At 43.8% G+C, this 59,274-nt stretch overlaps 2 protein-coding genes and 1 long non-coding RNA gene across 4 annotated transcripts; 1 reads left to right on the top strand and 2 right to left on the bottom strand.

Annotated features, from left to right (window-relative positions):
* Nucleotides 1-10,429: 10,429 nt before the first annotated feature.
* LOC123046591 (uncharacterized protein At1g51745) lies at nt 10,430-16,747 on the bottom strand. The gene is made up of 3 exons (XM_044469986.1): nt 16,260-16,747; nt 12,735-13,750; nt 10,430-12,274 (listed from the first exon to the last, which is right to left on the bottom strand). The coding sequence occupies exons 1-3, from the start codon at nt 16,487-16,489 to the stop codon at nt 10,971-10,973; spliced, it is 2,550 nt and encodes an 849-aa protein (XP_044325921.1). The 5' UTR covers nt 16,490-16,747; the 3' UTR covers nt 10,430-10,970.
* An 18,090-nt stretch (nt 16,748-34,837) lies between these two features.
* Nucleotides 34,838-42,149, top strand: LOC123046590 (uncharacterized). 2 transcript variants are annotated; one of them, XR_006422463.1, is made up of 3 exons: nt 34,838-35,079; nt 35,159-35,328; nt 41,692-42,149. It is a non-coding gene; the product is annotated as an uncharacterized lncRNA (long non-coding RNA). The 2 variants fall into 2 exon arrangements; XR_006422462.1 differs by lacking the exon at nt 41,692-42,149 and adding an exon at nt 38,127-39,030 and having other exon boundaries at nt 34,839-35,079.
* Nucleotides 35,837-38,404, bottom strand: LOC123046589 (transcription factor EAT1). Its single transcript, XM_044469985.1, has 3 exons — nt 37,520-38,404; nt 36,271-36,693; nt 35,837-36,170 (listed from the first exon to the last, which is right to left on the bottom strand). Exons 1-3 carry the CDS (start codon nt 38,402-38,404, stop codon nt 36,075-36,077), a joined length of 1,404 nt encoding a protein of 467 aa, XP_044325920.1. The 3' UTR covers nt 35,837-36,074.
* Nucleotides 42,150-59,274: the final 17,125 nt, after the last annotated feature.

Raw genomic sequence — 59,274 nt, 5'->3', positions numbered from 1 at the left:
GTACTACATGCATGAGGGCTTCTTGGGAGTCTGCGCAGAGCACCGTGTATACGCGAGAGAATACATCATCAATTTCATGCTCGCCAATAAGGACAAGGGGGCGATTCTCGTGCCTTATCATCCCATGTAAGTCATCTGTGCTGCTATCCTTCCTTCGATTTTAATCATTCATTTGCACGGTGGAGGCTAAGTAATTTGACGTGTACTTATTTTGCGCAGCGGCGGGCGCGCCGTCCTCATCATCCTATATGTTGGAAATATGCCCTAGAGGCAATAATAAAAGGATTATTATTATTATTTCCTTGTTCATGATAATTGTCTTTTATTCATGCTATAATTATATTATCCGAAAATCGTAATACACGTGTGAATACATAGACCACAACATGTCCCTAGTGAGCCTCTAGTTGACTAGCTCGTTGATCAACAGATAGTCATGGTTTCCTAACTATGGACATTGGATGTCATTGATAATGAGATCACATCATTTGGAGAATGATGTGATGGACAAGACCCAATCCTAAGCATAGCACAAGATCGTGTAGTTTGTTTGCTAGAGCTTTTCCAATGTCAAGTATCTTTTCCTTAGACCATGAGATCGTGTAACTCCCGGATACCGTAGGAGTGCTTTGGGTGTACCAAACGTCACAACGTAACTGAGTGACTATAAAGGTATACTACGGATTTCTCCGAAAGTGTCTGTTGGGTTGACACGGATCGAGACTGGGATTTGTCACTCCGCATGATGGAGAGGTATCTCTGGGCCCACTCGGTAATGCATCATCATAATGAGCTCAAAGTGACCAAGTGTCTGGTCACGGGATCATGCATTACGGTACGAGTAAAGTGACTTGCCGGTAACGAGATTGAACGAGGTATTGGGATACCGACGATCGAATCTCGGGCAAGTAACATACCGATTGACAAAGGGAATTGTATATGGGGTTGCTTGAATCCTCGACATCGTGGTTCATCTGATGAGATCATCGAGGAGCATGTGGGAGCCAACGTGGGTATCCAGATCCCTATCCAGATCCCACTGTTGGTTATTGGTCGGAGAGCCGTCTCGGTCATGTCTACGTGTCTCCCGAACCCGTAGGGTCTACACACTTAAGGTTCGGTGATGCTAGGGTTGTAGAGATATAAGTATGCCGCAAACCGAAAGTTGTTCGGAGTCCCGGATGAGATCCCGGACGTCACGAGGAGTTCCGGAATGGTCCGGAGGTAAAGAATTATATATGGGAAGTCGAGTTTCGGCCATCGGGAAAGTTTCGGGGGTCACCAGTATTGTACCGGGACCACTGGAAGGGTCCCGGGGGTCCATTGGGTGGGGCCACCTATCCCGGAGGGCCCCATGGGCTGAAGTGAGGAGGGGAACCAGCCCCTGTTGGGCTGGTGCGCCCCCCTTGGGCCTCCCTGCGCCTAGGGTTGGAAACCCTAGGGTGGGGGCGCCTCCACTTGCCTTGGGGGGCAAGCCACCCCCCTGGTCGCCGCCCCCCCCCCCTAGGAGATCCCATCTCCTAGGGCCGGTGCCCCCCCGGGGACCCTATATATAGAGGGGGGAGGGAGGGCAGCCGCACCCTTGCACTTGGCGCCTCCCTTCCCCCTTGCTACACCTCTCCCTCCCGCAGACGCTTGGCGAAGCCCTGCCGGGATCCCTGCTGCATCCACCACCACGCCGTCGTGCTGCTGGATCTTCATCAACCTCTCCTTCCCCCTTGCTAGATCAAGAAGGATGAGACGTCACGCCGACCGTACGTGTGTTGAACGCGGAGGTGCCGTCCGTTCGGCGCTAGGATCTCCGGTGATTTGGATCACGACGAGTACGACTCCCTCAACCTCGTTCTCTTGAACGCTTCCGCTCGCGATCTACAAGGGTATGTAGATGCACTCCCTTCTCTCTTTTCTAGATGAACTCATAGATTGATCTTGGTGAACGTAGGAATTTTTTTATTTTATGCAACGTTCCCCAACACTATACCCCCGATTCTCCCACACTCTTTACTTGGACTCGTCGAAGAACATTTACAAAAAGGATTACACCCACATCAAGGATGTTCTCGACAGTGCTATGTTTTACTACCAAGCAAGGGGTGGAGAGGTTAGGGACAATAAGAGAAGGGGTGGCAGGGTCGCCTTCGGCCATAAGACCGACTTCTGCTGCATCCAGCAACCGAACGATTCTCTTAATGATGGATTCTATGTCCTACACCACATGCTGGAGTACAGACGGGATCACCAGAACCTTCACATGTCACCTAGATCCGGCGATGCCCATATTCTGCAATGGGCAAAGAACGTAGGAGATATCGAGGATCATCGACTTCAAGCCGAGTTCTATCACATCCAGCGCGAACTTGCCCAAATCATCATGAAGGAGATCGTTGGAAAAACAGGGATGTTCTATGAAGAAGGACAAATGTCGCGGGAAGACGTCCGAACATGGGTAGCCGCTCAGTGTCTCGACCGGAAGCCTTTCACTAGGCTCGGGGACTATCTCCCTGACATGGATGGATGGAACGACATGTTGGAGTGATTGTCGATATATGACAATGTGTCCGTTTAGTCCATACTTTCTGTATGACAAAACTTTGAGTTATGCATGGTGAAACTTTATTTGTGATGTAATTAAACCGTCCTCCTCCTCGACTAGCGAAAATCACTCTAGTTAGGGCATTTTGGGGTACGATGAACTTTGTTATTTATGCTTATGATATGTTGTTTCTATTTTTGCCAAGTCTGTCTCTTTTTGTTGCTCAACTATATATGTTGCATATCATCGACTCATGTGACGATGCAGGTGCATAGATCATCGATGGTGAATAAGTTCTACGCCAGGAGTATATATACGACAAGTGGCCGGAGTGTCAGGCCCAGGTGTACCGGTTTCCGGTTTCCGAGTGACAGGCAGTAGTTAGTTTAGGTTCACGCTAATGCGAGAGAGGGATACGAACTCATGTACTCAAAGTGATAGCTCTTCTCGCGTATACCATTGTTTAGATGGATGACGATGTATTTGCAAGTAATCAAGACTTGTATCGCTATTTTCGAGATGATGACGAGAGACCACTTTGTGTTGGATGATGATTATGATGATGACAGGATTTGATGAGACTAATTGTATGTATATGCTATGATTACATTCGTATGTGTATGATATGCTAAAGATTATTGTATAAAGCCTATTCAAATACAAAACAAATACAAAAACAAATATGTAGGAAAAAAACTAATAAAACTAGTAGTAGTGAGGGGGGAAATTTAGCAGTAGCGCCGCATTACCAATAGCGCTTCCCGGTAAACATCGCTGCAGATAATATCAGCAGCGCCCTTTTCTAAACAGCGCTACAACTATTCATGTATAGCAGTAGCGTGGGACAACAGGCGCTACTACTATACGTTAGTTGTAGCGCCTTATTAGTAGCGCATGTCCTCGCGCTACTGAGAGGCCCAAAACCCGTGCTACTGCTAGGCTTTTCCCTAGTAGTGTCACATCACAACATGCCCTGCAAAAACAAGTTAGACATCCTCTACTTTGTTGTTGCAAATTTTACATGGCTGCTACGGGCTGAGCAAGAACCGTTCTTACCTACGCATCAAAACCACAACGATAGTTTGTCAAGTTAGTGTTGTTTTAACCTTCGCAAGGACCGGGCGTAGCCACACTCGGTTCAACTAAAGTGAGAGAGATAGACACCCGCCGGTCACCTTTAAGCAACGAGTGCTCGTAACGGTGAAACCAGTCTCGTGTAAGCGTACACGTAATGTCAGTCCGGGCCGCTTCATCTCACAATACGCTGAACCAAAGTATGACATGCTGGTAAGCAGTATGACTTATATCGCCCACAACTCACTTGTGTTCTACTCGTGCATATGACATCTACGCATAAAACCTGGCTCGGATGCCACTGTTGGGGAACGTAGTAATTTCAAAAAAATTCCTACGCACACGCAAGATCATGGTGATGCATAGCAACGAGAGGGGAGAGTGTTGTCCACGTACCCTCGTAGACGGAAAGCGGAAGCGTTAGAACAACGCGGTTGATGTAGTCGTACATCTTCACGGCCCGACCGATCAAGCACCAAAACTACAGCACCTCTGAGTTCTAGCACACGTTCAGCTCGATGACGATCCCCGGACTCCGATCCAGCAGAATTTCGGGGAAGAGTTCCGTCAGCACGACGGCGTGGTGACGATCTTGATGTTCTACCGTCGCAGGGCTTCGCCTAAGCACCGCTACAATATTATCGAGGACTATGGTAGACGGGGGCACCGCACACGGCTAAGAGATCAAGAGATCAATTGTTGTGTCTATGGGGTGCCCCCCTCCCCCGTATATAAAGGAGTGGAGGAGGGGGCCGGCCAAGGGGGTGGTGCGCCCTAGGGGGGAGTCCAACCCCAACCGGGAGTAGGACTCCCTCCTTCCTTGTTGGACTAGGAGAAGGGGGAAAGAGGAGGGAGAGAGAGGAAGGAAAGGGGGGGCGCCGCCCCCCTCTCCTTGTCCTATTCGGACTAGGGGGGGAGGGGCGCGCGGCCCAGCCCTTGCCTCCTCTCCTCTTCTCCACTAAGGCCCACTATGGCCCATTAAGCCCCCGGGGGGTTCCGGTAACCTCCCGGTACTCCGGTAAAATCCCGATTTCAGCCGGAACACTTCCAATATCCAAATATAGGCTTTCGATATATCAATCTTCATGTCTCGACCATTTCGAGACTCCTCGTCATGTCCGTAATCACATCTGGGACTCCGAACAACCTTCGGTACATCAAAACTCATAAACTCATAATATAAATGTCATCGAAACCTTAAGCGTGCGGACCCTACGGGTTCGAGAACTATGTAGACATGACCGAGACACGTTTCCGTTCAATAACCAATAGCGGAACCTGGATGCTCATATTGGCTCCTACATATTCTACGAAGATCTTTATCGGTCAAACCGCATAACAACATACGTTGTTCCTTTTGTCATCGGTATGTTACTTGCCCGAGATTCGATCGTCGGTATCTCAATACCTAGTTCAATCTCGTTACCGGCAAGTCTCTTTACTCGTTATGTATGCATCATTCCATAACTAACTCATTAGTTACATTGCTTGCAAGGCTTATAGTGATGTGCATTACCGAGAGGGCCCAGAGATACCTCTCCGACAATCGGAGTGACAAAACCTAATCTCGAAATACGCCAACTCAACATGTACCTTTGGAGACACCTGTAGAGCTCCTTTATAATCACCCAGTTACGTTGTGACGTTTGGTAGCACACAAAGTGTTCCTCCGGTAAACAGGAGTTGCATAATCTCATAGTTGTAGGAACATGTATAAGTCATGAAGAAAATAACAACATACTAAAGGATCAAGTGCTAAGCTAACGGAATGGGTCATGTCAATCACATCATTCTCCTAATGATGTGATCCCGTTAATCAAATGACAACTCATGTCTATGGTTAGGAAACACAACCATCTTTGATTAATGAGCTAGTCAAGTAGAGGCATACTAGTGACATTAAGTTTGTCTATGTATTCACACATGTATCATGTTTCCGGTTAATACAATTCTAGCATGAATAATAAACATTTATCATGATATGAGGAAATAAATAATAACTTTATTATTGCCTCTAGGGCATATTTCCTTCAGACTCCCCCCATGGCGCGCCCCTCCTGGATGCCGGCTCCCCCCTCCTTTATATACGTGGGCAGGGGGCACCCCAAAGGCACACCAATTGTTCTCTTAGCCGTGTGCGGTGCCCCCCCCCTCCACAGTTTACTCCTCCAATCATAGCATCATAGTGCTTAGGCAAAGCCCTGCACGGATCACAACACCAACACCGTCACCACGCCGTCGTGCTGACGAAACTCTCCCTCGACCCTCTACTGGATCAAGAGTTCAAGGGATGTCATCGAGCTGAACGTGTGCTGAACACGGAGGTGTCGTACGTTCGGTACTTGGATTGGTTGGATCGTGAAGACGTTCGACTACATCAACCACGTTAACCTAATGCTTCCGCTTTTGGTCTACGAGGGTACGTGGACACACTCTCCCCCTCTCTTTGCTATGCATCTCCTAGATAGATCTTGCGTGAGCATAGGATTTTTTTTGAAATTGGATGCTACGTTTCCCAACAGTAGCAGCGAACAAAAAATTCCAAATGTTACTCTATGTTTTGACAACAACAAGATCGGACACGTCTGCCACTTCTAGGTGTTTTTTGCAATACATAAACCCAAACTTGTGGTCTTTTACAACTCCCAACTGATTTAGCCTAGGTATATTTTACAGATCGTTTGTGTTAGTGACATAGGCCCATCACAGAGGTGAACTGAGCCATGACAGTACCGTGTTATGCCAGCAATTGAATGGAACTTTGCAAGATTTTTGGCTTATATATAAAGGGGATTCGTCAACGGAAAACCCTAGGTTATCAACTGGACTGGGACTTGGAGGGTAATCGGGTAACTAATACAAATTTTTGAATGTTACTCTATGTTTTGCCAATGATAAGATCAAACACGTCTACCACATCCAGGTGTTTACAGCTCTACACAAACACAGACTTGTGGTCTTTTACAACTTGCAACCGATTCAGCCTAGGTATATTTTATAGATCGTTTGTTTTAGTGACATAGTCCTGTCACGGAGGTGAATTGAACCGTGACAATCTCGTGTTACGCCAGCAAAGGAAATGGAACTTTGCAAGATTTCAAGCTTATATATAAAGGGGATTCGGCAAGGGAAACCCCCTAGGTTATAATGGGGGTTGGGACTTTGAGAGGAAAGGAAAGTACTTTCAATCACAGTCACATGGTAATCACGTAATTAGTCGTAGCAATGAACACAAATTTCCAAATGTTACTCTATGTTTTGACAACGACAAGATCGGACACGTCTTCCACTTCCAGGTATTTGCTACTCTACACAAACACAGACACATGGTCTTTTACAGCTTCCAACCGATTCAAGCTAGGTACATTTTACAGATCGTTTGTGTTAGTGACATAGGCCCGGCACGGAGGTGGGCTGAGCCATGAAAGTATCGTGTTACATCGACAATGGAAACTGAACTTTGCAAGATTTTGGGATTATATATAAAGGGGATTGGGCAAGGGAAAAACCTAGGTTATGAAGGGGGTTGGGACTTGGAGAGAAAAGGAAAGTACTTTTATTCACAAACACATTTTAATCGGGTAATTAGTCGTAGCAACGAACACAAAATTCCAGATGTTACTTTATGTTTTAACAATGACAAGATCAGACACGTCTGCCACTTCCAAGTGTTTACAACAATCACAAACACAAACTCATGGTCTATTACAACTTCCAATCGATTCAGCCTAGATATGTTTTACAGATCATTTGTGTTAGTGACATAGGCCCGTTACGGAGGTGAACTGAGGCATCAACGTACCATGTTACACCGGCGATGGAAATGGAACTTTGCAAGATTTCAGGCTTATATATAAAGGGATTTTGCAAGGTAAAAACCCTAGGTTATCAAGGGCGTTGGGACTTGGAGAGGAAAGGAAAATACTTTTACTCAGAGTCACATGGTAATCGGGTAATTAGCCGTAGCAGCGAACACAAAAATCCAAATGTTACTCTATGTTTTGACAATGACAAGATCAGACACATGTGCCACTTCAATGTGTTTGTTGCTCTACACTAGCACAAACTCGAGTTCTTTTACAACTTCCAACCGATTCAGCGTAGATATATTTTATAGATCGCTTTTGTTAGTGAGACAGTCCCATCACCGAGTTGAAATGAGCCGTGACAGTACCATGTTACGCCGGCAATGAAACTGGAACTTTGCAAGATTTTGGGCTTATATATAAAGGGGTTTCGGCAAGGGAAAAAACCTAGGTAATCAAGGGGGTTGGGACTTGGAGAGGAAAGACTTTTACTCATAGTCACATGGTAATCGGGTAATTAGCCGTGGCAACAAACACAAAATTCCAAATGTTACTCTATGTTTTGACAATAACAAGATCAGACACATCTGCCAATTCCAGGTGTTTGCTACTTTATTGGTCTTTTACAACTTCCAACCAGCTCAGCCTAGGTGTATTTACAAAAGTTTGTGATAGTGACATAGGCCGGTCATGGAGGTGAACTGAGCTATGAAAGTACCGTGTTACACCGGCAATGGAAATGGAACTTTGCAAGATTTTGGGCTTATATATAAACGGGATTTGGCATGAGAAAAACTTAGGTTATCAAGGTGGTTGGGACTTGGAGAGGGAAGGAGTATTTTTACTCACAGTCATATGGTAATCGGGTAATTAGTCGTAGCAACGAACACAAAATTCCAAATGTTACTTTCTGTTTTGACAACAACAAGATCGGACACGTCTGCCACTTCCAGGTGTTTGTTGCAATACACAAACACGGACTTGTGGTCTTTTACAACTTCTAACCGATTCAGCCTAGGTATATTTCACAATCGTTTGTGTTAATGAGATAGGCCCGTCATGGAGGTGAACTGGGCCGTGAGAGTATTGTGTTATGCCGACAATTGAATTGGAACTTTGCAAGATTTTTGGCTTATATAATGGAGATGCTGCAAGGGAAAAACCCTAGGTTATCAACTGGGCTGGGACTTGGAGAGGAAAGGAGAGTACTTTTACTCACGGTCACATGGTAATCATGTATAGCCGTAGCAATGAACACAAAATTCTAAATGTCACTCTATGTTTTGACAACGACAAGACCGGACACATCTGCCACTTCTAGGTCTTTGCTGCTCTACACAAACACATACTTGTGGTGTTTTACAACTTCCAACTAATTCAGGGCAGGTATATTTTACAAATTGTTTGTGCTACTAACATAGGCCCGGCATGGAGGTGAACTGAGCCATGAAAGTACTATGTTACACCGACAATGGAAATGGAACCTTGCAAGATTTCGGGCTTATATATAGGGTATTTGGCAAGGGGAAAAGGCTAGGTTATCAAGGGGGTTGGGACTTGGAAAGGGAAGGAAAGTACTTGTACTCACAGTCACATGGTAATCACGGAATTAGTCGTAGCAACGAACACAAAATTCCAGATGTTACTCTATGTTTTGACAACGACAAGATCGGATACGTCTGCCACATCCAGGTGTTTACTGCTCTACATAAACACAAACTCGTGGTGTTTTACAACTTCTAACCGATTCAACCTAGGTATATTTTACACGTCGTTTGTGTTAGTGACATAGGCCCTCAAGGAGATGAACTGAGCCATGAAAGTACCGTGTACACCGGCAATGGAAATGGAACTTTGCAAGATTTCAGGCTTATATATAAAGGGGATTTTGCGAGGGAAAAATCCTAGGTTATCAAGGGGGTTGGGACTTGGAAAGGAAAGGAAAATACCTTTACTCACGGTCACATGGTAATCGGGTAATTAGCCGTAGCAACGAACACAAAATTCCAAATGTTACCCTATGTTTTGACAACGACAAGATCGGACATGTCTGCCACTTCCATGTGTTTGCTGCTCTGCACAAACACAAACTCGTGGTCTTTTACAACTTCCAACTGATTCGGCCTAGGTATATTTTACAAATCGTTTGTGTTAGTGTCACAGTCCCGTCACCGAGTTGAACTGAGCGTGACAGCACCATGTTACGCCGGCAATGAAAATGGAACTTTGCAACATTTCAGGCTTATATATAAAAGGGATTCGGCAAGGGGAAAACCCTAGGTTATCAAGGGGGTTAGGACTTGGAGAGGAAAGGAAAGTACTGTTACTCATAGTCACATGGTAATCGGCTAATTAGTCGTAGCAACGAACACAAAATTCCAATTGTTACTCTATGTTTTGATAACGACAAAATCGAACACGTCTATCGCGTCTAACAAGTGTTTCCTGCTCTACACCAACACAGACTCATGGTCTTTTACAACTCCCAACCGATTCTGCCTAGGTATATTTTACAGATCGTTTGTGTTAGTGACACAGTCCCTTCACGGAGGTGAACTAGGACGTGATAGCATCGTGTTACACCAGCAATTGAAATGGAATGGGATTTGGCAAGGGAAAAACCTAGGTTATCAAGGGGGTTGGGACTTGAAGAGGAAAGAAAAGTACTTTTACTCACAGACACATGATAATCGGGTAATTAGCCACAGCAATGAACACAAAATCCCAAATGTTACTCTATGGTAATCCGGTAATCAGCCACTTCCAATTGTTTGCTGCTCTACACAAACACAGACTCGTGGTCTTTTACAACTTCCAACCAAAAAGGCCTAGGTATATTTTACCAAAATATGAAGGGAATGTAATAACCACTTTTTTTTACACTCTTCGTAATAACCGCTTGGTCCCACCTTCCACAGGGACAGACAGATGGAAAATACCATGGCAGTTTTAACCAAGAAAAATACAGCAAACAACAACGACGATGGCAACAATGCCAGCAACACAGCACTGCAGATTCTGTAATAGTAACATATACTATTGACATACGGAAAGCTTTGATTGTGTTCACAACATTTGAAGCTGGTATTCTGTGTATCACATCCACTAACCTACATATGCTTCTATACAGGTGAAGCATGACTCCAAAGTCTGGATATAAACTTCTACATATAACATACTATTGACCTGTTGGGCTGTTGGCTATGTATGTAACGTAACAACAAAGGTAAACTATGTAGATACATATCAAACACAAAAGTCAGCACCTTCACAGTACAAAAGAGAGAGGCAGCCAGTTCCAAAACGTTGGCCACCACTCTGGTTGCCCCTTTGTTGAAGAAAGCTCCTTCCATCAGATTGCCTAGCCAAGGCTTCGGAATCTGAACACAAAAACAGTTTTCGATCTTCACACCAGCCACCGGACGGACAGTCAGAGATCAACAACGGTTTTGAGGTATCGACAGTTTGGGACTTTGGGAATTGTACATACAACAGCTGCAAGCCTGAGCCAGGTCAAGCCATGCCAACCATTCGTACTACCAGCATAGCCAAAAGACCTACGGTGGATCCCGTACCGCGGGACTGGCCTTTCTAGCACGGTGAGCAAGAGCATGGGATGGCCTGCCAACTGCTTCGATTATCCTACTGAACACAACCTTTGCGGGGACACATGTGACCAGCGGAATTGCTCCATCTGATTTCAATAGACCACCCAGAACATCGCTGCGCCTATGTGCCTTTGCCTGGCCACCTTCTCTGTGAGACTTTTTCCCAATGGAAATGGATGAAAGGGGTCTGGTTTTCTTGCTTGGTGAGCTTGCTTTCTTGAAGCCAGAGGGCTTCTTTTGAGATTTCTGCGAAAATGGCCTCCGGACACTGGTGGTGCTTTTCTTTGCATGCTTGACCCCCTGCTCATCGGTGGCATTGCCATCTAAGGTTGCTCGTGATGGATTCAAACGTGGGACTCTTGGCATAACAGTCCTTCTGCCTGTTGGCCAAGCAGATGGTGCTGCTGTGCTATTTTCCAGAACAAGATCCCTGCCCAAAATAAGCCTGTCCATTGAACCTTCTTCAAGAATTCCAACTTGGATAGGGTGTCCAACAATAGCTTTGCCATCCAGTCTGCTCATCAAAGAAACCAATGGGACGTGCTCACCTTGATAGTTAGCCTGTACCTTCAGGTCAACATTAAACAACACCGGCCCAATGTAACCAAGATGTGAGCCATGATTTTGTTGATACAATGAAGATCCGTCCCCACATGCCTTCTGACCAATAGAGGTTATCTGATTGCCATTTTTACTTAGCAAAGTGGTCTTGCAAGAAATTTCAGAGTTGTTGAAAGAAGTGTAACTTCGTCCAATATCTCTGATAGGTTCTGAAGATAAGGGATAATCTTTACCATGGTATCTGTTAACTCCTGAATGACTCACGGCCTTGTCAACCAAATCTGCTTCATCATGATCACAATCCAACCCTTCTTGGTTCTCAGGAAAACTTTGACCAAACGGCTGATGGCTAGACGCATCAATAATCTCAACTTTAGAGTCACCTTTATTGGCCATTTTGAGCAGCCCCTTCATGAAACTACTTGAGCTATCTAATGACAGATTTTCATCCGTCTTCCCTATTGGTCTCTTTACTGCAGTGCGCCGGTTGCGTTTACCTTTCATATGCCACTGGGAAACACCTAACTCAGGAGAACCATCCTCACCTAGTAAGACATTTTGCTGAGGAATATGAGTAGAAAAGTTCATCTCATCATCGTCGTCAATATCATTTGCATGCCTTGACTTATTAGAAACCTGGAGGGAATTAGGATCACATGCATCTGATTCAGGGGATTGTACCTTAGCATACCCTGCCAATAATATCAACAAAGGGAATGCGATCAAGTAAGGACAAATATCCAGTAAGAAATGTTACGGAAGTCACTGGAATCAAGCATCATAAGTTCAAGACAAAGGTGGAGGTTGTATGTTATTGTAGCAAAACACAAACATGAACAAGTATACTTAGCATATCTCAAAGCACAAAGTTTAATCAACAAACTTCCATAAAAGAAGTGCACCAACAAAATAGACGTACACGGCACTAGGTAGCATAGTAGAAATGAGCTGTACTCGATTTTTGCAACAGTTCAGCCCCACACTCACGCATAACTAAGTAATTGCATGATCGGCAATAATTGATCCTACAACATCCCTAAAATATCATTAGGCATCAATATTTGACAACCTAAGCAGGGGCATAAATTATTTATTGTTGTGTCTTACAAAATCAAAATCCAAAGAAAAGACATGTAGCAATGAGGCACTTACTTTGCAGAAGTTCAGCGTCATCTTCTGTCTCAGTATCTGAACATAAACTCATTGAAGAATCAGATTCTTGCTTCTCAACAAAGTCCGGAAATTTTTGCTCTTTGAGAAGAGTATCCTCCTGCTTCAGGTAACTTTCTGTCTCACGATGAGCTTCTGTTAATATTGTTTGCTTAACAGGTATGAAGTCACGGCTATGTGCATCACCAGAATCAGCAGACAGGTATGTGGCACCACTTCTTTTCACCTGACAGATAGCAGGCAAAGGATCTTTCCCTCCTTCAACTACAACAGTTCCAGAATCATCATTGCACTGAAAAGAGCGAGGAAATTTGACGCTACTCTGTACAACTTGAGCAAGTGGCCTGCATCTATCATGTTTTTTGACAACAGATGCCTCAAAAATAGCTTCTTCTAATCTTCTCTTTTTCAGGGCTGTATTTTTCTCACTGCTCTCTACATTTGATCCTTCTTGCATATGTCCTGAAAGGGAAAAGCCATTGACGTAATTACTGAGAGTGTTCCCTGAAGCTTCCAGAGCAAGAGATCCTGACAAGTTTCTTTTTGAACCAGCATGAATAAACTTTTCTTCACACTCTTTTGTTTTACCAAGGCGAACAGAGTTATCCTCTTTCTGTTTTTTACTCTTTTTGCTTTTATAACGAGTAGTGCTGAGATCTACGCGTTGCTGAGATGCTGAGCTTTGCAAATGCAACTGAGGTTCCTGGACGTTGTTTCTTGAGTAATATTCTGAAGGAAAGTCGTCAAACTCCCTCCCTGTGTCAGCAAAGAGGATACTGCAGCTGTCATCTGCCCTGAAACCTTGGTTCTGGTACTTCAATGCAAGCTGCTTTCTTTCCAATTCAAGAGCATGAAGAATAGCATCTTCTCTACGAGCATACTTTTCTCTTCTCTTTACAGGAGTTCCTTGACAAGCCATTGCCTTCTCAATACAAGCATCAAACTCTCCACACCTAAATTCCTTGACACGTTTTGATTTCTCCAGGTTATACCAGTCACTGACAAAGAGAGGAAGAAATGAATCATTACAGAAAGAATCAGAAATCAAACTGGAAGCTCTGTTGAAAGCCAAATCATTAGCAGGTAATATTGAGTACTCTGTGCAATCAGCAGTTTGCCTGTTATCATTGTGAATTAAAAACTCACTTGAAACTAATTCTTTAACATTCTTATGTACTTACTCTCAGATGGAGAACTAATTTCATACTTGGGATCCATGAATAAGAAGTAGAAGAATAAACAAGAATCTGATCCATTTAATAGTGACTAGAAAACTACTCCATAAATAAAATCATCTAAGCAAGAAATTAGTCAGCGAAACTTGTAAGAAAATGTAATCTGATACGGCTATGTGTACCCCAACCACAATCGTTGTTGATGGACTGTATGAGCCAGCTATTTGTGCACCGCAAGTTGATGTAGAAAGTGGACCCTAAGAATCAGAGATGTCTACAAGCCAATGTTTTTTCAAAAAATTGATTAGGAAGGTGACAAGATGATGCAGTCGTGCCCGAGTGCAGTCTGCTGGACATGAAGAAGTCTAACGTATCCACGACTTTGAGTGTGTATGATCACAGCAGAATCAGCTAAAGCGGACCTGACTCTAGCATAGTCACGTAAAAAAGAAACACGTATGTGTGCATGCATATGAGAAAGAGGCTTAGTTGTGCATGTGCATGAGGTTGAACAAAAATGTTTTCTAATCAAAAATATAGGATAGTTATGGTTGCAGCTATCTAAAAGGAAATATGAGATCTGGTCGGTTTGAATAGAACAGGATTTTGTTGCCTTTTATTTGAACGGTCATGACCACCCGATCAATCAGGGGCGACGTGCACAAGGGTTCTTACATGGAATTGCATGAGTTTGGATGGGGTCCACCAAGAAGGAACTGGCGCCCAAAGGAAGTCTGATATTTTTGGTACCTATTTGAGTCGGTCTAATATTTTAGAAATCAGAGATGTCTTGGTGAGATTTTTTTAATTGGCAAGAGAGTTTATTTTAGAGATTGTTTCTGTTGGTATTTATCATGAGTTTTTATCAGTGCGGCCAACTTGGTGGCAAAGTTAAGAGTGTTGGGCACACACTATAACTAGTCAGGCTGGTTAGTGCATATTTTTCATGAGGTCGTGAATAAAAGCAGAAAACACCCATGTCGGGGATGACTAAATACCGTGCTTCTGCGCCGCCTTATGTTTAGGGTTTCAAACTGAGCTTTGAGGTTGGTTGAGCACTTTGGTGCAACAAAAATCTACATGCTTCGCTTCTTGCATGATTTTTCAAGGACAAAGAATCTTTCTTTGCTTTTCCAGTGCCTATCTAATTCTTTTTTTTTCTACCAATTCATCCACCAATACTTTTTTCCACTTCGTTATACAGCTTGTTTAGTGAATGCGATGAAAGGTAAAGGCCACCCATAAAATCATGCAAGTGCAAAAAACAACTCTGCCAAGGATTCATAGATTAGTTTCCCGGCTATATATTAAAAATATCAAGAACTTCATCAGACTACACTATTCAATACACCATAAATCCAATAGACAGAATCACAGAACATACAAAATAAAAGGCTAAAATAATGTATTTACCACAATGCTCTTAAGATTATCCCAAAGACTGCCACTGCCATGGCAGAATCCAATCAGCGCATCAACTTTTGTTTCATACTTTAGTCATGTTTTATTTCATGCAACGCCCATTCCAAGACTGGCACGCACAAGACACGTGACGTAAAGCAGCCTAGCACTCGCATTTGTTACCCATTTATTAATCTAGAGTGAGTAATTGCCGAAATAATGTCAAACCATTTATTCAAACATGTGGAAGTCACAGTATCTATAAAAGTTTGTTCCCATGATTAAAATACTCCATTTGTTGATTTAATAGCGTTTGGAACAGCAACCCAAGGCTCATTTGATTCAAAGGAATTTCATATGAGTTTTGGAGGGTTATAATCCTTTGGAATTTTTCCTGCATTTGGTCGTTTGATTCATAGGATTGAATCTTATAGGAATTTTTCCTAAGGAATCATGTCTACTACATTTCATAGGAAATCAAGCATCCACTCCAACCTCATTTTACAGTTCCTCTATTTTTCCTGTGAAATCAAATACTCTGTGCTAATCCTATAGGATTCAAGTGGGTGCGCCACTCCAATCCTGTATTTTTTTTTCCTATTCCTACAATTTGTGAATCCTGCAAACCCTATAGGATTCGAGTGGGCATGCCACTCCAATCCTGTATTTTTTTTCCTATTCCTACATTTTGTGAATCCTGCGAACCCTATAGTATTCAAGTGGGCATGTCACTCCAATCCTGTATTTTTCCTATTCCTACGTTTTGTGAATCCTGTGAATCAAAGAGTGCCTAAGTATCTCCATGTCATTCCCGAACCAAACAAATCCTTATCTAATGAATAGCTGAGAATCAACTGACCCTAGGTCAATCTCTTAATCTAGATAAATTAGGGCAAAAAAACATATAAGAGGGAATGGTAGGAAAGCTTACATGCTAGCATCCTCGCGGCCGAGTAGCTTGACCGGAGTTCCCGTCCTGGGCGTCACCACCTGCGACGCCGCGAGCTCGTCCTGACCGACTATCCTCCCGGGCCACCAGGACCCGTTCCGCCGCCGCACCCAGACGATGGTCCCCGGCGAGCAGTCTGCGATTCCGCCGCCATCCACCTCCCCTTGCCCCTCTCCTCCTCCTCCTCCCTCTCCCCCCGAGCTCCGCCCCATGGCGACCAGGCCACCACCAAACCTAACCTAATCCTCAGGGGCGGATCTACAGGGCGTGCGGCACGCTGGTGGGATTAACTTAGCCGCTGGCTGAAACCAACTCGCGCGGGATTGGGACGTCGGCGGTCGGCGGTCGGCGGTGAAGGGCCGGCCGGCGGTAGAGCTAGGGCACGGACAGGGCGGTATTTTTACTTTTTTTTCCTTGAGGGAAGAAGGGCACACGGTCTGAACTCGGAAGGACAGAGCCAAAGGTCCAAACGTGTGTTTAGGTGTTTTGTCAGGTGGTCGGCTAGACCAGTTGACGGACCGATGAGGAGGGCCAATTCGGTCGAAAATAAAAGCTGACATGTGGGCCCAAGACGAAACAAGAAAAGGGGAAAAACTCAAAATGTGGTATTTTGTCTTCTCTTTTTATTAAAGCAACTGGCATTTATGAGAAATCAAAATCTTTGGGTTCCGCGGAGTAGCTCTTTTGCATATTGTCCATAGGGATATAATTTATGTTCGGAGAAGGGGTGAGCCAGCCTCGTTGTCCATACTCCAAGCTAAGCCAGCCTCGTTGTCCGTACTCCAAGCTACAACTAGTTGTAGCTAAATTATGAGCCTTAAATTGCACGACCGATTTTCATGACGCAAAGAAACTTGCCGGAACATTTTTTTACTTCGTCATAAACTCCTTGATATGGCACCATAGGAATAAGAGTTTCCTTCATTGATGATCTTCAAAACTGTCGAGCAACTGGTGGCCACTTGAACCACCATTGTGTTAAAATCAAAAGCAAGTGAAAGTGGCTCAGTACATTCAATGGGTTCCAAGTTGCTTGGATCAGTCGACTCACATGTGAGGCTAGAAGCTCATACCACCCGAGGATCCTCCCGGACCACCACGACCCATTCCGTTGTCGCACCAACACGATAGACCCCAACGAGAAATTTGTGATGTCACCATCATCCGCGTCCTCTTGCCTCTCTCTCTCTCTCTCTCTCTCTGTGTGTGTGTGTGTGTGTGTGTGTGTGTGACTGATGGTGAGCATACCACCACGAAACCCAAACATCAAGGGGGCATCCGTAGGGTGTGTGACACACCTGGTAATTTTGGAGGTTGGTGGAATTAAACTAACCACTGGATGAAAGCCAACTGATGCGAGATTGGGACGATGGCGATCGGTGGCGATGTTGAGGGTTGGCATAATGTTAGCCTGCAGGGGAGAACTAGGGCACTGTCATGACTCTTCTAAATTTTTGAGAGAAGGAATAGAAAGATAGGTGACAGAAAAGACAAAATGCATCTTTAGGTGTTAAGCCAAAGGAGGTGACGAGTCGACTAGGAGGGACAAATTGAACAAAATGAACGATGACGAGTGGGCCCAAAATTGGGCAAAATACCCTCAAAATGAGCTAAACATGTGTGGTTTTGAGTTTTGCAAAGATACAGAGATGTGTGCTTTTGGAACACTGTTTAAGAAAAATGGACAATGTTTTGTTAAATTTCACGTCATCGTTGAAAATTGTGTGAGTGTTGCTTTCATCGACTAAATATTGTTGTTGCACATCAAACCGTGTGATTGTGGCTATGACACAGAGAATATGGTGTGGCAAAGGACATAAATGGGTTGTGGAACATAACATATTGGTTATAAATAAACTAAATGGCATGTCCATCTACTAGCAGTTTTTTGCCATGACACAACTTTCTCCTCAGAGTCCTACATAAAAAAGAGAGACTTGTAATACAATTGGTTTTCAAATGAAAAAGAACAGACTAAAATGTTCTCTTATATTTGTGTGTCGTGTATAGTACAATAATACAAAAGCAAGAAAATTATACAAAAGTAAAGGCGAGAGAACGCCAATAAGATTGGTCATAGCATGAATAACTTAGCTAGTAACATAATGCACCACGAGGCAAGTTTACTTATGTACCAAATAGTTAACAAGGAGAGAGGTGTTTGCAGTAACATAATATGTTATTGTAGTATAACACATCCGAATGCAAAATGAGTCTACATCTAAAGAAATGAAGGTTTGCATGATACCACATGTATATTACATTATTACTACCCACTATGAAGGTAGTTAGACTAGTAATATATGCATGTAATAGTCTAAGTTACTTCCCACCTGAGGCTCATCCCGCCCGAGGATCCTCCCGGTGTTGGAAATATGCCCTAGAGGCAATAATAAAATGGTTATTATTATATTTCCTTATTCATGATAATTGTCTATTGTTCATGCTATAATTGTATTAGCTGGAAACCGTAATACATGTGTGAATACATAGACCACAACATGTCCCTAGTGAGCCTCTAGTTGACTAGCTCGTTGATCAATAGATGGTCATGGTTTCCTGACCATGGACATTAGATGTCATTGATAGCGGGATCACATCATTAGGAGAATGATGTGATGGACAAGACTCAATCCTAAGCATAGCACAAAGATCGTGTAGTTCGTTTGCTAAAGCTTTTCTAATGTCAAGTATCATTTCCTTACACCATGAGATTGTGCAACTCCCGGATACCGTAGGAATGCTTTGGGTGTACCAAACGTCACAACGTAACTGGGTGGCTATAAAGGTACACTACAGGCATCTCCGAAAGTGTCTGTTGGGTTGGCACGAATCGAGACTGGGATTTGTCACTCCGTATGACGGAGAGGTATCTCTGGGCCCACTCGGTAAGGCATCATCATAATGAGCTCAATGTGACTAAGTAGTTAGTCACGGGATCATGCATTACGGAACGAGCAAAGTGACTTGCCGGTAACGAGATTGAACGAGGTATTGGGATACCGACGATCGAATATCGGGCAAATAGCATACCGATTGACAAAGGGAATTGTATACAGGATTGATTGAATCCCCGACATCATGGTTCTTCCGATGAGATCATCGTGGAACATGTGGGAGCCAATATGGGTATCCAGATCCCACTATTGGTTATTGGCCGGAGAGATGTCTCAGTCATGTCTGCATGGTTCTCGAACCCGTAGGGTCTACACACTTAACGTTCAGTGACGCTAGAGTTGTTATGGGAAATAGTATGTGGTTACCGAAGGTTGTTCAGAGTCCCGGATGAGATCTCGGACATGATGAGGAACTCCGGAATGGTCCGGAGGTGAAGATCGATATATTGGACGAAGGGTATTGGAGTCCGGAATTGTTCCGGGGGTACTGGGTGACGACCAGCATGTCCGAAAGGGGTTTCGGAGGCCCCGGCAAGCGTTGGGGGGCCTTATGGGCCAAGGGGAGGGGCACATCAGCCCATTAAGGGGCTGAGCGCCCCTCCCACCCTATCTCACGTAACTTAGAGAGGTGGGGGCGCCTCCCCTAGGGAAGCCTCCCCTCCCGACTTGGGGGGCAAGTTTCCTAGGGGTGGGAGCGCCCAAACCCATCTAGGGTTTTCCCTGTGGCCGTCGTCCCTCCCCTAGGGAACCCTAGGGTGCCTCCTTCTCCCCCCTTTCCCCTATATATAGTGAGAGAGAGAGGGCAGCTGCACCCCCTTCCCTGGCGCAGCCCCTCCCTCCTCCAACACCTCCTCCTCCTCCATAGAGCTTGGCGAAGCCCTGCAGAAATACCACAAGCTCCACCACCACGCCGTCGTGCTGTCGGAGCTCTCCCTCAACTTCTCCTCTCCCCTTGCTGGATCAAGAAGGAGGAGACGTCCCCGGGCTGTACGTGTGTTGAACGCGGAGGCGTCATTCGTTCGGCGCTAGATCGGATCTTCCGTGATTTGAATCGCCGCGAGTACGACTCCCTCATCCGCGTTCTAGTGATGCTTCCGCTTAGCGATCTTCAAAGGTATGAAGATGCTCATCCTTCTCTCTCTCGTTGCTAGAATCTCCTAGATGGATCTTGGTGATACATAGGAAAATTTTGAATTATTGCTACGTTCCCCAACAGTGGCATCATGAGCTAGATCTATTGCGTAGATTCTATGCACGAGTAGAACACAAGTAGTTGTGGGCGTTGGTTTGTTCAATTTTCTTACTGTTACTAGTCCTATCTTGTTTCGGCAGTATTGTGGGATGAAGCGGCCCAGACCGACCTTACACGCACGCTTACGTGAGACAGGTTCCACTAACTGACATGCACTTGTTGCATAAAAGTGGCTAGCGGGTGCTAATCTCTCCCACTTTAGTCGGATCGGATTCGATGAAAAGGGTCCTTATGAAGGGTAAATAGCAATTGGCATATCACCGTTGTGGCTTTTGTGTAGGTAAGAAATGTTCTTGCTAGAAACCCATAGCAGCCACGTAAAACATGCAACAACAACTAGAGGACGTCTAACTTGTTTTTGCAGGGTATGCTGTGTGATGTGATATGGCCAAAAGAATGTGATGAATGATATGTGATGTATGAGATTGATCATGTTCTTGTAATAGGAATCACGACTTGCATGTCGATGAGTATGACAACCGGCAGGAGCCATAGGAGTTGTCTTAATTTATTGTATGACCTGCGTGTCAATCAGAACGCCATGTAATTACTTTACTTTATTGCTAACCATTAGCCATAGTAGTAGAAGCAATAGTTGGCGAGACAACTTCATGAAGACACGATGATGGAGATCATGGTGTCATGTCGGTGACGAAGGTGATCATGTCGCGCCTCGAAGATGGAGATCAAAGGCGCAAGATGATATTGGCCATATCATGTCACTCTATGATTTGCATGTGATGTTTGTCATGTTTACATCTTATTTGCTTAGAACGACGGTAGCATAAATAAGATGATCCCTCATAAAATTTCAAGAAAGTGTTCCCCTAACTGTGCACCATTGCGAAAGTTCATTGTTTCGAAGCACCACGTGATGATCGGGTGTGATAGATTCTAACGTTTGCATACAACGGGTGTAAGCCAGATTTACACATGCAAAACACTTAGGTTAACTTGACGAGCCTAGCATGTACAGACATGACCTCGGAACACAAGAGACCGAAAGGTCGAACATGAGTCGTATAGTGGATACAATCAACATGAAGATGTTCACCGATGATGACTAGTCCGTCTCATGTGATGATCGGACACGGCCTAGTTGACTCGGATCATGTATCACTTAGATGACTAGAGGGATGTCTATCCGAGTGGGAGTTCATTAAATAATTTGACTAGATGAACTTAATTATCATGAACATAGTCAAAAGGTCTTTGCAAATTATGTCGTAGCTCATGCTTTGGTTCTACTGTTTTAGATATGTTCCTAGAGAAAATTTAGTTGAGAGTTGACAGTAGCAATTATGCGGACTGGGTCTGTAAACTCAGGATTGTCCTCATTGCTGTGCAAAAAGATTATGTCCTTAATGCACCGCTCAGTGTGCTGAACCTCGAGCGTCGGTTGTGGATGTTGCAAACATCTAACATACACGTTTTGATGACTACATGATAGTTCAGTGCGTAATGCTAAATGTTTTAGAATTGAGGCACCAAAGACGTTTTTGAAACATCGCAGAACATATGAGATGTTCCAAGGACTGAAATTGGGATTTCAGGCTAGTGCCCACGTCAAGAGGTATGAGACCTCTGACAAGTTTCTTAAGCCTGCAAACTAAGGAGAAAAGCTCAATCGTTGAGCATGTGCTCAGATTGTCTGAGTACTACAATCGCTTGAATCGAGTGGGAGTTAATCTTCCAAATGAGATACTGATGGTTCTCCAAAGTCACTGCCACCAAGCTACTAGAGCTTCGTGATGAACTATAACATATTAGGGATAGATATGATGATCCTTGAGATATTCGCGACACCGTGAAAGTAGAAATCAAATAGGAGCATCAGTTGTTGATGGTTGGTAAAACCACTAGTTTCAAGAAGGGCAAGGGCAAGAAGAGATACTTCATGAAACGCCAAATCAGTTGCTGCTCTAGTGAAGAAACACAAGGTTAAACCCAAACCCGAGACTAAGTGCTTCTGAAATAAGGGGAATGATCACTGAAGCAGAACTACCCTAGATACTTGGTAAATGAGAAGGCTGGCAAGGTCGACAGAAGTATATTGGATATACATTATAATGTGTACTTTACTAGTACTCCTAGTAGCACCAGGGTATTGAAATACCGGTTCGGTTGCTAAGTGTTAGTAACTCGAAATAAAAAGCTATGGAATAAACTGAGACCAGCTGAAGGTGAGATGACGATATGTGTTGGAAGTGTTTCCAAGGTTGATGTGGTCAAGCATCACATGCTCCCTCTACCATCGAGATTGGTGTTTAACCTAAATAATTGTTATTTGGTGTTTGCGTTGAGCATAGACATGATTGGATTATGTTTATCGCAATACGGTTATTCATTTAAGGATAATAATGGTTACTCTGTTTTTTTGAATAGTACCTTCAATGGTCTTGCACCTAAAATGAGTTTATTGAATCTTGATCGTGGTGATACACATGTTCGTACCAAAAGTAATGATAGTACCACATACTTGTGGCACTGCCATTTGAGTCATATTGGTATAAAACTCATGAAGAAGCTCCATGTTGATGGATCTTTGGACTCACTCATTTTTTTGAAAAGATTGAGACATGCGAACCATGTCTATTGGTATATACGCATGAAGAAACTCCATGCAGATGGATCATTTGGACTCACTTGATTTTGAATCACTTGAACATGCAAATCATACCACATGGGCAAGATGACTGAAAGACCTCGTTTTCAGTGAGATGGAACAAGAGAGCAACTTTTTGGAAGTAATACATTTGATGTGTGCAATCCAATGAGTGCTGAGGCACGCAGTGAATATGGTTATGCTCTTACTTCACAAATGATTTGAGTAGATGCTGAGTGTATTTACTTAATGAAATACAAGTCTGAATTATTGAAAGGTTCAAACAATTTCAGAGTGAAGTTGAAGATCTTCGTGACAAGAGGATAAAATGTCTATGATATGATCATAGAGATGAATATCTGAGTTGCGAGTTTTGTACACAATTAAGACATTGTGGAAATTGTTTCACAACTAATACCGCCTGGAACACCATAGTGTGATGGTGTGTCCGAACATCATAGCTGCACCCTATTGGATATGGTGCATACCATGATGTCTCTTATCGAATTACCACTATCGTTTATGGGTTAGGCATTAGAGACAACCACATTCACTTTAAATAGGGCACCATGTAATTCCGTTGAGATGACACCATATGAACTATGGTTTAGAGAAACCTAAGCCGACATTTCTTAAAAGTTTGGGGTTGCGATGCTTATGTGAAAAGTTTTAGCCTAGTAAGCTCGAACCCAAAGCGGATAAATGCATCTTCATAGGACACTCAAAATAGTTGGGTATACCTCCTATTCAGATCCGGAAGCAAAAGTGATTGTTTCTAGAACTGGATCCTTTCTCGAGGAAAAGTTTCTCTTGAAAGAAATGAGTGGGAGGATGGTGGAGACTTGATGAGGTTATTGAACCATCACTTCAACCAGTGTGTAGCAGGGCACAAGAAGTCGTTTCTGTAGCGCCTACACCAATTGAAGTGGAAGCTGATGATAGTGATCACGAAACTTCAAATCAAGTCACTACCAATACTCGTAGGTCGACAAGGATGCGTACTATTTCAGAGTGGTACGTAATCCTATCTTGGAGGTCATGTTGCTAGACAACAATGAACCTACAAGCTATGGAGAAGCGATGGTGGGCCCGGATTCTGACGAATGGCTCGAGGCCATAAAATCCGAGACGATCCATGTATGAAAACAAAGTATAGACTTTGGAAGAACTACTTGATGGTCGTAAGGCTGTTGGGTACAGATGGATTTTAAAAGGAAGACGGACAATGATGGTAAGTATCACCATTAAGAAAGCTCGACTTGTCGTTAAGATGTTTTCCGACAAGTTCAAGGAGTTGACTACGGTGAGACTTTCTCACTCGTAGTGATGCTAAGAGTCTGTTGGAATTGTATCAGCAGTTACTGTATTATTTATGAAATCTTGCAGATAGGATGTCAAAACATTGTTTCCTCGACAATTTTCTTGAGGAAAGGTTGTATGTGATACAACCAGAAGGTTTTGTCAATCCTAAAAGATGCTAACAAGTATGCAAAGCTCCAGCAATCCTTCTAAGGACTGGAGTAAGCATCTCGGAGTTGGAATATACGCTTTGATGAGATGATCAAAGATTTTGGGTTTATACAAAGTTTATGAGAAACTTGTATTTCCAAAGAAGTGAGTGGGAGCACTATAAAATTTCTGATGAGTATATGTTGTTGACATATTGTTGATCGGAAATGATGTAGAATTTCTGGAAAGCATATAGGGTTGTTTGAAAGGTGTTTTTCAATGGAAAACCTGTATTAAGCTACTTGAACATTGAGCATCAAGATCTATAAGGATAGATAAAAAACGCTTAATAGTACTTTCAAATGAATACATACCATGACAAGATTTTGAAGGAGTTCAAAATAGATCAGCAAAGAAGGAGTTCTTGGCTGTGTTATATGGTGTGAGTATTGAGTAAGACTCAAGACCTGACCGCGACAAAAGAGAGAGAAAGTACGAAGGTCGTCCCCTATGCTTTAGACGTAGGCTCTACAGTATACCATGCTGTGTACTGCACCTGAAGTGTGTCTTGCCATGAGTCAGTCAAGGGGTACAGGAGTGATCCAGGAATGGATCACATGACAGCGGTCAAACTTATCCTTAGGAATTTTCTCGATTATGGAGGTGGTAAAAGAGTTCGTCGTAAAGGGTTATGTCGATGCAAAGTTTGACACTAATTCGGATGACTCTGAATAGTAAACCGGATTCGTATAGTAGAGCAGTTATTTGGAATAGCTCCATGTAGCGCGTGGTAGCTGCATCTACAAGATGACATAGAGATTTGTAAAGCACACACGGATCTGAAAGGTTCAGACCCGTTGACTAATAAACCTCTCTCACAAAGCAAGATATGATCAAACACCATACGTGTTGGATTCATCACAATCACATAGTGATGTGAACTAGATTATTGACTCTAGTGCAAGTGGGAGACTGTTGGAAATATGCCCTAGAGGCAATAATTAAATGGTTATTATTATATTTCCTTGTTCATGATAATTGTCTATTTTTCATGCTATAATTGTATTAGCTGGAAACCGTAATACATGTGTGAATACATAGACCACAACATGTCCCTAGTGAGCCTCTAGTTGACTAGCTCGTTGATCAATAGATGGTCATGGTTTCCTGACCATGGACATTAGATGTCATTGTTAGCGGGATCACATCATTAGGAGAATGATGTGATGGACAAGACTCAATCCTAAGCATAGCACAAAGATCGTGTAGTTCGTTTGCTAAAGCTTTTCTAATGTCAAGTATCATTTCCTTAGACCATGAGATTGTGCAACTCCCAGATACCGTAGGAATGCTTTGGGTGTACCAAACGTCACAACGTAACTGGGTGGCTATAAAGGTACACTATAGGCATCTTCGAAAGTGTCTGTTGGGTTGGCACGAATCGAGACTGGGATTTGTCACTCCGTATGACGAAGAAAGTGACTTGCCGGTAACGAGATTGAACGAGGTATTGGGATACCGACGTTTGAATCTCGGGCAAGTAACATACTGATTGACAAAGGGAATTGTATACAGGATTGATTGAATCCCCGACATCGTGGTTCATCCGATGAGATCATCATGGAACATGTGGGAGCCAATATGGGTATCCAAATCCCGCTATTGGTTATTGGTCGTAGAGATGTCTCGGTCATGTCTGCATGATTCCCGAACCCGTAGGGTCTACACACTTAAGGTTCGGTGACGCTAGAGTTGTTATGGGAAATAGTATGTGGTTACCGAAGGTTGTTCAGAGTCCCGGATGAGATCCCGGACGTGACGAGGAACTCCGGAATGGTCCGGAGGTGAAGATCGATATATTGGACGAAGGGTATTGGAGTCCGGAATTGTTCCGGGGGTACCAGGTGACGACCAGCATGTCCGAAAGGGGTTTCGGAAGCCCCGGCAAGCGTTGGGGGGCCTTATGGGCCAAGGGGAGGGGGCACATCAGCCCACTAAGGGGCTGAGCGCCCCTCCCACCCCATCTCACATAACTTGGAGATGTGGGGGTGCCTCCCATCCCGGCTTGGGGGGCAAGTTTCCTAGGGGTGGGGGCGCCCAAACCCATCTAGGGTTTTCCCGGTGGCCGCCGCCCCTCCCCTAGGGAACCCTAGGGCGCCTCCTCCTCCCCCCTTTCCCCTATATATAGTGAGGGAGAGAGAGGGCAGCCACACCCCCTTCCCTGGCGCAGCCCCTCCCTCCTCCAACACCTCCTCCTCCTCCGTAGAGCTTGGCGAAGCCCTGCAGAAATACCACAAGCTCCACCACCACGCCGTCATGCTGCCGGAGCTCTCCCTCAACTTCTTCTCTTCCCTTGCTGGATCAAGAAGGAGGAGACATCCCCGGGCTGTTGATACGTCTCCAACGTATCTATAATTTTTGATTATTCCATGCTATTATATTACCCCTTTTGGATGTTTATGGGCTTTATTTTACACATTTATATCATTTTTGGGACTAACCTACTAACCGGAGGCCCAGCCCATATTGCTGTTTTTTTTGCCTATTTCAGTATTTCGAAGAAAAGAAATATCAAACGGAGTCCAAACGGAATGAAACCTTCGGGAGCGTGATTTTTGGAACGAACGTGATCCGGAGAGCTTGGAGTGCAAGTCAAGAAGCACCCGAGGCCCCCACGAGATAGGAGGCCGCGCCCCCCTGTAGGGCGCGCCATCCTGTCTTGTGGGCCCCTCGGGCGGCCACTGACGTACTTCTTCCTCCTATATATACCTACGTACCCCGAAAACATCCAGGGGCACCACGAAACACAATTTCCACCGCCGTAACCTTCTGTATCCGTGAGATCCCATCTTGGAGCCTTCGCCGACACTCTGCCGGAGGGGGAATCGACCACGGAGGGCTTCTACATCAACATCCTTGCCGCTTCGATGAGTTGTGAGTAGTTTACTACAGACCTATGGGTCCATAGTTATTAGCTAGATGGCTTCTTCTCTCTTTTTGGATCTCAATACAATGTTCTCCCCCTCTCTTGTGGAGATCTATTCGATGTAAACTCTTTTTGCGGTGTGTTTGTCGAGATCCGATGAATTGTGGGTTTATGATCAAGTTTATCTATGAATAATATTTGATTCTTCTCTGAATTCTTTTATGTATGATTGAGTTATCTTTGCAAGTCTCTTCGAATTATCAGTTTGGTTTGGCCTACTAGATTGATCTTTCTTGCCATGGGAGAAGTGCTTAGCTTTGGGTTCAATCTTGCGGTGTCCTTACCCAGTGACAGAAAGGGTTGCAAGGCACGTATTGTATTGTTGCCATCGAGGATAACAAGATGGGGTTTATATCATATTGCATGAGTTTATCCCTCTACATCATGTCATCTTGCTTAATGCGTTACTCTGTTCTTATGAACTTAATACTCTAGATGCATGTTGGATAGCGGTCGATGTGTGGAGTAATAGTAATAGATGCAGGCAGGAGTCGGTCTACTTGTTATGGACGTGATGCCTATATACATGATCATGCCTAGATAATCTCATAACTATGCGCTTTTCTATCAATTGCTCGACAGTAATTTGTTCACCCACCGTAATACTTATGCTATCTTGAGAGAAGCCTCTAGTGAAACCTATGGCCCCCGGGTCTATCTCTTATCATATTTGCTTTCAATCTACTTTTATTTGCATCTTTACTTTTTGCATCTATATTATAAAATATCAAAAATATATTTATTTTGTCATACTATCTTTATTAGATCTCACTTTCGCAAGTGGCCGTGAAGGGATTGACAACCCCTTTATTGCGTTGGTTGCGAGTTCTCAGTTTGTTTGTGTAGGTGCATGGGACTTTTGAGGAGCCTCCTACTGGATTGATACCTTGGTTCTCAAAATTGAGGGAAATACTTATGCTACACTTGCTGCATCACCCTCTCCTCTTCGAGGAAAAACCAACGCAAGCTCAAGACGTAGCAGATGTACATGTGTTGAACGCGGAGGCGCCGTCCGTTCGACGCTAGATCGGATCTTCCGCGATTTGAATCGCCGCGAGTACGACTCCCTCATCCGCGTTCTAGTGACGCTTCCGCTTAGCGATCTTCAAAGGTATGAAGATGCTCATCCTTCTCCCTCTCGTTGCTAGAATCTCCTAGATGGATCTTGGTGATACGTAGGAAAATTTTGAATTATTGCTACGTTCCCCAACACCCGGACCACCATCGTTGAGTGAGAGTGTGACATGAAATCTTTTGTTGAATAGTTAAGAAAAGGTGAATAGATCATTTGAAGTCGTCGTGCGTGCTTGGATACGGCAAGTTTTGCAAAAAAAAACCTCATTCAAACATTGCCATTGGTGGAACCAAGCAATTGTTAGGAATCGGTGTGGCTGAGTACTTAGAAGTGTAATTCTTCAATATGTCATTGCCATCAACTTCTTCAACATGTAGTTAGGAAACTCGGTTTTTGAGGATTGCCCTATGTTCTTCGGTTGAACTGGTTCCCATGCACCGAGTATGAATTCCAACAGTTGGTGAAGAACTAGGTTCTTTCGTGTCCTGCAACTTGAAGAACTTCCCAAACAACTAGTTTTGTATGGCAGCTATGAATAGTGTCCTACAAGTTGAAGAGCTTTTGACACAACTACTAGTTCCCTATTGTTGTGACCCGATAGTAGAGATATGCAAATCTAGTAATTCCACTAGAAAATGCATATAAAAAATTCCAAGCCCACCCACACACACCATGCACGTTAAAACCATGCAAGCAACATGCATGTCGTGTGTGTGAGAACAACAGGTAACACAACACAACTCAACTACATAAGTGGAATACACACACAACATAGTAAAAAAATTGAAACGAGTAAAGTTTAACAAACTAATATAGACAAGGATATCACGACTAAGTTGCAGCTCACACCATGGAAACAAAAATACACGTTAAACAGGTAAGTTTGGCAAATGCCTTAAGAAGGTTAATGAGAAGCAGATGGCGACCATAACCCTTCCGAAACCATTGCATTGAATAATCATAGCTAATGTCATCCTTCACCACTAGAGATCACTTGTTCCAAATGCGACTGTTTGATTTGCAACATCCGAATAAAGAAAAATAAAGCAAGGTGAGTACCCAACTATACTCGCAAGACTTACATCAGAACTAACTATATATGCACTATTATGAAGGGAAGGGGAATATGTTCTTTGGCTGCAACGAGCGCTAGCATACTACAAAATACTTCTACTAAAGCTATGTCTACCGGAGGTAAGAGAGCGCACATGATTCCATCTGACTAAGCATCACACCAATACACCACCATGAATCCTCCATCGACTCACCTGCGAAAAGGCAATCAAAGGCACTCACACTTATCTTGGCAATTTTATAGTAACAAATAAAGTTTTCCATGATCAAGCAAGAATCTTCAAGTTGTCCATAAACACGGACACGGCTATCCGAATAGACATAGCTCTACATGGGTGCACCAAGTTACCCATGCATGCACTGTCGTCTCTTAATGCACATGAGTAGCACACTTCACGGTGTATGCTGGCAGCGGAAGATAGACACGATACTCCCCTTACGCTGCACACAAGTCCAGGGAGTTACCCACCCGAGTTTAACGACATCAATCATCAATACTCTTAACAACATCAATAATATCATCCTCTACCATTGTCTTTACCATAGAGTATGGTAGATCATTGTTTTTCTCGTCGTTGATAAAGAGAGTGGCAACATGAGCACTTTTTTAGAAAAAACTGCGAGGAAGAGTAAACCACTCATCTAAGTTTGTGTACGGTTTGTTAGAAAGTTCCTTCTTTCTACTTAGGGTTTGTTTGGAACGATTGTGTTTTATGTGTAACAGATGTGGGATATGGTAAGTTTTGCCAAATAAATTCCAAACATTGCTGCAACCAAGCAATGTTTTGGATTCAAAATTTGGTGTGACCATGTGTTTGTGAATACATTGCATGCGAGTCATCCAAACTCTAACAATTAGACTAGAATCATAAGATATCGCACCATATTATTGAACCAACCATTTTGCTTTGCCCGATTCCACTTAACTGAACTAGATCCAGACTTTCTAATGGAAACTAAAACCAAATTTGCTAATTTCCGGTTGCCTAAATTTTTCATAAATCTCGGTCACCTAAATCTATACCTTGGTTAGCCTAAATTTATCATTCTCAAACCATGCAACTTTAGTGTGACTTCAATGCAAGCTTTAATACATTATATACACAAAGATAAAAAATTGAATAGCTGGATGTTGATCCAATCACTTGAGCATGGCCAATGTTGGTCAAAACTTGGTGCTAGCTGCTAAGGAAAAAAAAGGCACAACTCAGTTATAGTAGCGGAACCATTTCACATGGCTCTTTCCCGCAAAAAAAACTGGCTCAAATTGTGAGAGTAAGGTGGATGATAATGAAATATTCTCTCCATTCCATAATGTAGTGTATATTTTTTTTTCAAATGTAAAACTTAACAAATCTTGACTAAATTTATATAGAAAAATATCTAGATCTAAATACAAAATGCATACCATTAGATACATCATGCAACATATTTTCATATTGTATATATTTGGTTTGCAGATACAAAAAATCATCTCTAGAACTTTATAAAGCTTGATATTTCAGAAATCTATTATGACATAATGAAATTGATGGAGTATGATATTCTGATGCGTGGACCCAAGCATATGTCTAAGAAAAAGTTAACATTAGTTCAAATTTAGTTTTTCTAGAACTAAATCCTAGTAATTTTCTTAGAACCAGTGACACCGCTCATGCTCTTGCAAATATAGCGGCGATACATGCAACTTAAGAAAATCTCTAATGCGGATCCTCAAATTGCACGCAAATATCCGAACCGAGCTATCCATACATATTTTACTATCCAACTTGGCACCGGGCTATCCATAGATCAGTCTGTGGGTCCGTTTTCACGTAATCCAGAAACAAACCAGGGGTTTTGTGCTTGTTTGGACTGCCGCCACATATGCGCCCGACCCCAGACCTACCAAAAATCATCTCTCGCGCCCTCGCCCTCTCGCGCGTGAACTCACCTCCGCTCTTCCACGCCGCATTCATGACAACCCAAAAGCGTCGCATTCATGCCAATCCAGAGTGGACGCGTTCGGTCATTAAAGTTGAAATTAAAGTGGCGCACCGGCTGAGAGCACTGCCCGCGTCTGGTTCTTGATCCCCACGCTTGTCCAATGCCGGAGAGAAGTGACTGGATGGGACGGGACGGCTATCTACCGCATTCATACCGCCTGCCCCTGCCTGCTTTCCGGCATTAAATAGGCACGACGGGCGAGAAACCAACTCTGGCGTCCGCATGGACACACCACGCCGCATGTCCTGGCCGGTGCCCGCTATTTATACATGTACACACCCCGCTCGATCCACACCATGTCTGGTCCAGTTCCTCCTCAGTGCACCACATCTGCAATGACCGCCAGGTCTAGAGCGAGGTTGTCGCCTTTGCTATTAGCTAGCAGGACTGTCGTGCCCGATGGATAGAGGTCATCTTGCCAGCAAGCTCGTCGGAGGAAAACGACAACGAGCCGTCGACCCCTCCCGCGCCGGTCCACGCCGACTTCACTGTGGAGCAGGGCGTACTTCGAAGCAGTCATGGCGGATGAGCAGCTGGCGCCACAACCATTATCGGCGTTCCGGCAGGCGTACGAGGAGCATAGGTATAACCTCGCCCTTCTCGCACATCATTGGTTAGAGGAGAGCCAAATCTACGGTGAGTTCACGAGTGAGGAGGCTGTGGTGGTAATGATTGCGGAGAACCAGAAATTCATCGTCGAATAGCGGACGCTCTATGAGGTTGCGGTCAGCACTTGCGCCGTCTACACGCGGTTGCATTGCAGTCGGACGCGAAAGCGGCGTTGGCGATTGCGGACGAAAATGCCGGCAGTTGCGCTCTGCTACGACCACAAGGCTGGTCCACCCACGTTTGTCATAGACCTCATCTCCACCGACGACGTCCAGACCACGGACTCCGACGAGGAAGAGTAGGGCATGGGAAATGGCGGTGATACGTCTCCAACGTATCTACTTTTGCAAACACTTTTGCCCTTGTTTTGGACTCTAACTTGCATGATTTGAATGAAACTAACCCGGATTGACGCTGTTTTCAGCAGAACTGCCATGATGTTGTTTTATGTGTAGAAAAGAAAAGTTCTCGGAATGTCCTGAAAATCCACGGAGCGACTTTTTGGAAAATATAAAAAATATTGGCGAAAGATCAAGACCAGGGGGCCCACACCCTGTCCACGAGACAGGGGGGCGCCCCCTCCCCCTTGGCGCGCCCCCTATCTCGTGGGCCCCCTGGACCTCCACCGACCTCAACTCCAACTCCATATATTCACGTTCGGGAAGAAAAAAATCAGAGAGAAAGTTTCATCGCGTTTTACGACACGGAGCCGCCGTCAAGCCCTAATCTCTCTCGGGAGGGCTTATCTGGAGTCTGTTCGAGGCTCCAGAAAGGGGGATTCGTCGCCGTCGTCATCATCAACCATCCTCCATCACCAATTTCATGATGCTCACCGCCGTGCGTGAGTAATTCCATCGTAGGCTTGCTGGACGGTGATGGGTTGGATGAGATTTACCATGTAATCAAGTTAGTTTTGTTAGGGGTTGATCCCTAGTATCTACTATGTTCTGAGATTGATGTTGCTATGACTTTGCTATGCTTAATGCTTGTCACTGGGGCCCGAGTGCCATGATTTCAGATCTGAACCTATTATGTTTTCATGAATATATGTGTGTTCTTGATCCTATCTTGCAATTCTATAGTCACCTATTATGTGTTATGATCCGACAACCCCGAAGTGACAATAATCGGGATACTTCTCGGTGATGACCATAGTTTGAGGAGTTCGTGTATTCACTATGTGCTAATGCTTTGTTCCGGTTATCTATTAAAAGGAGGCCTTAATATCCCTTAGTTTCCGCTAGAACCCCGCTGCCACGGGAGGGTAGGACAAAAGATGTCATGCAAGTTCTTTTCCATAAGCACGTATGACTATTTACGGAATACATGCCTACATTACATTGATGAACTGAAGCTAGTTCTGTGTCACCCTATGTCATAGCTATCACATGAGGAATCACATCCGGCATAATTATGCATCACTGATCCATTGCCTACGAGCACATATTGTTCTTCGCTTATTTACTTTTCCGTTGCTACTGTTACAACTACTATAAAAACCCAAAAACATTACTTTTGCTACTGTTACCTTTATTATCATACCACTTTTGCTATTAAATACTTTGCTGCAGATACTAAATTATTCAGGTGTGGTTGAATTGACAACTCAACTGCTAATACTCAAGAATATTTTTTGGCTCCCCTTGTGTCGAATCAATAAATTTAGGTTGAATACTTTACCCTCGAAAGCTGTTGCGATCCCTACACTTGTGGGTTATCAGGCGGCGCCTCGTGTCCCATGTGGGTCAGACCGTGTCCCATGTCTTACTCTTCCTCACTGGTGACCGCAACTTCACTTCCTAGGGATCACGACCCGTCAGACATGGACACAGAGGGAAACAACAAGGACTTGGAGCACAGACGTCGGCGAAGATATAGACTAGGTTAACTTTCAGACGCTTTTGTTTAATGAAATGTCTCAAAAATGTAATGAATGTGATCCGATTTAAATAAAAACACCATGATTGCGTGATTTTTTTTAGTTTGTTCAAATTCCATTTAAAATGTATGCCGACGTTTGAGCCTTTGAGGTATATATGGTTGGATGTCCGACTCCCATATCATGGTCCACGCACAGGTCCGGACGCTTTCGGATACTGTGGCCATTTTAGGAGCCCCGCCGCGACGACCACGAAGTCGAGATGTTCGCGGGCGCCGTCGACAGCGTGGAAGAGCAGTGCATGGTAGGTCGCCGCTGCTTTGGTCCCAGAAAGGCCACCGCTTCTTTCCTCCCGTTGACGCCAAGCTTGGTGGGCTCAAAATCGTCGGCTGATTAGTCGCTTGGCGGCGATGTGAAGGTGGACAATTCACTTCCTGGGCCTTCGGAGGCGGAGCTGGAGAGCGCCAGGCGAAACTGGAGACGGTGAAGTTTCAGTTCTCTTGGTTCATGATCGAACACAAGGAACAGGCGTCAGCAATCATTTAGACCTAGCCGGACAAACTCCACTTAGTTGATATAAATGTAATGAAATCCGTCGTATTTAGATGAAATCCGATCGTATTTATATGAAATTCAATCGTGTTCGATCGAATTTCGTTCGGTTAATTTGAGTCGTTGTTAAAATGCATATAGTCAGCGTTGGATGGCGGTTTTGTGCATCTGTATTCGCGGACTGATCCCGTGTCCGCGGACGGATGGGGACGAAGCTTGCGGCTAACAGGTTTCTTTTCTTTTGCCACCTGGTAAGTGCTCCTGCACTCCTCCTCTTCCCCTTCCTCGCTGAACCACAGGCGTGCCCTCCCGTAGCTCGAGAGCCTCTGGTGCCCTAGCACGTCTGCACGCGAGCAGCCGTTCCACGAGCAGCATCGACGGTGCGGGAGCTGCCTAAGCAAGCAGCGGGCGCACGCCCGGGTCCTGCAGATCTCACCGGTAAAATGTTGTTGTTTGCAAGAATATGATTGCAGGTTGGAAATGTTCAGTCCCCTGATCTGATTCTGGTCTGGCGCAGAGTGCCACGGACGGCATCACATCTCGTGCCGTTCCTGCGTGGCTGCAATTCGCTTGTGGCTCTTTGCCGTTGCGGGGGCGGGACGGTGCTCGCGAGGTGTTCGGGGCATTGCACGAGTCGAGCAGAGCAGATCTGCTGCATTGGCACGGACGCAGGGGCATTGGTGCGAGGTAAGGATGCTGATCTATTGCCATCTCTCCTTCCCCGCAGCGTTGGATTGTCATACATTCGCATTGTTGCGTGTGTGTTGCTCGTGGCCTAACTCTGTGATGGCATGGGACTAAAGAATGTAAGACCATACCGTTGTACGTTTTTCTCATCTTGTAGCTAAGACAATGGTTTTGACAACTATTGGGCGGCATATTCCTCTATGCACGAATTATCACGCGCAATGCAACTCGATTTACCTAGCGGCCCAGCTTGTAAAAGTTCTGCAAAGATTTTGGATCTCTGCGAAGTTTTCATATGCATGTAGTAGTATCCTATGAGATGTGATACTGATGCCAGTGAATGCAACGCACTAAGCCACTTTCTGTAAAAGAGAACATAGTAGGCCATGCAGACATGTGTAAATCATCATCTTCTACTCCCTCCGATCCATATTAATTGTCGCTGATTTACTATATTTTGAAGCCAACTCCAAATGAAATGAGATGAAAAGATGATGGAAACAAATACTGAGGCAAAGAGTCAAATCATTTCTAGTAAAGCTAGATAAGTGATAACAGTGAACAGTTAAGGCATGCCAGATTTTTTTGATTTTCTGAGCTAGCTAATGGTAAAGGCAAAGTTCTCTCCAATATTGGTCTAATAACTTTCCTCACGGACAGAACTAACAGAAAAGAAAATTACGACTCTCTCCAGGGAGAGTAGTAAACTAGGCACTTCTTCAAATAGTTACTATGGTTGCTAATGCCTAGTTGAATATGTCAAGTGCCTGGTGTTGTGCATCCACTGCTTGAAGGATCCTCTTTGCCACTGCACAAGCATAAACTGAGGAACCTTCAGTCACCTGCATTATTGTGGATGATGGAATATTACTGTCAATGACAATCAGCAATATCGGGAAAGGAGTTCCTGATGCTACTTAAAATAAATAATACTATCAATACCTTAGTGTTAAACATGAATATGTAGTGATCACCAATAATCCCTCCAACTACATGGATGATCTCAAGATGGAATTCATCAAGAACCTTTGCAACATGAAGCAGGGAGGAGTTGGTCTTCTTCTTTTCTGTGAGCTTGATGTTTATTTCATTTTCCACTATGCGAACATCAACATGGCACTCCCTGGACCTCCTCTGAACCCATGAGCTTCTTATGGCCCCATCAAGCTGATTGTCTTGCTCATCCCTCATTGGCCTCATCGATGAGCTTTCACCATCAGCAGCCGCCTCTTCATCCAACTTTCTTATCTTTCTCCTATTAGTCCCATGCCACTTCTGTTCCACTAGGATCTTCAGTTCCTTCACTGTTCGATTCAGCTCATCTATGTATTCAATGGCATCACCTACTACTGAAGCCCTGTCATTCTAGAGAACAGTTCTGTAATACATTAGTGCCATATCAAACATATATGAGCAGTACCCCCAAAAGGTGCAACCTAGATTTTTATGGTTCTGTCACATTGTTTATGTTTTCATTGAGTAAATCAGGAAGTGTTGTTTAATCGGTTAAGGTTAGATCACTATAGAGGTCAATACTTTGCTGGAGAGTAGTGCAATGAGGACAATAATACTGTCTTATGAAAAAAAATCAATATACATATGAAATATTGATTGCTTTCATTTTCTTTCATAATTAATTAGAAGGTACTAACACGCTCGATCAAGATAAATGGGGTAAATAGTATGCCACTAAAAGTATCTGCAAAGAGCAGCACGACGAGCAACTATTTCATGTCAATCATGTTCCATAGGATATCAGTATCAGCCTGAATATAATGTGGCAACAGAGCTTGAAGAACTATTCGACAGAAAGTTCAGCAGAAGCATATTATCTAACACATGTTTCTTTGAATCTACATCAGACAGATGACAGTTTTGCGAATGAGTTTTTGTTGATGTTTTATGAAGCACAGGTTTATTGGACTGCATAGTACTTTGGTGTTGCCACTTCTGAGCGTCTTAACACACCGAGAATAAATGGGTGAAGTTATTCAGAAATTCAATTATATTTACAAAACCAACGAAAACTGGAAAGTGGCCTGAAATTTTAATTGTTAGCTTCTATTAATGAAGTATTCTGTACATGTAGCATCATTGAACAAACCCTAGTGATTAGCTTCTATAGTTGACTATTCTGGACATCTATAATCATTAACTCTCCTAAATGTGCAAAATGATGAACAAGACAAACCTTGGTAGGGTTGGGGAAGAGCATTCTTAACGTCTTATACTTCACATTGAGTTGTTCCCTCCTCTCTCTCTCAGTCGCAAAGTTAGCTTTTCCTTTTCCTTTTCCGAACTCACCCTTTCCTCTTCTGCCCTCCAGTACAGTATCAAATTGCCTGTCATCTATATCCTGAAAAAGATCTCCTCCGACACTTCCAACCCCAAGCATGACATCTCTTTCATCCTCACTGGGGAAGAGCCCATAATTTTGCGGCAGTGAATGGCAGATATCCTTTAGTGCGTGAGACTGGGCAGCATGGTACCCTAACTGCAATGCTGGATCACTAGTGTACATTAATCCACTGTCAGGAATTGCTGCCACTCCTGTAAACTCACCATTAAGATCCAAATAGTTGGTATCACCACTTAGTGCTGTATCACCAAAGACTGATGCTGTTGCAGGGAACACTGGAGCCACAGTGCAGTGGAGAAGGTTTAAGAGATCAGGTGCTGGTGTGTAACCACTGTTTGGATAAAGCGCAGCATCATACTGTTGAATCTGTTGTTGCACCAATATGTTTTGTGGATCTTCGCTAAGCTGATGGTTGATAATTTGGTCTTGAATGGTGCAGATAGAAGTATCCCAGGTCGCAGTTCCCACTGGCGGCATATCCTGCTCCAAACCAATTCCTAGTTGATGCTGGAGGTGGTTGATCGCTCTTGCAGCTTCAGAAGAAAGATTGGTCGAATCAGAAAGGATATCTGCAGAAAACGACTGCACCTTGAATCTCTGTAGCTCAATATTTGTGTTGTCGTTGCATTTAGGAGCCAGAGAAGAATCATGGGTCAAAGATCCTGTCATGAGATTGTGATCATGGGAACCTTCAAAATAGTCACCTCCAACAATCATTTTGACGAAACAGTGCCTGGCACCTTCAATCCAAATCTAGAACCAACACAATATGAAAACGGATGAGCACAGAAAGAAATGCATTGAAGAACAGGATTTTGACACAGAATCAAATGCAAGAGGAAATCGAATAACAAATACAGCAGCCTCTTAGATATGGACTGATCTTGAGCTGAAATATAAATGGTAATTACTTGCAGTGCACTTACTAATGGGAAAAAATGACTCAACAGGAATGCAGCAGCAGCAGATAGAATTCGATCGGATGTGGAAATTGCAGTTGGCCTGGCTGTTTTGGTTGTTGCAAAAGAGGTAGAGCCGTGGAGTTTTAAGCTATGCAATGTGGCTGTCTGTTCTTCCGTGTAGAGAAGTCCCATATAGGATGATTAATAAGACATGAAGCAACTTTGCTTGTTCCAGACCTAACAAACCCCTTACCATCTTTTTCTGTTCCCTAATCCTATTCATATTGATGTTTGATACAATGTGCTTCAACTACCACATGCTCAGTAGGCAATCAGCAAAATGTTTAGTAGCACAGAATAATTTGTAATGGTAATACAACTCAGTAAGTGCAAGATGATCAGTAAAATGAAGCACATGAAATCCATGGTGGCTGAATCTTTTGATGTTTAATCTCACCAACTAAGACTTAAAGAAGCAACTGTTAATCAGGAATTACATCTAGCGAACAGTAGCAATAAGCACTAGAGGTGAACATACCTATCTTTTTGGTACAGCTGATGATTGAATGAGCGAGGCTTTGTTCATGAAGCTGCAACTCGAAGACCCATGAAGCCTAGTTCCTGTGCTATGCCAAGAATATTATAGCGGTAAGTCATGAAACCCTAATTTGGTTGTCACACAAAAATGATGGGACAGAAAATAACAGAATGCGCCCATACTAAAGGTCAATGCAAAGGACTATCATATGGTTATTATTGTTTCTGTTATTATTAGGAGACAGACACGAGAAAGACGGAAAGCTCACACCCTTTGAATTTGGCATCTTTGATGTTATTCACCCATAGGAAGTTGAGAAATGTAGGTCATGCCTTCTGCCCCCTTACCATATTTTATGAATGCACTGGTGTGCTACAACTACCTACAAGATTGCAAGTATCCAAAGAGCACATGATCTTGTATTATGGAATATTCATATCAGCCTTATTCTTTTGATTATCTATATCTATGTTTTTGTATATATTGGTGTGATGTTCTTGGTTTACTAAAATATGAAAAATTTAGACATCTTCACCTTCATGGTACAGATTATCGAGTATCAAGTGTGTAGTTACATTTAAAGAAAAACTTCCACCAGAATATATATGTAGCATTAAATCTGCTTTTCTAGTAAGCTCGCCGCTTCAAGAAACTGAGGGATAACAACAACAACAAAGCCTTTAGTCCCAAACAAGTTGGGGTAGGCTAGAGGTGAAACCCATAAGATCTCGCAACCAACTCATGGCTCTGGCACATGGATAGCAAGCTTCCACGCACCCCTGTCCATAGCTAGCTCTTTGTCGATACTCCAATCCTTCAGGTCTCTCTTAACGGACTCCTCCCATGTCAAAATCGGTCGACCCCGCCCTCTCTTGACATTCTCCGCACGCTTTAGCCGTCCGCTATGCACTGGAGCTTCTGGAGGCCTGCGCTGAATATGCCCAAACCATCTCAAACGATGTTGGACAAGCTTCTCCTCAATTGGTGCTACCCCAACTCTATCTCGTATATCATCATTCCGGACTCGATCCTTCCTCGTGTGGCCACACATCCATCTCAACATACGCATCTCCGCCACACCTAACTGTTGAACATGTCGCCTTTTAGTCGGCCAACACTCCGCGCCATACAACATTGCGGGTCGAACCGCCGTCCTGTAGAACTTGCCTTTTAACTTTTGTGGCACTCTCTTGTCACAGAGAATGCCAGAAGCTTGGCGCCACTTCATCCATCCGGCTTTGATTCGATGGTTCACATCTTCATCAATACCCCCATCCTCCTGCAACATTGACCCCAAATACCGAAAGGTGTCCTTCCGAGGTACCACCTGGCCATCAAGGCTAACCTCCTCCTCCTCACAGCTAGTAGTACTGAAACCGCACATCATGTACTCGGTTTTAGTTCTACTAAGCCTAAACCCTTTCGATTCCAAGGTTTGTCTCCATAACTCTAACTTCCTATTTACCCCCGTCCGACTATCGTCAACTAGCACCACATCATCCGCAAAGAGCATACACCATGGGATATCTCCTTGTATACCCCTTGTGACCTCATCCATCACCAATGCAAAAAGATAAGGGCTCAAAGCGGACCCCTGATGCAGTCCTATCTTAATCGGGAAGTCATCGGTGTCGACATCACTTGTTCGAACACTTGTCACAACATTATTGTACATGTCCTTGATGAGGGTAATGTACTTTGCTGGGACTTTGTGTTTCTCCAAGGCCCACCACATGACATTCCGCGGTATCTTATCATAGGCCTTCTCCAAGTCAATGAACACCATATGCAAGTCCTTCTTATGCTCCCTATATCTCTCCATAAGTTGTCGTACCAAGAAAATGGCTTCCATGGTAAAAATGAGGGATGAGCATGATAAAAATGGCATGTCTGTTAGTGTATCTGGCTGTTATGGTGGTATAGGATTTGTTAGGATTGATTGTTATCTCCTATGATGTCACTAATGCGGTGGCATCATACCTTCAGATTCTGTTGTACGTTCGTATAATTTATGGATAAGTGGTATTCAAACACTAAATCTTCATGTTTTGCATTTTCACCTGGGTTATATTTGTGCTTATACTCCACCTTCAAAAAATTCTCTGAAGTAAGGAGGCCTGCCTAAATAGATCAATGTCAGAGTTGGACTGATGACTAGGATTTAAATTATAACCAACAGTTCTGGGTTAAAGCCATGGACTACAGAATAACAGATAGTACCACAATCAATTTGAAATCAGACAAGTAACTTGTTTATGCTTAAGTTTCATGACATCTCCCTTGTCTCAATGGCAGGGTCTGGTAAGAGAACACCAATTTTATGTTCATTTTATCTATTCCTTTAGGTACTTATGTCTTATTAGATTTTTGGAGCCTGTTCTCATGACGCCGATCATGTTAGCCCCACCATTTTTCTTAATGCTGCCAATACGGCTGTTACCTCTGTCATTTGATCTGTGATGGATCCCAGATGGCGTATCTGCCACCAATGTTTGCTGTTGCCTGATTTGCTTATGCTGAAATACCCTGCAAACTATATTGCCATTGAACTGCTAACACTACAGGATTGAATTTCGGAGATGGAACTTATGGCTCTCGAAGAGTTGTCCTGAATGTCTCCAGCACATCCTCTGTTGTATTGCTCGGATCTTCAGCATTCTGACCCTCTGAGAGTCGAAAGCCATTTCTTGAAGCAAAACAGAGATTGATCATTCGCGATGGGTTCTCTAGAAGGAGTACATCATAGCTTTCTGTACTTACAAACAGTCCATTTGTGCTTTCTCACCTGATGTGTTTGTCATCTTGATAACACGGTGTGTCCTTCCAAACATCGACGGCGTCCACAGAACTTTCAGTCATGCACAACGTCTCTTCATCTGAACTTGTCGACGAACAGACTACTGAACTGTGTAAAGCAACGAGCGGTAACTTGTGTCTGGATTAGTGGCGCACGGACGAGACTTGAAGCTCCTGTAATTTACGGGCCTTGCGATTTTGGATATCCTAATAGTTTTTGTTGACTCGTGTACATGGTCACAAGTTGTTCTGTTCTTGTGGGTTATCTTGCAACCTGGATATGGTAATAGTCAGATGTTGGTTCCACTGATGAGCTCCCCGCCTGATCACCTCCAACGAAGAGGCTTCTGTCGGGCTGAGGAGAAAAAGGCGCTACTATTTGTAACGACTGCCCGTATTTGCCAATCGGCGCAGCCTTCCCGCAGGTTGTTGGATGGAAGTGATCAAGGGTGTGTGTGTGTGTGGCTGTGTGCGCGCTCTGTGCTGTAGCGACATAAGGCTATGGGGCGGAAATGTGGTAGACTAGATAGCCATTTGGGCGTGTTCATTTCCTCTTGGCTTCGTGAAACTGTACCTAACAAGAGAGGACATGTGGTTCCCGGAGTATTTCCTCTTGGCTTCCTGAATCTACACTCTAATATGTTTATATGCATCTGTATATAGTCCTTGTTATCGTTGTTGAAATCTCTAAAAAAAAACTTGTACTCCCTTCGTCCGAAAATACTTGTCATCAAAATGGATAAAAGGGGATGTATCTAGATGTATTTTAATTCTAGATACATCTCTTTTTATTCATTTTAATGACGAGTACATGCCGTACATCTCATGCCCTCCTTGCTCCGGCTGGATTCTTGGCACGCGGAATGCATTCGCGGATTCCGCGGCGCACCCTCGTAACGGCATTCTTCCGTGCAAAAGACTATCACTGTACCTGTACGGTACGGGCTCCTTCCGTTTTTCTCTTTTCTTTTGCAGGGAGGGGACGGGCTCCTTCCCTTGCCGCAGCTCTCGGTCAACCGGCCTTTTCTTGTCTTCCCCCCCCTCTCTCTCTCAACCCTCAAGGCCAGTCGCCTCCAGAGTGCACGCAGCTGTTCCCACAAGTTTACGATGGCCATTTTTCTCTCTCTTTTCTTGAGTACTACTCCCTCCGTTTCTAAATGTAAGTCTTTGTAGAAATTTCACTATGGACAACATACGGATGTATCTAGATGCATTTTAGAGTATAGATTCGCTCATTTTGCTCCGTATGTGGTCCATAATGGAATCTCTTCAAAGACTTATATTTAGGAACGGAGGGAGTACATCGTTAGGGAAGTGCGCATCCTTGCGTTTGTGCAAGTGAAATCAGATGGTGAAAAAAAGGCCTTTAGTCCGGTGGTCACCTTTTGTTTTCTTCCGGGCAGGGCAGGTTGATGCTCACTTCGCTCTACCAGTACCATTTGAAATCCAAGAGAAGGAACAGAAAACTCTAGTCAGTGCCTCGAGCATGCTTCCCCGCTGGCCATGGACCATATCCTTATGGTTCGCAAGAAAGACATTTCTGGCGTCCTCTGACGGTATAACTGCAAGGCAAGCCCTCGACGACGACGGCAATGACCGCATGACAGCGACGACACCCGACCACGTCATCTCGAACGACACGATTGCACAGTGACGACCCTACGTGGCCACACGGGCGCTGAGAAAAGCGTTTGTGTGCTCGATGGGTTTCCTCCGTTCTTGGTGGTCTCATCGTTGACGACAACATCCGCAACATGCACCGTGTATGTCTGCAACTTCATCATAGCACATTTTTGTGCGCCTCTGACTTTGGGCGGCTTCATCGTCGATGATGCGACTAAATAAACCATGGCTACCTCGACCACGGCTACATCAACATGATCGGCTAACTCGACATCAACATAAAGGGTTACATCTACAAGTACACATCGGCAACGGCTCCAGTCAACAATATCCATGTCATCACTAGCGTCTACGCCACTCTCGTCGTGATTGTGGGAGGGAATAGACATTCATTGCCCTAGGTGATGACCTATCGGTCATTACAGACGCAATTCATGATGGCGATGCGGAGAAGACAAAACGCAATACTTCAAATTAAGTTGCATTTGTCTGCTTCACCCCCGCTACGGCCGAGGAGGAATGCCGGAAGTATACATTTTATTAGGATAGAGACCAGGAGATAGATATAGAGTAAGTTTAAACCCACAATATCTTTAGTCGTGCTCCAAGCCTCTTCTATGTGGTACTCTATATATACCCCACACTGGTCAGTTCAATTCAACACAACAAGATATATTGCAGTCGCACCATTTTTTAATTCTGTTTAAATATTGTTGCTCGCTCATGGCTGTGCTGAATGACTGATTTTTCTCCATTGCAGTGACAGGCTCTTCAGTCTGGATTAACTTCCCATGCGCCATATCTTTGATAGTTCTCTTTCGCTACCTATCACTTGACTACGGTTTCCGTAGAAAGAGCACAACAACCACAGATCGTGATGCCAGTCGCCCACTTGCCAAAACAAAAAGGAAAACGCTTCCGGACGGTGCGCCGGCCGAAGTGTGCGCCGGTCGCATCAGCGTCGTCAGATCCTACCTAATCGCACGGTCCTTTTTTCTTATTCCTTCTTTTTTCCCTGCGTTATCTTCTTCCTCCTCTCTTCGTTTCTTATCCATAGAGCTGTTCTCGACTTCTAGTTCCGCGGGACCTGCTGGGGGATGAATTGTGGCGCCGCTGCCGCTGCAGGCCAACCACCGCCTCCTGCTGTAGGACGAGCCGCCATGGGCGCATAAATGACCAAAACGAGCGCCTCCTCCTTCCTCTCTCCTTTTCTCAAGGAAATCCCATGTACAGCGCACACGAGCTGCATCGGCGCCGAGGTTCAATGCTGCAACAGCGAACGATCGTGTGCTTGGAAACAGAGGCTCGACATGCTGGGACGCAAGCTCCTTTTGTGAAGCAGCCACCGACGAGCGTTGGCACGCGACCGACGAGGCGCTGTTAGAAACTTAGAACCGCCGCATAGAAGGGTTGCAACCATTGACGAAAAAGCTTCAAACCTAGATAAAAAAGCTTCAACCGTCAACAGGGAGAGCTTCAACCAACCAATGTCAAACTCAAAAAAGTTGCAACCATTACGAGAAAAGCTTCAACCTTAGATACAAAAAGCTTCAACCGGCAATTCATATTTTGCTACAACGCATCACCGGCGTCAGCAGTTCGAGGACGGCGGCGCTGCTCTCATATCACTGCCCTGCTAGAAGCACCGTGTGTAATGCTACAACCAGCGTACCAACCTGCTACAACCAGCGTCTTGTTATGCTACGACGCATCGCCGGCGTTGATCTTTTGCTACAACCACGCCAACTATTGCTACTACCGGCATTTCGTTTTGCTACCACACACCACCGGCGCCGGTTTTTCTGCTACAAGCGTGATTTTTTTGCTACAACCAGCGTTGCCATTTGCTACTACAGTACGAACCAGCAGCAGTGGAGAAAGGTTGTGACCGGCGAATTTTTGTCTGGGAACAACGGTGTTTTTTGTTGCGGCCAGCAGAGTTTTTCGCTGGGAAGGTGATGGCTGCTCTTTTTTTGCCAGGACGGCGAGGCTGCACCGGAGACGGCGAGGGACGCTGCGACGGCGAGTACAGTATGTTTCAACCGACGACGAAGAGGGGCCATGAACGGTGTGGGTGATTGTAGATCATGATGGATGGGGGCGAGACAGTTAGCAGGGTCAACGACGGCGAGGGCCGCGAAGGCGCCGGTGAATCGTCGACGGCCATGGCAAACAGCGTGTCGCCGTTCGACGAGACAGCCTGCGTGGGCAGTTATGTACAGCAGGTCAACGCTGTGTCCCTATCTCTAATCTGAGACGAAGCGGTGGGGGCTGGGGACGGGTGGAGAAGAGAAAGGATGAGGTGGTTTTTTTAATCCGATGGCCACATATAGAGTAATTCAACGATCGTGATAGGACCGGCGCAGCGTTTGGGCCGGTGCGCCGGGGCAGATCATTGCCCAAACAAAAAGTATTGAATTAAGCAAACCTTCACTTACCCAGAAGAATGGAAATTCCAGTTGGAGGAGCAAAGTATTCTAGTCATCCTACAATTTCTACAAGACAAGGAGGCAGATCAACAAATAGACAAAATCAAGCACCTGTCACAAAAAGTTTGTAATAGCACATTATTGATACCAGACAAATAACTCAGGTAACACAACGACAAATTTGAATGTATCTTCATGTTCGATAACTCTAGTTAAATAAATATATTGAAACCTAGATCCGAACTAGGCTTGGAAGATAGGGGACTACATAAAGGTCGGCGATATTTTTCTCCTTGAATCCGACAAATTTATCGGTGCCAAGTTGATGATACCTCAAGCGCTTCATCTCAATCAGATCAGTATTGAACTTAAATATCGGACTTTGGAGATCGCAGTTGTAGAGGTAGTATGTTGCGAAATGGAACATTACGACATCAGGGGTCGCGATCATGGGCATACAAGATCGAAAATAAAAGGCCCCCCTGATGACACGACGCAGATCCCAGTGTGGCGGATTGGAACCATCGTCCAGATCACCGCACATCGTCCACATCTCAAGAACACCTAAATCGGACGCTGCCCGCGTGCATACACACAGCTCCCCGCGGAGCTCGCTTAGTCTGGACGACTCGTAGTTAAACCTCGGGGTGCAAGGAGGCACCGGTATGATGCCGAACGACTCATCCTCTAACCTGAAGCGGACGAAGCTTGGAGCGACTGGTGCGTCGTGGAGATCCCCCTGCACGACGGTCCAGAACAAGGAGCCCCTGAAGAAGGTCGCCGTTCGGTGTGGCGTGACCTGGTGATGCGGCGGTGCGGCCGCGGTGTCACGCCAACAAAGGTCTGTCCCTATGGTGAACACCCCCATCTTGGCAATATAGTAGTTGCTAGCCGGGGCGCGCACGTCCAGATAAGTGTAGAAGCGAGCAACCTTGTAAGCGTTGGAGCGAGGGTCCTGGCCAAGACCAAACGCGTGAGCACCTGGGACGAAGCGGTTGACGACGGGCCCGACGTCGGGAGGGGTCCGGGTCGGGGGAAGCGTGATGGTGCGACGAGTGGCCGGGTTAACCACGTGCACCGTGGCAGCAGCACCAGTCCATCGCAGTGCGCCATGCTGTGCAACGCATTCTTCTTGGAGCGGCAGTCGGACACGGCGTGCAGGAGCGTGGCGGCGCCCTGCTGCTTCCCGTCCCACTGGTACAGACCGGCGGCGGTCACCTCTCCGGTCGAGGAAGCGAGAGAGCCATCGTCGTCGTTCTCCCCGATCCACGGCGCGACGAGAAGGGACCAGCTCTGGAGGCGGAGATGATCGCGGAGGAAGGAGTCCTCGTCGATGATGCCGCGCCAGGCCTTGCAGACGGACCTGAATCGCAGCAGCGACTCCACGGGGAGCCGCGGCAGGATCTCCGACACCAGCTCGTCCGGCAGGTATGGTATGCTCGTCTTTGTCTTGGTGGTGGTCGTCTCGTCGTGCATGGCGGCGCTGGAGTATTCCTTCCTTTGGAACTTCGTTTCTTTGGAACTTTTAGGGCAAACTGGATTACTACCTTCGAGGCAAATTGATCGAGCGGTGTCTATATATATGGGTTCGTGTTGTAGTTGTAGACAGGCACGGTTACACGGGTGGTCTACGTAGGAAGCTGCTATAGGAATCGCTCGTAGCGAGAAGCACCGGTCGCGTCGCTCGCGTTGCCCGCGCAACATGGACCTGCCCCGGCAAGCGCGAGCACAGGAGCTCTAGCGAGAGAACGCACGCCTGTTTTCCTTGTTTTTTCATTTCTTTTTTTTACTTTCGGTCATTTTAATTTTATTTTGAGAAATTTCATGAATACAAAAGAATATTTTTAATCAAAAAACAGTAAAAGTCAAAAAATGTTCACGAATACGAAAAATTTAATGAATTCAAAAATGTTCATGCAAATTCTGAACATTTCCTGAATTAATAAAATGCCACTAATTCAAAAAAGTTCAAAATTTGAAAAATACTCATGATTCCATAAATATCCGTAAATTAAATGAAGTTCATGAATTTTAGAAATAAAAATAAAAGTAAAATAAAATAAAACAGAAAACCAGAACTGTACAAAACGAAAAAGAAAAGAGAGAAAAAACCGAAAGCTTCATAAAATTGTGCTTTAAATCCAGCATAGGACTGTGCACCGTCTCGACGGACAATCCATCACCATTCCTGTGGATTGAAGATATAGGACAACTTCAGGCTTCTCGGTCCCTCGTCAAGGAGTCCCGCCACGGAAGGGGCACTAGTGATTCAGAATGAGAGGTGAAACGACGGACCGAAACATGACTTCCCTATATCCGCCTACCTCTCCCCTCCATCATCCTTGTGCTATTCCGGCACCCAATCCCACCTCTGAGCTGCTCCCCCATGGCAAACAACATGCACGTGGTGAGGCCGAGGAGGGCGAGGCTCCCTCAATTAATGGCGTTGTCGATGCCCTGCCCCATTCCGATGGTGGAACGCATGTCTCTCGAGGCATACCGCGAGATGGAGAGGGTGGTGCGTGTCAACTACCCAGACTCAGTGGGCGGAGAATCATCGGTTGGTCCTCTCTCAAGGAGACGATGTGTGATTCTCCGGAGTGGAGGCATCTGCGCAGTCCTGTTCATCTTCTAGTCGATGATGGAGGCGGAGTCCCCCGATCCAGTGCAGGTGACGGAGTCGATTCTGGCGAATCTCGGGTATGGGGTCCTAAGCTGTTAGCCTAAATACAAAGGTGACAAGAGACGCGTGATTTTACTCAGGTTCAGCCTCTTTCGAAGAGATAATACCCTACGTCCTACTTTTGTTTGTACTGATTGTGGATAGAGTACAGAGTACATGTGTTTCTACCACGAGATTGTCTACTATTTGATTGCGTATTTGGCCTCTACGTGCCTTACGTACCCCCTGATTACTTCCTTTTGGTGATCTGGAGATGGAGAAGAAATGATTCTCGCCTATTTTTGCCTAGAGGTAACCCTAAGTTATCAAACCCATGGGACGAAGGCCCCCTGGAAGCTAGGGTCTCAAGAAAGATTTTGTTAAAGAATAATTCCAGCTTTTTGCCGGATCAAAATCAAACAAACTGAAGGGGAACATTTATAATAAAAATATGCATGGGTATGAGACTTATTGCTTACAACCATATATTTGTGTCGGGACTAGATATGATCTTAATTTGTTCGCTGGAAGTCACCCATCTATATGTGCTTGTTACGAACTAAAGTGGGGGATGTGTCTAAATTACGTCTCTTGACCAACACGCGTCATGCATCAAGAGTCAGTTGTCCAACCGAAGGCCCTATCTTGCGGGTTGCCTCTATAATTAAGATTGCAAAAATCAGACAAGAGCAGTGGGCTTTTAATGAGTACACCTTTTGAATTTCCAGAGATAGAATCTGTGTTACTGTACTAACCTTTCTGTCACTGGTGTTCAGAAGAACACTTCACGGTCTCCCTGCCCTTAGCCTCTCTGTGGCTCGCTCTCCATGATCCTGGGTACCTGTAGGGATGAAGAACGCGAACGAGACAAGAGACATCTACTGAACAATTTTATTTCATATATAAGGAACTGATACGTCTCCATCGTATCTACTTTTCCAAACACTTTTGCCCTTGTTTTGGACTCTAACTTGCATGATTTGAATGGAACTAACCCGGACTGACGGTGTTTTCAGCAGAATGGCCATGGTGTTATTTTTGTGCAAAAATAAAAGTTCTCGGAATGACCTGAAACTTCACGGAGAATATTTTTGGAATTAATAAAAAATACCGGCGAAAGAATCAAGGCCAGGGGGCCCACACCTTGTCCACAAGCGTGGGGGCACGCCTACCCCGCCTGAGCGTGCCCCCCTGCCTCGTGGGCCCCCTGGTGCTCCACCGACCTCAACTCCAACTCTATATATTCACGTTCGGGGAGAAAAAAATCAGAGAAAAGGATTCATCACGTTGTACGATACGGAGCCGCCACCAAGCCCTAATCTCTCTCGGGAGGGCTGATCTGGAGTTCATTCGGGGCTCCAGAGAGGGGAATCCGTCGCCATCGTCATCATCAACCTTCCCCCATCACCAATTTCATGATTCTCACCGCCGTGCGTGAGTAATTCCATCGTAGGCTTGCTGGAGGTGATGGGTTGGATGAGATTTACCATGTAGTCGAGTTGGTTTTGTTAGGGTTTGATCCCTAGTGTCCACTATGTTCTGAGATTGATGTTGCTATGACTTTGCTATGCTTAATGCTTGTCACTAGGGCCCGAGTGTCATGATTTCAGATCTGAACCTATTATTTTTTCATGAATATATGTGAGTTCTTGATCCTATCTTGCAAGTCTATAGTCACCTATTATGTGTTATGATCCGTTAACCCCGAAGTGACAATAATCGGGATACTTACCGGTGATGACCGTAGTTTGAGGATTTCATGTATTCACTAAGTATTATTGCTTTGGTCTGGTACTCTATTAAAAGGAGGCCTTAATATCCCTTAGTTTCCAATAGGACCCCGCTGCCACGGGAGGGTAGGACAAAAGATGTCATGCAAGTTCTTTTCCATAAGCAGGTATGACTATATTCGGAATACATGCCTACATTACATTGATGAACTGGAGCTAATTCTGTGTCACCCTATGTTATAACTATTGCATGAGGAATCTCATCCGGCATAATTCTCCGTCACTGATCCAATGCCTACGAGCTTTTCACATATTGCTTTTTGCTTAGTTACTTTTCCATTGCCACTATTATAATTACTACAAAACTGCTACTGATACTTTTGCCACCGTTACCGTTACTTCCATACTACTTTGCTACTAAATAATTTGCTGCAGATACTAAGTTATCCAGGTGTGGTTGAATTGACAACTCAACTGCTAATACTTGAGAATATTCTTTGGCTCCCCTTGTATCGAATCAATAAATTTGGGTTGAATACTCTCCCCTCGAAAACTGTTGCGATCCCCTATACTTGTGGGTTATCAAGACTATTTTCTGGCGCTGTTACCGGGGAGAATAGCTCTATTCTTTGAGTCGCTTGGGATTTATATCTGCTGATCACTATGAGGAACTTGAAAAACGAAAGAACTAAGATTTTTCCCTCAACTACGAGGGGAGGTAAGGAACTGCCATCTAGCTCTGCACTTGATTCACCTTCTGTTTTGAGTAAGCTTACGACACCTAAACCTGCTTCTGCTATTAATTCTGATATGTCGCATGTCATTGATGATGCCACTTCTGCTATGCATGATACTTATGATGAAACTACTTCTATGCTTGATACTACTATGCCACTAGGTGAATTTCTTGATGAACAACTTGCTAGGGCTAGAGAGAATGAAATTGTTGAAACTGATAATATTGATGAAAGTGATGATGAAGATTCTCCCCCTAGATATGAATTGCCTGTTGTGCCTGAGGGTTATGTTATGGATGAAGAAACTGCTAGAGACTTTCTTGCTTGCAATGATAGGAATGATCTTAAGAAACTATTAGCTAAGCTGAAAGAAAAATCTCTGAACGCTAGAATGAAATATGACCCTGCTTTTGCTACTTCACCTATCTGTGTTACTGATAAGGATTATGATTTCTCTGTTGATCCTGAGATAATTACTTTGGTTGAATCTGATCCTTTTTATGGCTATGAATCAGAAACTGTTGTGGCACATCCTACTAAATTAAATGATATAGTCACCCTGTTCACTAATGATGAGAAAACTCGCTACTACTATATCCTTAGGTTATTTCCATTCTCATTAAAGGGTGATGCTAAAACATGGTTTAATTCTCTTGATCCTGGTTGTGTGCGTAGTCCCCAGGATATGATTTATTACTTCTATGCTAAATATTTCCCCGCTCATAAGAAACAAGCTGCTTTAAGGGAAATATATAATTTTGTGCAAATTGAAGAAGAGAGTCTCCACATGCTTGGGGGAGGCTTCTCCAATTACTTAATGCTTTTCCTAATCATCCTCTCAAGAAAAATGAAATACTTGATATCGTTTATAATGGACTAACCGATGCTTCCGGAGACCACCTGGATAGTTGTGCTGGTTGTGTTTTCAGGGAAAGAACAATTGATCAAGCTGAATTGCTATTGAATAATATGTTGACTAATGAAAATAATTGGACACTTCCTGAACCAACTCCTAAGCCAACTCCGAAGAAAATGGGTATTCTATTTCTCAGTCCCGAAGATATGCAAGAGGCAAAGATATCTATGAAAGAAAAAGGTATTAAAGCTGAACATGTTAAGAATTTACCTCCTATTGAAGAAATACATGGTCTTAATTTGCCACCTATTGAAGAAATACATGGTCTTGATAACCCAACACATGTAGTAAAGGTAAATTCTCTCTATAGATTTGATGAAGGTGATATTCCTTGTTATAAGTCTGCTAGCCAATGCTTAGATGAGTTTGATAATTTTATTGTTAAACAAGAAAACTTTAATGCTTATGTTGGTAGATAATTGAAACGTAATGCTTATATGATTGAACACTTGAGTGATTATATGTCTAGAGTTAAAGGTGAACTTAAACTCATTAGTAAACATGCTTCTATGGTTACCACTCAAGTAGAACAAGTGCTTAAGGCTCAAATTGATTTGCTCAATGAATTAAATAATAAGAAAAATGATAATAATGTTGTTAGAGTTATGAATAGAGGGAGTAAGATGACTCAGGAACCTTTGTATCCTGAGGGCCATCCTAAGAGAATTGAGCACGACTCTCAGAGAACTAATGTTGATGCACCTAGTCCTTCTAAGAGGAAGAAAAAGAAAAATGATAGGACTTTGCATGCTTCTAGTGAACCTGTTGTTGAGACACCTGAGAATCCCAAGATATTTCTATTTCTAATGCTGAAACACAATCTGGTGATGAACATGAACATAGTGATAATGCTAATGATGATGTTCATGTTGATGCTCAACCTAGCAATGACAATGATGTAGAGATTGAACCTGCTGTTGATCTTGATAACCCACAATCAAAGAATCAACGTTATGATAAGAGAGACTTCGTTGCTAGGAAGCACGGTAAAGAAAGAGAATCATGGGTTCAGAAACCCATGCCTTTTCCTCCTAAACAATCAAAGAAAAACGATGATGAGGATTTTGAGCGCTTTGCTGAAATGATTAGACCTATCTTTTTGTGTATGTGTTTGACTGATATGCCTAAAATGAATCCTTATGCTAAGTACATGAAAGATATTGTCACAAATAAGAGAAAGATACTAGAAGCTGAAATTTCCACCATGCTTGCTAATTATACTTTTAAGGGTTGAATACCAAAGAAACTTGGAGATCCAGGAGTACCAACTATACCATGCTCCATTAAAAGAAACTATGTTAGAACTGCTTTATGTGATCTTGGAACCGGTGTTAGTGTTATGCCTCTCTTTATATCGTAGACTTGATTTGAATAAGTTGACACCTACTGAAATATCTTTGCAAATGGCTGATAAATCAACTGCTATACCTGTCGGTATTTGTGAGGATGTGCCTGTTGTGGTTGCAAATGTCACTATTTTAACGTACTTTGTTATTCTTGATATTCCCGAGGACGATAGTATGTCGATTATCCTTGGTAGACCCTTTTTGAATACTGCAGGGGCTGTTATTGATTGCAACAAAGGCAATGTCACTTTTCATGTTAATGGAAATGAGCATACGATACACTTTCCGAGGAAACAACCTCAAGTCCATAGTATCAATTCTTTTGGAAAAATTCCATCAATTATTATTGGAGGTTTTGAATTTCCTCCTCCTACTGTCAAGAAGAAATATGATATTCTTATTGTTGGGGATGTGCATATCCCCGTTGAGGTAACATAGTGCTATTCGAAAATTCTCCGGTTTCATGCGATTCGGAATGAGTTTGTTAACAAGACTTGATCAACCTTGTTAGTGGATTCCTTTTGATGAGTAGGATGGATGAAGTTAGAAAGCACAACCTTCTATACCCTCCTTTTACTTTCTGTTATTTAGATTAAATAAAGCAAAATAGTATTTTCTGTCAGTTTTCTGAATTTTCCTTGCAATAAAAAATACCCCGAAAATAAAAGTTCTCCAAATGCCCTGAAAATGAAATATGATTTTTTCTGGAATATTTGAGAATATCTGGCACTGAGAACACATCAGGGGGAGCAAGCAACTGACCACGAGGGTCCAGGGCGCGCCCACCCCCCTGGGCGCCCCTTGCCTCATGGGCCCCTGGTGGCCCCCTCCACTTATTCCAGCCACCGCACACTCCTTCTTCCTCCCCCAAAAAATCACCAACCAGCTCAAGCATGAGTTCTAGCTCATCTTGCTGCCATTTTCGATCTCCTTGCTCAAAGCTCCACTCACAAACTGCTTTGGGGGATTGTTCTTCGGTATGAGACTCCTCCAATGGTCAAATTAGTTTTTGTTCTAGTGCTTTATTCATTGCAAATTTTTGCTGCCTAGGTGACCCTGTTCTTGAGCTTGCATGTCAAATTTATATGGTCCCAAGTAGTTCTAATGCATGATATAGTCTCTAGGCACTTGTGGGAGTAGTTGCTATCAATTTTGTTGAGTTCGGTTCACTTTTATTTTAAGTTACTAAAAAATTCAGAAATTTTCAAAAATTGATGAAGAGATTTTTGAGGGGCTCTTCGAGCCGAAGCTCGAAGGATAAGCAAAGTGAAGAGGATAAGAGGCCCAAATATAATCTCCCTCGCACCACGGAAGTTCGACCATGTGAATGGCCTTGTGATGAGTTCTTGACAGCAGCCGGGATTCATGATGATTTTTATTATTTGGCTGAGAATGCGGGCCTCACCGACTTCTCCGCGACCAGCGCGAACAACAAGTATCTTGTTCTACCGGAGGCATTTCATGCCTACCAGAGCCTCACACCAGCTCCAGAGCCAGAGCCAGAACCACAACTTGATCCTCCACGCCAGTCTGTTTACCAATGGGATCCGGAGGAGATCGCCAATCAGTGGTACCCCGAGGCTCCATCTCAGTACGACCCCAGCTACAACTTTGGATATCCGCCAAGCCAGCCGTGGCCATAGACCAACTTAGGCCAAAATCCTAAGCTTGGGGGAGTACGTATTTCTCACCGACATTACATTCATGTTTACACACTCATGCCAGTTGTCGGTGCTCATATTTTTTCACTGTAATATACATGCTAGTTTATTTTCTTTTCTCGCCTTCTTCTTGTGTGTTTGAAAAACCTTAAGAAAAACCAAAAAAAAAATAGTTGTAGCTTTTTAGCTAGTTTACTTTCCATGCCTGTAGTAGTAATAATTAAAAGAAAACCCAAAAAGATTTCCCAATCTTCTTTTGCTTGTTGGGAGCTTTCCCGTGTAAATAGTTTTGTTTCTTTCCTTTTCTTTGGGGGTCGAGAGGAGAAGACCATGATGAAAATGTTGAAGTGGCTCTTATATGCATTGTTGTTGGTTTAACCAAGAGCCCATATTACCTTGTCTTTGCCTGTGTATTAAATGCTCACAGATTCCAGCTTAGTCCAATGCACGTGCACTATTATTATTATCCACACCATTCGGTTGTGCGAGTGAAAGGCAATAATGACGATATATGATGGACTGATTGAGATGAGAGAAGCTGGTATGAACTCGACCTCTCTTGTTTTTGTAAATATGATTAGTTCATCATTCCCGATTTAGCCTATTATGAATGAAACATGTTTGCAATGACAATTAGAGATTATAGTTGCTTATGCCATGCTTAATTAGCTAGGAGTTTATAATGGTTTACCTTAGGTGCCAACATGCTATTAAAATGGTTGTGATGTGGTATGATAGAGTGGTATCCTCCTTTGAATGATTCAAGTGACTTGACTTGGCACATGTTCACACATATAGTTGAAACAAAATCAACATAGCCTTCATGATATTTATGTTCATGGTGGATTATATCCTACTCATGCTTGCACTCAATGTTTATTAATTTTAATGCATGTTCATGACTGTTGTCGCTCTCTAGTTGGTCGCTTCTCAGTCTTTTTCTAGCCTTCACTTGTACTAAGCGGGAATACTGCTTGTGCATCCACTTCCATAAACCCCAAAGTTATTCCATATGAGTCCACCATACCTTCCTATATGCGGTATCTACCTGCCGTTCCAAGTAAATTTGTATGTGCCAAACTCTAAACCTTCAAATGAAATTCTGTTTTGTATGCTCGAATAGCTCATGTATCAACTAGGGCTGACTATATCTTCCATGCTAGGCGGGTTGTTCTCAAGAGGAGTGGACTCCGCTCCTCACTCACGAGAAAATGGCTGGTCACCGTGATGCCCAGTCCCATGCTCTAAGCAAATCAAATTGAAATAATTGCAAACAAAACTCCCCCAGGGCTATTGCTAGTTGGAGGCACTCGTTGTTTCAAGCCAACCATGGATTGATGCCTGTTGGTGGTGGGGGAGTATAAACTTTACCATTCTGTTTGGGAACCGCCTATAATGTGTGTAGCATGGAAGATATCAAGATCTCTCGGTTGTTATGTTGACAATGAAAGTATGCCGCTCAAAATATTATATATCTCTGCTTTAAAATCGAGCTCTGGCACCTCTACAAATCCCTGCTTCCCTCTACGAAGGGCCTATCCATTTACTTTTATGTTGAGTCATCACCCTCTTATTAAAAAGCACCAGCTGGAGAGAACCACTGTCATTTGCATCCATTACTATTAATTTATATTGAGTATGACTATGACTGGATCCCTTTTACCATGAATTACAATGTTTAGTCAGTCCTTGATCTTCAGAGGTGCTCTGCATTTATGTTTTGCGGTCTCAGAAAGGGCTAGCGAGCTACCATCTTGTTATATCATATTATGATTGTTTTGAGAAAGTGTTGTCATCTGAGATTTATTATTATTGCTCGCTAGTTGATTATGCCATTGATATGAGTAAACATGAGATCTAAATGTTATTGTGAATATGGTTGGTTCATAATCTTTGCTGAAAACTTGAATGCTGGCTTTACATATTTACAACAATAAGAGCAAACTGAGTTTGTAAAAGTTTTTCTTTATCACTTTCAGTTTTTCAACTGAATTGCTTGAGGACAAGCAAAGGTTTAAGCTTGGGGAAGTTGATACGTCTCCATTGTATCTACTTTTCCAAACACTTTTGCCCTTGTTTTAGACTCTAACTTGCATGATTTGAATGGAACTAACCCGGACTGACGTTGTTTTCAGCAGAGTTGCCATGGTGTTATTTTTGTGCAGAAATAAAAGTTCTCGGAATGACCTGAAACTTCACAGAGAATATTTTTGGAATTAATAAAAAATATTGGCGAAAGAATCAAGGTAGGGGCCCACACCCTGTCCACGAGGGTGGGGGGCATGCCTACCCCCCTAGGCGCACCTCCTGCCTCATGGGCCCCCTGGTGCTCCACCGACCTCAACTCCAACTCTATATATTCACGTTCGGGGAGAAAAAATCAGAGAGAAGGATTCATCACGTTGTACGATACGGAGCCGCCACCAAGCCCTAATCTCTCTCGGGAGGGCTGATCTGGAGTTCATTCGGGGCTCCAGAGAGGGGAATCCATCGCCATCATCATCATCAACCTTCCCCCATCACCAATTTCATGATTCTCACCGCCGTGCATGAGTAATTCCATCATAGGCTTGCTGGAGGTGATGGGTTGGATGAGATTTACCATGTAGTCGAGTTGGTTTTGTTAGGGTTTGATCCCTAGTGTCCACTATGTTCTGAGATTGATGTTGCTATGACTTTGCTATGCTTAATGCTTGTCACTAGGGCCCGAGTGTCATGATTTCAGATCTGAACCTATTATTTTTTCATGAATATATGTGAGTTCTTGATCCTATCTTGCAAGTCTATAGTCACCTATTATGTGTTATGATCCGTTAACCCCGAAGTGACAATAATCGAGATACTTACCGGTGATGACCGTAGTTTGAGGAGTTCATGTATTCACTAAGTATTAATGCTTTGGTCCGGTACTCTATTAAAAGTAGGCCTTAATATCTTTTAGTTTCCAATAGGACCCCGCTGCCACGGGAGGGTAGGACAAAAGATGTCATGCAAGTTCTTTTCCATAAGCACATATGACTATATTCAGAATACATGCCTACATTACATTGATGAACTGGAGCTAGTTCTATGTCACCCTATGTTATAACTATTGCATGAGGAATCACATCCGGCATAATTCTCCATCACCGATCCAATGCCTACGAGCTTTTCACATATTGCTCTTTGCTTAGTTACGTTTCCGTTGCCACTGTTACAATTACTACAAAACTGCTACTGTTACTTTTGCCACCGTTACCGTCACTTCCATACTACTTTGCTACTAAATACTTTGCTGCAGATACTAAGTTATCCAGGTGTGGTTGAATTGACAACTCAACTACTAATACTTGAGAATATTCTTTGGCTCCCCTTGTGTCGAATCAATAAATTTGGGTTGGATACTCTACCTTATCGGAGTACTCACACATGAAGATCAGATCACATGAAGAACACATAATAGAACACATATGAAGGTAGATTGATTAATAATATGTCTTACAATGGGTGTCGTGTGTTATACACGATTACAAGTATGATCTAGTGGAAGAAGAACTTGAAGGAAATATGCCCTAGAGGCAATAATAAAGTTGTTATTTTACATTTCCTTATATCATGATAAATGTTTATTATTCATGCTAGAATTATATTAACCGGAAACTTGATACATGTGTGGATACATAGACAAAACACCGTGTCCCTAGTAAGCCTCTACTAGACTAGCTCGTTAATCAAAGATGGTTAAGTTTCCTAACCATGGACATGTGTTGTCATTTGATGAATGAGATCACATCATTAGGTGAATGATGTGATGGACAAGATCCATCCGTTAGCTTAGCATATTGATCATTCAGTTTTATTGCTATTGCTTTCTTCATGTCATATACATATTCCTTTGACTATGAGATTATGCAACTCCTGGATACCGGAGGAATACCTTGTGTGCTATCAAATGTCACAAAGTAACTGGGAGATTATAAAGATGCTCTACAGGTATCTCTGAAGGTGTTTGTTGGGTTGCCATAGATCAAGATTAGGATTTGTCACTCCGAGTATCGGAGAAGTATCTCTAGGCCCTCTCGGTAATGCACATCATAATAAGCCTTGCAAGCAATGTGACTAATGAGTTAGTTGCGGGATGATGTATTATGGGACGAGTAAAGAGACTTGCCGGTAACGAGATTGAACTAGGTATGAAGATACCGAGGATCGAACCTCGGACAAGTAACATACTGATGACCCACAAGTATAGGGGATCTATCCTAGTC

Source organism: Triticum aestivum, chromosome 2B (genome assembly GCF_018294505.1).
Source record: "Triticum aestivum cultivar Chinese Spring chromosome 2B, IWGSC CS RefSeq v2.1, whole genome shotgun sequence".
Lineage (NCBI taxonomy): Eukaryota > Viridiplantae > Streptophyta > Magnoliopsida > Poales > Poaceae > Triticum > Triticum aestivum.
Note: the sequence above shows the minus strand (reverse complement) of the source record. Positions and strands in the feature narration are given on the sequence as shown.

Coding starts and splice junctions, on each gene's coding strand:
- LOC123046591 (XM_044469986.1), bottom strand. CDS start 16,489: ATGGGGCGGAGCTCGGGGGGAGAGGGAGGAGGAGGAGGAGAGGGGCAA. Junction 13,751..16,259: donor GGCCGCGAGGATGCTAGCAT/GTAAGCTTTCCT, acceptor TCTCTTTGTCAG/TGACTGGTATAACCTGGAGA. Junction 12,275..12,734: donor TGACGCTGAACTTCTGCAAA/GTAAGTGCCTCA, acceptor TATTATTGGCAG/GGTATGCTAAGGTACAATCC.
- LOC123046589 (XM_044469985.1), bottom strand. CDS start 38,404: ATGATTGTTGGAGGTGACTATTTTGAAGGTTCCCATGATCACAATCTC. Junction 36,694..37,519: donor TCTTCCCCAACCCTACCAAG/GTTTGTCTTGTT, acceptor ACTGTTCTCTAG/AATGACAGGGCTTCAGTAGT. Junction 36,171..36,270: donor TATTCATGTTTAACACTAAG/GTATTGATAGTA, acceptor ACAATAATGCAG/GTGACTGAAGGTTCCTCAGT.